This window comes from Akebia trifoliata, chromosome 2 (genome assembly GCF_017979445.1).
Source record: "Akebia trifoliata isolate Shusen 1 chromosome 2, ASM1797944v1, whole genome shotgun sequence".
Taxonomy (NCBI): domain Eukaryota; kingdom Viridiplantae; phylum Streptophyta; class Magnoliopsida; order Ranunculales; family Lardizabalaceae; genus Akebia; species Akebia trifoliata.
This window is the reverse complement of record NC_141376.1, coordinates 5,838,069-5,893,136: the sequence shown is the minus strand read 5'-3', so window position 1 is coordinate 5,893,136 and position 55,068 is coordinate 5,838,069. Positions and strand designations below refer to the sequence as shown.

The following is a 55,068-nucleotide window of genomic DNA, read 5'->3' as shown; positions in this document are numbered from 1 at the left end:
AATTGATTAGGCAAAAAAGATGGAACAAAAAACTTGCTGTCAAAATCTCTAATTTATTTCTACACTCTTTTGGAGTAAAAAAAAAAAAAAAACCATAGTAAGTTAGCAACTTTCACTCCCAAGTCAAAAAAGTGGTTAAACACAAGCAAGTGTTGTCTTCCCTCCAATTTCTGTTTATAAGATCTGCGAATGATGATCAGGTGACTCTCATACTTAAGTATCACTATAAGAACCTGATAACATGCTCAAGAACTTCGATCTTCATAGTTGTATTCGTCACATGAACAGATTTTCTTCCACTACAAACACAACTAAAACAGTAAAGAGCCGCAGATGCCCGAGAAAAAACACACTCATATGTTGATTTCAAGACTAATACTTTGCAAAAATGGCAAATAAAACAAAAGCACTCCACCAAAAATGTTACTTTGAGAGAAACCAACATTTTCCCCATAGAAGGATAACAAAATCAAATGTTTCTAATAAAATGTCCTATTATTTCAAAATAATTCTTATATTAGTTAAACAAGCACCAATTTCAATTACTAAGGAGTATTAAAGCCCATCGGCCTAACTCATCCTTGAAAACCGGCTTGCAAGGAGAGGGTTGCCCCCACTTTATACGTTCCACATCCCAATAATATCCTTTCCTATTATGTTAAAATCAAACCTTGTAACTAGTATCTCTTTCTTTCCAAAAATGTCCAGAAGGTTCTCATTTTCTATGGAACTGTCAAGCATTCTGGATTTGCAAAATACTAATAATCAATGAAAAAACAAATCTTTTCCTTTAGCATACATTTTTGTGCTTCCAGAAATCTGTTATCAATTAAAGTTACAAATAAAAGGTCAACTTTTCAACCAAACGTCCAAAAGGCCATTGATTTCAAGAGAGAGCATAGCCACTACTATTACTCACAAAATAGACAATGACTCAAGCACGATCTTTAGAAGGAATTCTTTTCGAACCACTCCCAACTGAAATGCGATATGATTCAAAACTTAACCTCAGAACAGAAGTCAACAACATTGTCAGGGTTATGCAATGGCAAATTCTTTCGAGGTCATAAATTTTTGCTTCATCTTCAAAGAATCGAACAGGACAACAAATCTCTTAGCTTCGGTGCATTCTAATGTTCAATCAGCTAGGTCATATCCTTATGAATTCCCTAAACTGAATGTAATTGTGATTGAGGACTCTTCAGGCAAATCCTATGTAAGGTTGTAAATTCCCCCCATTACCCTTAAAAAAAAACATTCTAGATTGGGTTCTTTGGAATTTTGTTGAAATTGGTGCCCTGATCGCGCATATTTCACAAAGGTCCTGATTTATCAAGATTGTAGTTGCAAGAGCCTCATAATGGTTATTTTGTATCGGTTCCTTAAATGCGTTACGGAAGATTGTCCCGATTGTTCGACCGACCATGTTTCCTCAAACAATCTCTCAATGAGTCGACCTATGCACTTGGATCGAGATCTGCCACAAATCTATGGATGCCACGTACATGTAACCATATCTTAATCATACAAATTTACCCCTCCACAAATATGACACAAACTACATGACAGGAACATGACAAAGAAAACCATCAAATTAGGATTTAATGGGATTGGACCATTAAATAGGAAGATGATGCGTTTGTTAAGGGGATTGGTTCTTTTTATTCTAACTGTGAATCTAACCTAAGAATGAAATATTCGATATGTACCACATCTATGCTCGACAACGAAAACAAAAAAAGATGAATCAGAGGAAATGCATTGGTGATCTGGAGTGCAAGGACAATATAAAAGTCCACCACAATGAATAAATTGCTGTCGTGGGGCCTCTGGGTATCTTTCTTGCATTCTTTAATCCAATGACATCACCAAATAAAAATTAAGCCCTACCTCGAAGAATATATGCATTTTGATATTATAACATCATGCTTATCAACTTTTTTCGGATTGTAAGATCAATGTTTCCAAAACAAACATCATTATCAATCAAATTATTTATAATTAGGGTTGGAAATTAATTACCATTTGTCAAAATCTTAATAGAATGATGCATAGACATGTTGAACGATTCCATGATCTAACTACTAAATAGTGATTTCTTACCCATTATTTATTTCAGGACCTAACCACTATTCCAAATTACTATTAATTATTAATTGGATTTTTAAATATTTAAAAATATATTTTAATATCTTGTTAGATTTGGAGAATCGAACCAAATCAAGATGACTCAGTCGTGAATCTGAGTCGGCTCAGTGAGTTCTAAACTACGGTAGGAACATGATTGTAAAACTCGTTTTGACGTCTCATCTCGTCCATGAATAAGACCAAATCGTCTCGGATGAGTTTTCCGATAGGTTTGAGTTGTCTCGCTCAACAATGAGAACAATGAACTATGATTCTAAATCTCGTCCAATTCTTTTGACCTGTCTATCTGTCTCGTTGGTGGATGATACCAAGACGTATTGGACGAGTCGTTTCGGTCTTGAACGAGATTTAAAACCATGGGTAGGAAGGAATCTCTCTTAGCCTGCATTTTTGTTTTTACTCAAGAATCAAGTGTCCTACTTATTAGTCCAGATGAAACCAGAAGACTGCATCAAGACAAGTTATGTTGTCATAGCTCATAATTGCAGTTTTAAAATAAAATAAATCTGCATACCTTAATAAACATAAATAGGACCCCTAACAACAAGAACTCAAACTCAACTTAACCCACCTCTGTTTCAATGGCTCATCCACCCAGGGATGATGAAGGCAGACAACTTCATATAGTAATGTTTCCATGGTTAGCCTTTGGTCACCTTATACCATTTTTAGAGCTTTCAAAGTGCTTAGCTCAAAAGGGTCACCTTATCTCCTTCATATCGACTCCAAGAAACATTGAAAGACTCCCTAAGATCCCTCAAAACCTATCCTCTCTCATAAATTTGGTGAAGTTCCCTTTACCTCAGGAAGAAAACTTACCGTTAAACTCTGAGGCTACCATCGACCTCCCAACTAACAAGGTTATTTACCTCAAGAAGGCCTTTGATGGGTTGGAGGGCCCGTTCGTTAATTTCCTAGAAAACTCGATTCCAGATTGGATTATTTTCGACTTTGCGATACACTGGTTGCCACCACTTGCAACTAAACTTGGCATTCCTTGTGGTTACTTCTGTTTGGGTAATGCTTCATCAGCTTCCTTCTTTGGCCCGCCATCGTCAATGATGAACCTCCACAAAGATTCATGGAAGGGTCCTGAAGATCTAACTGTTGTGCCCAAATGGATTCCTTTCCCTTGTGAAGTTTTCTTTCACCTCCATGAGGTCTTAAGAGCCTTCAAAATTATTGGAGAGGATGTTTCGGGTGTGTCCGACGGTTATAGGATGGCTTCTGTTCTCAATGGTTGCAATGTTGTGTTTATTCGAAGCTGTAATGAGTTTGAATCGAAATGGCTACATCTTCTCGAGGACGAGATTTACAAGAAACAAGTCATTCCGGTAGGTCTACTTCCTCCTCCTTCAGTGCAAGAAAGTAAGGATGAAGAAGAAGATAAGAAGTGGGAGGAAATAAGTGAATGGTTAGATAAACAGAAGGCAGCATCTGTGGTTTACGTAGCGTTGGGGAGCGAGGTGAAAATCAAGAAGAAGTGACTGAGTTGGCACTTGGGCTAGAGCTATCCGAGTTGCCTTTCTTTTGGGTGCTAAGAATGCCAACTGGCTCGGTTGAGGCAGACTCGGTCAAGTTGCCAGATGGGTTTGAGGATAGAATTGGTGTTAGAGGGATTGTTTGTAGAGGTTGGGCTCCACAGGTTAGGATATTGGCGCATCGATCGACTGGGTGTTTTTTGACTCACTGTGGTTGGAGTTCGATCATTGAGGCTCTTGGGTTTGGGCGAGCCCTTGTTATGCTGCCCTTCATGGCAGAACAAGGATTGAATGCTAGGGTGTTACAAAGGAGGAAGCTTGGATTCGAGATACCGAGGAACGATCAAGATGGGTCATTTAGTAGGGATTCGGTGGGTGATTCATTGAAGATGGTAATGGTGGATGAAGAGGGTGAGATATTTAGGACCAAAGCAAGGGAGATGAGAGAGATTTTTCATGGTAAGGAATTACATGATCGATATATAAACAATTTTGTTAACTACCTTCAAGACCATGTGAGCAAAGAGAACCATTAAATGAACTTTGTTAGTCATTTGTACCGAAATGGTGTGATGTACCATAATTAGTCCTATAAGGATAAAACAGTGTGTCGCAAATTGAAACTGCTTTCTATGTTCCATTCTCCCTCTCTTTCTTGCTTGTCTATAAGGCCTGTAAAACATAAAACTTTGTGTTTCCAGTGTTTTACAATTATGAGCTTTTACAACTTTTTGTAGATCGAGTACTTGGTAAAATCTCCAGAAAATTCCCACAAAATTTTGCAGGTGCTTTGTTCACCAAATAAATGCAAAAAATTAAACATAATTTTTTTAGATGAATATTTTATGCAAATTAAACCAAATGAACAGTTTACCCAATCTAACAATCTTAAAATCAATTCAATAAATCATTCGAAAAATTAATTATTGAGCATCAATCTTTCCAAATCCAAAATCATATAGTTGCAACAGAAGGAATTTTCCAAACTAACTTAGTGAGGAAAGTGTTTTTCCAAACAAATTATCATCACATGATATGTCAGCCAATGTGCAAATTGAATAACCTCTTCTTCTTTTTTGGTTCTTTTTATTTTATTATTATTATTTTTTTTTTTTTGGGTGAAATTAGGAGTTTTCACCAAACTTGCTTTTTGGAAGGACTTTTCTAACCTTGAAGGATATGTCTGAGGCTCTCCATCAAATGTACCATTGACATAAGAGGAAAAATATATTTCTCTTATATCAAGGCATCCATTTTTTTTTCTTTTATAATAGTTAGGAGTATTCTCTCATTTTGGTTGTTACTTTATAGAAAACGTCAAACATATTTGTGGTTAGTATTTTTCGGGATCGGATCCTCTGTAGTAGTTTGTTTTTTTTCCTGTAGTGCTTTTAAGCGGTTGAGATATATATGGCCACATCAACAAAAGACTAAATCTATACTCTTTAAATTTAAGAGTTTAAGGACTGTTCCTTTTCAAAACCATTGATCGTGGTTTTAAAAAATCCTTTCGTCGATTTTTTGTTTTAAATTTGATCTATGCTTGATAAGTTAGAGGACGTTGGTGTTATTGAGATAAAAATCGATCGATTCAAGACTGAAAAAATCACTTTTTTTAGGTCGAAGAATGGTATATTCAATTTTTCCTATGCGCAATTGGCATTTTCAGTCAAGTGAAAGACTTAAAGTTGCATTTCATGGGACCTGCAATCCCACTTCTTCTTCTTCTTTATTTTCTTTTATTATCTTTTTTTCATTTTATACCTTTACATAGTCTCCTCAGCTTATATCTTGCTCCTCCATTTTGTGTGGAGAGTTGGGGTTGAACTCCTCCTGCCCAGTGATAGATTAAGCGTTCAAACTAAAACTCAGTGCAACCTATAGGTTACCGTCGAATGTTAATTAGCAAATTAGTAGGTTTTTATGTAATTTTTTATTCGTAACTGTATCAACTCCTTCTATCCTTCTCAAGTATTCGTCGCTGCATCTATGTTGGGTTACTTGAATACAATGCAATTATGCAAACTATCTAAAAGGAGTCAGGAGAAAAATGTCAAATAAATAAGAAGATGATGGGTTAGTTAAGGGGATTAATAAATAACGTGAACCTAAGTTAAGCCTTGGAGGCGCATTGACAAGAACCACGTTGATGCCTGACAACCATGAAAAAGATCAATATCAAACATAATGGCTTGATGATCTTCAGGTGTTAGGATAACACAAAAGTACTCCACCACAGTGATCAAGAAATTGCTATCAGGAGCCTTTGGTATACATGATTTTAAAACTCGTCCGAGATCGAGACGTATCGCCCAGTTAACTTGGTATCGAAGCTAAATAAGACCAACTCACAAGTCACTTTTTTGACCGAGATTTAATACCTCACATTTAATTTTTTGAACGAGATGTCTCAAACGTATCGGAAAACTCGACCGAGACGACTCGATATCAAGCCTGGACGAGACAACACGTGAAATCAAGTTTTAAAAGCATGTTGATATATCTTTCTTTGTTTCTTTAATTAATAGAATGGCATCCCCAAATAAAAATTAATAAGTCCAGTCTACCAATCTACCATGAGGAAAACAGGCATTTCCATATTATAATATATATATATATATATATAATATCATATACGATCGAGATGATCATACAAAGAGGTACAAAAGTCAAAAAAAAACAAAAACAAAAAAGAGAACAACAAAACCAGGTTACCCTTCTTAACCACATCCAACCTCATTTTGTTCCATATTATCAGGGCGGAGTTAACAAGGAGTCAGTGGGGGCAATTTCCCTTGTCCCCAGAACTTTTGAGATACCCATGTATTTTCAACTAATTGCATGCCCTATTTGCCCCACTCCCTCACCTCCCTCCTCATTTGTCCCTCTCATGGACTAATTGGAAATAATCAAAATATCATTTTCGTCAACTTCTAATAAAAAAAAACTAAATAGTTTGCCCCCAATGCAAGAAAATTCTAGCTCCGCCCCTGCATAGTTAAATATCATGCTTATCATCTTTTGCTTGGTAGACAATCAATTATAAAACAAAACATCCTAATCAATCAGATTATTTATATTTTAGAGTTGGAAATGGAAATTAATCACCATTTGTCAAAAATCTTATTAGACTTTTTGAAAATTAATCTAATTTTTTTTCTTAATTGAATCAAGTTTGAAATTTGAACAACCAAACTCCAAAGTCTAGACTTGATGGACTTATCTATCAATTATCATAGACTAAATTTCGAACTTAAACCCCATAGTTTCAATAAGCAGTGTAGGAATGATGTAGACTTGCATGTTGACAGATTCCATGATCTAACTACTAAACAGTGATTTCATTTCTTGTAGAAAAATGCTGGAATGACACACGGCATTTACTGCGATTCTCACAAGTCTGCCGTGTGATGTGCACATAATCATAGATGTGTTTCCTCGCGATACGAGTAAAAACTATCTACGGTTATGTATGCATCTCCATGTCAGAATTGTGAGAAGCACAGTAAATCCTGTGTCACCCACTCTTCCAATTTATTAATGAAAATTAATAATTACTATTTAATAATAGATATTAGTATCTTGTTCTCCACGAAAATATCAAATATAACCCTATAACTCAGTAAAACTTCTAACCCAAGTCGGTGAATTTTTTAACTGATCACTTTGGAGAGTTGCTTCCATCGATGTTTTGAAATGGAACCAAGTCTAAAAAAGTCGACACCAGTCGATTGTAAAACTATAGAAGGAAGGAATCTCGCTTAACCTGCATTTTTGTTCTTACACAGATGTCCTACTGAATAGTCCAGATGAAACAAGAAGATTGCGTTAAGACAAGTTATGTTGTCATAATTGCAATTTTTATATAAAATAAATCTCCATTTTGAAATTTAGATAAATAAGAGCCAAAGAACTCAAACTCAAACCAAAACTCAATCCATCTTTGGTTCCATGGATAATGAAGGCAGACAACTTCATGTAGTAATGTTTCCATGGTTAGCCTTTGGTCACCTTATACCATTTTTAGAGCTTTCGAAGTGCTTAGCTCAAAAGGGTCACCTTATCTCCTTCACATCAACCCCAAGAAACATCGAAAGACTCCCTAAGATCCCTCAAAACCTATCCTCTCTCATAAATTTGGTGAAGCTTCCTTTACCTCACGAAGAAAACTTACTAGAAAATGCAGAAGCTACCATCGATCTTCCAAGCAACAAAGTTAATTACCTCAAGAAGGCCTTTGATGGGTTGGAGGGTCCGTTAGTTAATTTCCTAGAAAAATCGATTCCAGATTGGATCATTTACGACTTTGCGGTACACTGGTTGCCCCCACTTGCAGCTAAACTTGGTGTTCGTTGTGCTTTTATCTGTTTATTTAATGCTTCATCAGCTTGCTTCTTTGGTTCACCATCTTCAATGATGGGCCTCCACAAAGATTCACCTAGATCTCTCGAAGATCTAACTGTCGCGCCCAAATGGATTCCTTTCCCTCGTGAAGTTTTCTTTCACCTCCATGAGATTATAAGAGCCTTCAAAAATCTTGGAGAGGATGTTTCGGGTGTGCCCGAGGGTTCAAGGATGGCTTTGTCTATCAAATGGTTGCGATGTCGTGTTTGTTCGAAGTTGTATGGAGTTTGAACCGAATTGGTTACGTCTTCTCGAGGACGAGATTTACAAGAAACGAGTTGTTCCAGTAGGTCTACTTCCTCCTTCAGCGCAAGAGAGTAAGGATGAAGAAGATGAGATGTGGGAGGAAATAAGTGAATGGTTAGACAAACAGAAGGCAGCATCTGTGGTTTACTTAGCGTTGGGGAGAGAGGTGACTCGTGTCAAGAAGAAGTGACCGAGTTGGCACTTGGGCTAGAGCTATCTGAGTTGCCTTTCTTTTGGGTGCTAAGGAGACCACCTGGCTCAGTAGAGGCTGACTCGGTTGAGTTGCCAGATGGGTTTGAGGATAGAATTGGTGTTCGTGGCATTGTTTGTAAGAGTTGGGCTCCACAGGTTAGGATATTGGCGCATAGATCGACTGGGTGTTTTTTGACTCACTGTGGTTGGAATTCGATCATTGAGGCTCTTGCGTTCGGGCGAGCCCTTGTTATGTTGCCCTTCATGGCAGAACAAGGATTGAATGCTAGGGTGTTACAAAGGAGGAAGATTGGATTGGAGATACCAAGGAACGAGCGAGATGGGTCATTTAGTAGGGACTCAGTGGGTGAATCGTTGAGGATGGTAATGGTGGATGAAGAGGTGAGATACTTAGGACCAAAGCAAGGGAGACGGGAGAGATTTTTCATAATGAGGACTTAAACAATCAATATATAAAGAATTTCGTTAAGTACCTCCAAAACCATGTGTGCAAAGAGAGCCATTGAAGACAGTCAACTTATTAGATGGAATCCTCCTCCCATAGGCGTTATCAAGATGAACACGGATGAATCTTTGTTAGAAAATGGTGCTGGTTTTGATTTTACAGCAAGAAACAATAATGGAGAAATGGTCACTGCTGGTTTTGGTCACTCGAATTATACGAAGATAATAGCTATAGAGCTGGATGCAATTCTCAAAGGCTTGAATCATTTGAGTATGAGAGGGTACTCGGATATAATTGTAAATTCAGATTCACTAGTTGCTGTCAAAGGGATCAAGGATAAATGGAATATTCCATGGAAATTAATTAATCTCGTAAGAGAGATAAAAAATGCTATGCGAGGCTTTAATTCAGTTGTATTGAAATTTTCTTGGCGAGAATCAAATAAAGCAGCTGATTGGTTAGCAAGAAGAGGAACTTTTAATGATAACTTATGTATTTTAGATTCTTCAAATGTTCCTGTGGATCTGTATAATATCCTCATTGAGGATCTCAATGTTTGTTATCTTTGACTTTAGCTATTTTTAATATATAAGGGTGAGGCCATTCATAACCTCAGCTTACTGATAAAAAAAAAAAGAGAGAGCCATTGAAGGTTCAGTGTTGTTGGTCATTTTTAACAAAATGGGGCAATGTATATTATTCCTCGTAAGGGCAATCAAGCCACCACCATCAATGGTCCTATAAGGATCAGGATGGTGTTGTCTGTTGCAACTTGAAACTACTATCGATGTTCCATTTTCCTTGTCTCTTGTTAATAAGGCCTTGTAAAATGAAATAAAGGCCTTTTCGGTATGTTGTAAAATATAAAAATTTGTGTTTACTGTGTCTTACAAATATGAGTTTTTACAACTTTTTGTTCATTGAGTACCCAGTAGAATCAAGAGCGATTCTAAGGGACTGATTTGTCTTCGTACCCCAACAATTTTGGCGTTACTTCTTCACAATTTCGTTATTTTTTGCCTTAGGGACTAATGATGAGTAGGTTTTATACCTACGAATTAACCACTTTTAAATATAATATTTTGTTAATTTTAGAGTCTTTTAGTTGTTTTTATTTAAGTTTAGCTAGTTTTATACTTTTTATGTGATTATATGTTTTTATTTGATTTTTATGCTTATTTTACAGATTAAGAACAATATGGAACATTGGGATAAGTGCATACGTTTAGGAGAAATTTTGACTTCAAATTGGTTCACTCTCGGAAGAAGGAAGCTAAGCATACAAGCTAAAAAGTCTTCAAGCCGCGGCATGATATATTGGGAGGTCATGGCCTGCTTACGTTTCCAGCTTTACACGTTAATTTGTGGTGACCGAATTAGAGACGGATTTTGGAACTCTTAAACCCTAATGACTCTATATCTATAAATAGGAAAGTTTAACCCTTAGTTGGGGACAGAAGTTTTGGGGTTTTTCTTGGAGGCAGAAGATTGAGAAGGAGGACGGGAATTGGAGATCGGCTCTTGAGTTTTATCTTCTTTAACTTTAACTCTTCTCTTAATTTTGTAATCTAAGAATGGCTAAATACTTTTGTGATTTTGTTTTCTTTTCAATGAAGAACTAATTTCTATTCTAGGGTTATAATGGAACCCATTCATGATATTTGATTAGTTTTCTTTCTTTCTTCTATGATCCCACATGTGATTGTTTATTCTATCCAATGTTTAATGCGATTTGATTAACTGATCATTGATTGAATTGATTTGGTGAACCCTAATAATATCGGCAGAGTTATTTGTGTTCATGACCTAGATAGATTAACATATGTTAATTTGAGATAGGAATATACTCAGGTTGCATGTGCATTCCTTATGAGAACTTATTCTTAATGAATTCTTCTTGATTTGATTCTCATAGGCATATAGGGAATTAGTCTAGAAGGGTATTTTTACATGACCATCGGAAGAGGCTTGTAGAGAATTTAGTGTTCTTGGATGACAATCATAGTGGATTAATTTATCATAGAGGGAAGGAGAATTAAATCAAGTGGATTGTTTGGGGGAAATTATAAACCTAGATTTTATCACTCATTGATTTTAAATCTGCAAGTTTATTTTCTTTGTTAGTTTTCTTGTTTAGTTTTAATTCCTATTTTTACTTTTGTTTGGATAAAATTAGAGTGAGATAAATTGGTAATTAGCAATAGATTGGTATTTAGTCTCCGTGGGAACGATACTTTCTTATCACTTTATTACTTGTTTCGATACGTATACTTGCGTGCGTAAAAATAGACAACAACTAATTCGTCTAGGTACATGCTATAAATTCTTAGTAAACTTGTTTTTCGGTTTTGATGAGGGATTTTCAATTTTCTATGAGAAGAAGTGGGATTGAGAGATCGTAACCCTGGATTTCATGGAGATGGTGAAAGGATCTCATCATCGTCCATGGATGTAGGCAATCTTGTTGAACCACATAAATTTCTTTGTTATATCCTCTCTTTATTTTTTACTAGAGTCTACCCGTACCTATCGACACGGTAGAAATGATGGACCGGATATGAGGTTGAATAGATAACCACTCATCTAAAGAGATTGAAGAGCTTCAAGATATCTGATTTTTGAAAGAAAATAAAATAGGGTTTTGGGGGAAGAAAACAATGGGATTTTGGTTTATTACAAAGGGTCAATGTTAGGTGGAAAAATATGAATTGACAATAAGATTCTAACAGGTTATGAGAATATGCGAATGGAACAACTTGAAGATGACATCTTTTTGGAAGAAAAATCGAGGGCTTTTGTCTAAGAGTTCAAGATGTGGGCATTTAGATCTTTTTTTCAGTAGTGTATTAAGAAGTCCAAGATCAAGGGAGGCATGTCGTTATTTTCTTAACATATATAGGGGGTTTATCTAATATTCACCAAAAAGTGAGGGGGGGGGGGGGGGGGGGGGAGTCTAAATCACCCTAAAAATATATCTCAAAAAGATTGCTTAGTACATGCCACTATTGTGTTTGTTAAGTTAAAAATGCTAAGCTTGCTTTCATCTAAAGATGATGCTTCCATAATTGTAGCTCCTGAGCATTATAATTGCACAATGTGTTATTTATAAGGAATCCCAAGATCTCTCCCAGTTCACATTGAAGGTGTTGTAAGCTCTCCTGGCTAAGCCAATATGGCTACAAAACATCACCATGTTTTAATGTTCCCTTGGTTGGCATTTGGCCACATTCTACCATTTCTTGAATTCTCCAAGAGATTAGCAACAAAGGGTATCCACATCTCCTTTGTTTCCACCCCAAGAAATATCCAGAGATTACCATCCATTCCTCCAAATTTAGCTAACCATATAAATCTCTTGCAAATCCCATTGCCCTCAGTTCAAAGTTTGCCAGATTGTGCCGAGGCCACAATTGACATTCCAATAGAACAGGTTCAATATCTGAAGAAAGCATATGATGAGTTACAAGTTCCTTTTTCAATTCTTATTGATCAAATCTCACCAGATTTGATAGTATTCGACTTTGTCCCCGATTGGATCCCAAAGACAGCTTCGAAATTTGGTATCCCATCTGCCTTCTTTAGTGTATTTTCTGCCGCCACACTTGTCTTTTTAGGTCCACCAGCTGAGCTTAAGTCCAATTACCGAACAAAACCCGAAGAGTTTACAATAGCACCAGAATGGTTCCCTTTCACTTCAACTGTGGCCTTCCCTCTGTATCAAGCCATACCCATCTGCCGAAATCTAAATGTTCCTGATGTAAGTGGAAAATCGAGTGGTGACCGACTTGCAACAACACTGGAAAACTGTGATTTTGTTGTGGTGAGAGGTTGCAGAGAATTTGAAGGAGAATATATGAATCTCCTTCAAGAACTCTACAAGAAACCAGTTCTTCCAATTGGTTCATTGTCTCCACATAAGAATTCAAGTAAAACTAATGAGACCCAATGGTGTGATGCTTTCAAGTGGCTAGACAAACAACCCTCCAAATCTGTTGTTTTTGTTGGATTTGGGAGTGAGTACAAGTTAACTACAAACCAAATACATGAATTGGCCTTAGGATTGGAGCTCTCTGAGCTACCCTTTATATGGGCACTCAAGAAACCAGAAGGAATAGATGATTTGGAACTCTTGCCTTGTGGGTTTCAGGATCGAACTACGGCTCGAGGTTTGGTTTGCATTGGTTGGGTTCCTCAATTAAAGATGTTGGCTCATCCAGCTATTGGAGGATGTCTGTTTCACTCTGGGTGGGGTTCCATTATAGAGTCTCTTTCTTATGGTCATGCTTTAATTCTATTGTCTATGATGGTTGATCAAGGATTGAATGCTAAACTATTGGTTGAGAAAGGAGTTGGGCTTGAGGTGGAAAGTAATGAAGATGGTTCTTTCACTAGAGATGCTATTGCAAAGTCCATGAGACTTGTCATGGTAGAGAGAGAGGGAGAACCCATAAGACCAAAGGCAGAGGAGATGAGGACCATTTTTGCTAATCAGGATTTACATGACAACTATATAGACAGGTTTGTCAAGTATTTGGATTGTTGTCAAATACATGGACAAATATTACATAAATAATAGTAGTATAAGATGTACTATAGGTTATCAGTTAAAACTTCTTCTATTTCCAATGTAAATCAATGTTTTAAGAACCTCTGATTGAATGGAAATTTTATCAAACTGGTTGAACCAGACCCTTGTTTAATTGGGCTGGACCGTGATTTAGATTTTAGACATTCACCATGTTCCTGCGTGCACCAAAAAACTTAACTCTGCAGTCGCTCACAACCAATTCATTTAAGAAAAATATTTTCCTTACGAAGTTAGTAACGAAAGTTTCCTGACCCCCGTCCATGTGGCATCCAAGTTTGAATTGGATTTATGTTGGATTAGGTTGAACCGGATCTAAATGCCTAGATTTGGCAATTTTACTAATCTCAAGGAGTGTGAGGTTCTTACAATGGAATTTCTGTTTCAAAGAAATTTCACAAAGTCATCCATGTAGTAGCCATTGTGAAGCTTCTCATCCATAAACACAGACCCCATCTCTCTAGCTTAGACCCACTCTCCTTCTTCCTCCACTATGGCCTTCCTCAGTACTTTTGGGTACCACTGAATCTCCCATCTTCACTTCTTTCAACTTCTACAGCCAAACCTTTCTCCACCGCACTTGAGTTTGATGAAAGCTATTCTCCACCGAACTTGAGCTTGATCAAAGCTATTGAAAATGGAGGGTTATTGAACTCCCAAATTTAAAACTAAAATTCAACGGTGAAAATTAATTGATTTTTAAAAAGAAAAAAAAATCAAAATTCTTAGACTTTTTTCCTCAACAATTATGGGGCTTCAGATCATATTTTTGGATGCCAAAGATTGATATAGTTATATGCCCTCTAAGGTTTGTTAAGTAACAAATTAACACTCTGAATTTGAATTTTGTGATGTAGATCACGACAACAAATATGATAAAGTAAAGGGAAAATTATAAAAAAAAATCGAATAAAAAAGTTATTTCACAAAAAAAATCAAATTTATTTGAAATTAGCAAAAGGATAATAAACCGGCCATTTGTTGTCTCTCTCCTCTTTTAATTTAAAAAAAAAAAATTCAAATTTAAAAAAAAAATAGGTCATTGAATGACTGGTTGTATTTCTCTCTTCTCTTTCTCTCTCTTAATTATTTAAAAAAAAAATCAATTTTTTTTTTAAAAAAAGGTCATTGAATGACCGGTTGTTTTCTCTCCCCTCTTTCTCTCTCTCTCTTCACTTTCTCTCTCTTGATTATGTAAAAAAAAATCATTAAATAACTAATTTTTTCTCTCTCTTGAAAAGAGCAATTACAAATAAACCCTTAATTGTTGCACACGTCACCTTCTAGTTAATTAAAATTAATATTGTACTTATAGGATTACTTTATAACATAAACACAATCAAAGAGCAATTATAATAATTATAATCGCTATATAGATTTTTATGATTCATCCTACATCAATGTTATTGGAACACTCGAGACGACTAAGATAACAAGCTCTCTATATATCAAGAAACATTTAACGAGATTTACATGTTTGGGAGAGGTGTTTAACATGAATAAACACGTGGAATATGTAAAACATGTCTTATATATTTAGGTTGCATTCTAAATCTTGATACGTTTACTCCTAAAATTTAAAGTAAATAACGCTAATATCAAACCAAGCAAATACTTAATATAAAATCAGAGAAATTCTATTGGCCCATCAACTTTTACTTACAACACACCAATCATTTTGAAATTATACAATTGTTTACCTTAAATTGGTGTGAAATAAGTAAAAATTGGTGTGTTAATATAATCTATCTAATATAATATGATGCATCGAGGTCAAAACACAATGTTATTAAAATATATCAAATGGGTCTTAGGAAATTTATTAATGAACCATTTAAATGTTTTATTTTGTTTTGGATTTCATTCTCCTTTTAAATCATACTAAATTTATTAATATGGAATAACATACATGTCTCTCTACCTTGATAGTTAGATTTTGCCTCTAACAATTTAATCAACACTTTCTGGTCAAAAGTGATTGCGAGAGCATAATTACGTTTGATGACGAGGACTAACAAGATGCATCCACGTAACCACTAAAGCAAAGCAACACTGAGTCGGAAGTGACATGTGTTTCATCCTTAAAGTCAGTAGAATCATTCGATGGGTGAGTAGTTTAGCAACTAAGACATCCATCAATCATCTTAGATAATTCTTTAAGATGACTTAGTCTAAGTGACAAGTATAAGAATTTGAAGCACTCGATTTAACATGACCTAAAGCTTTTGTGCAAATTACATAATTAGTAAGAGAATAAAGACAGATCTTAAACGAAAAGTTTCCTAGGATTTACATGATCTGTATTAGAGTGAAATTATCAAACCAAATTAGAAGAAGATTAACAAAATAAAGAAAAAATGAAAATTCATCACGAAATCAATAATATAAAGACCACAAGATCCTAATCGAAGTAGAATTTTAGAATATGTGCAAGATTTTCAAAAAAAAAGTTACTAAGACTCTAGGAATCTATAAATACATATACCAACACACAGGAAAAAAACTTTTGTCTCATACCCTAATTCAGTATTTCTGATTTTTTTCCTACCAACTTGATTGTTATAGAGTCTTAATTTTAAAAATTCTCACATATTTGAATAAAAAAACAAGTAGGAGATCGTCCTTGAGATATGAGTCTGGGGGTGAGATAATTAATTTTTACTTATAGTGAAGAAATCACTCTTTTAAGTGATTAAAATTTCAAGGATAAGATATAATGAAATTAAAAATTTTACAATTCAATACTAGAAAAAAAATATTGTGCAGGTACATTGAAATGAATTTTTATTTTTGGTATCATACTCCAGATGATTCCCATAAGGGGATCCATAACTCTAGAGGTGGGATGGGTTGTTTCTAAAGTGGAGTCATGGTTTGTTTTACATGAAGACATGAACAAGTGCATTACCAATGACTTTTACAAAGACATAAAGAAATGCATAGACCAATAGGATGGATTGTCTCTAAAAGGAAAATGAGTGTGATATAGCAAAAATAAAGGAGGGCAAAATTTACATTGAAAATCATTTCGATGAGGTCAAACATATGTGATTAAAATATTGAAAAAAAATGAAAGAATTGTCAAATCAATAAGTTTATAGACCAAAGTATTTTTCCAAAGGTTTAATTCGAAACCACATTGGACACTAGGGGGTTTCTCTTTTTTTCTATTTATGTAGAAGAAGAGAAACTGAATGCTCAAATCAACAAGTTCATAAACCAAAAGATTTTTCCAAGGGTCCAATTCCAAATCATGTTGGACACTAAGGGGTTTCTCTTCTTTCTTTTTTTCTCTATTTATGTAGAAAAAGAGAAACTGAATGATCAAATTAACAAGTGCATAGACCAAAGGATTTTTCCAAGGGTCCAACTCCAAACTACGTTTGACACTAAGATGTTTCTCTCCTTTAATTTTTTCTCTATTTATGTAATGGGTCCCTATTCAGCACTAAACAGTTTGGCCAACATTTTAGCCAATCATTTTTGTCCTACATGGGTTAGAAGTTTTGGAATGGGCTAATTTTTAGTGAGGATGATCTCTACAGTGATGAGATCATCCTCACCAAAAATCAGCCCATTCCAAAACTTCTAGTCCCATGTTTACAAGTTGAAAAATCGTGGACCGTCCATTTTTTGTAAACCATTTTTGATGGGGTTAGAAATTTTAGAATGGGCTAATTTTTGGTGATGATGATCTCCTCACTGTAGAGATCATCCTTACCAAAAATCAACTAATTCCAAAATTTCTAACCCATGTTTTGAAAAATGTTTTGCCAAAATGTTAGTGCTAAACATTTCCCTTATGTAATAGAAGAAAAGAATTGTCAAATCAATACTAAGTTAAAAAATCAAAGGCTTTTTCCAAGGGTCCAACTCCAAACCACATTAGACACTAAGATGTTTCTCTTCATTCTTTTTTTATTTATTTATATAATAAAATAAAAGAATAGTCAAACCAATACTAAGTTAAAAGACCAAATGATTTTTTCAATGGTCCAATTCCAAAACACGTTGGACACTAAGATGTTTATCTTTTTTTTTTTTTCTCTATTTATGTAATATAAGGAAAGAATAGTCAAACCAATACTAAGTTAAAAGACTAAAGAATTTTTCCAATGGTCCAACTCCAAATCACGTTGAACACTAAGGGATTTCTTTTTTTCAATATCTCGGGCGATACGAATGAAACAGCGTAGAACATGTTTAACTCACGAGTTAAATGAGACGTATCGGACGAGAGTTTCAAAATCTCGTCCAAGTTAATCGAGACAAACGAGTTAAATCCTCAATCCTCTATTCTTTCATTTCCAAATCGATTTTTTTTTTTAATTTTATATTTTTTTGGGTTCATTTAAAAAAAAAATCATTTCTAAGTTTTTTCAGAATTTTTTAAAATTTTTAAATGGTTAAAATCCTTTGTCTCAATGTCGAACGAGACGTATCGTCCAAGTCAACTCTGTATCGGAGCTGAACGAGACGAGACGTAATACCGAGTAAAAAAAGCATGAACATCACCATGTTTTCAAATAAATAAATTAGGAACCTCCGCTTTCAAGTTTCAACAATATGAATATGGCAAGGGATCTTCACGTAGCCATGCTTCCATGGTTGGCCTTCGGCCATATGATCCCATTTCTCCAACTCTCCATCTCTTTAGCCAAATCAGGAATCAGAGTCTCCTTCATTTCTACTTCTAGAAACATCCAAAGACTTCCCAAAGTTCCTCCAAATTTAGAGTCTCTGATAAATTTCGTAGAGCTTCACTTGCCAACAGTTGAAGGTTTACCTCAAGACGCAGAGGCCACAGTCGACCTTTCCATGGATCAAATCCAATATCTCAAGGTTGCTTACGACCTCTTGCGCCATCAATTCAAGCAATTTGTGGCTGATGAATCTCCTGATTGGATCATCCATGATTTCGCTCCCTATTGGATGGCTGAGATTGCTCGGGAATTCGGAATCCAACAAATCATGTTCTCTGTCTTCTCCGCTGCTATCCTCTCCTTTCTTGGGCCTCTGGAGTACCTTATAACAGGTGAGAGACAAAGGGAAATATGGTCATCGTCGGAAAGTATGACATCTCTACCAGAATGGATTACGATTCCGTCATCCGTCGCCTACCGACTTCACGAGGCACGTGACATGTTTCCTGGAGTTTTTGGGCAAAACGCGTCTGGGGTGACCGATGCTGACCGGATAGCGTTGACGTTAGGAGCATCTCAGGCGGTGGCCATCCGGAGTTGCAAGGAGTATGAAGGCGATTACTTGAATTTGACCGAGAAGATATACCGGAAACCGGTTATTCCGGTTGGTTTACTTCCACCTGTGCACGTGCCAAAACATGAGGTAAGAGAAGAAAAAGAGAGAAAGATATTTAAGTGGCTTGATGAGCAAAGGGAGAAGTCTGTGGTGTACGTTGGGTTTGGGAGTGAGGTGAAATTGAGTAGAGATCAAGTGTATGAGATAGCCCGTGGGCTTGAGCTTGCCCATTTTCCATTTATATGGGCCTTGAGAAAACCCATGTGGGTAAGCAATGATGATGATGCATTGCCATCCGATTTTCGGAAGAGTACGGCCCACCAAGGGATAGTAGTTATGGGCTGGGCTCCACAGTTGGATATTCTGGCCCACCCTTCTATTGGAGGGTCCTTGTTTCACTCAGGTTGGGGGTCCATCATAGAGACCCTTCAGCATGGGCACGCACTTGTGGTGTTGCCATTGGTGATTGACCAAGGCTTGAACGCTAGGCTATTGGTGGAGAAGGGTTGGCTGTAGAAGTAGATAGAAGTGAAGATGGGAGTTTCAATGGCACTGACATCGCGAAAGCATTGAAGAAAGCCATGGTGGAGGAAGAAGGAGAAAGTCTGAGGATCAAAGCTAGAGAGATGGGATCTGTGTTTATGGATGAGAAGCTTCACTATAGCTACTACATGGATGGCTTTGTGAAATTTCTTAGAAACAGAAACTCTACGGCTCAATGTAGCAAAGAAAGTAGCCCTTGAAATAGTTAGCTACCCAAATACTTGGAGTACAGGATAATGGGAACTGTTGTTGTCTAGTTTTTAAGTTTTAAGTCTATGTTTCTACTTAGTGGACGGTTGTTATTTAAACCTTGAAAGATAAATACAAATTCTTAGTTAGTTATCAATTTCACTAGGTCTTGATTGCATAATCTTTTGATAGGTGATCCATCTCCATAACCCATAGCCAAGGATTAATTATTCTTAGAAAAACCATTTTATGGAGGTGATCCTGTGAAACCATTAAGTTCATGATTTATGGAGGTGGTCCTGTGGAAGAAACCATTAAGTTCATGATTTTATGGAGGTGGTCCTGTGAAACAACTCCAATGATCAAAACAGTAGATAATTTAAAAGAATTTCAACAGAAAATCACGAGAAAATTATGTACATTTACCTTTGTATCGCTTTTTCATTATATCAAATGTCATGGATCAAATCATGAACTTAATACGTGCTCATGTATTGCATACATGTTGGTGCGGCAATTCCATAAAACATCATGCTTGAACCCGATTAAAGAACGTGGGGCAACTTATATATAATTTTAACGTTTGTTTTATTGTGGGTGATGTCCACACTCCCATCAATGATGAGCCCCCGTCTTCTCAAGATATCGGATCAATCTCATGGACTGAAGCTTGAATCAGATACTTCAACTCCTGAGAAGCCATCCTTTGGACAGATTTCGCTTACTTAATTTTCGGATGTAAACATTTATGGGACAAATCTATCTACGATGCCATGTGATGTGATACTAGAATCTTGGAGATTTAATTTTGACTCCTTAACTGTTAGAGAAAACTACTTAATAGACACTTTGGGGGGGAGATGGGGGGGTTCTTTCTAAATCGTCCCTAACTTTTGAGAGGTAGGTTGGTGGCCCATTTACTGAACTTTTTCTTGCCTAATATTCTTAGCCTCATCTTTTGTTACAATATTTTTAAAATACCCAAACTACCTTTTATTTCTTATCTTTTTTCACATACTTAAAATTTTCAATGACGATTGCAATTATTTTCAACAATATTTGATCATTAATGATGAATGAAGAATGATATACTCCTAATTTTTAACATTTAGATATACTTTTTAATTTATTTCGACAATTTATAACAGAAAAAGAAAAAACGAAGTTGAGATTCTAAAGTTTTTGAAGATTTCATAATAACTTTTTATTTGAGTGTTCATTTCGCAATTATAATATATGCATTTTTTAAGTATTTCTAGAAGATTTATCTAATATTGAAGTTGAAAAATTGAAGGAAAAAAGAAGAAGAAACAATCTGGATCATATTTACAGTGTCGACTTCACCAATTTTTATTGTTGAGTTCAACATATTTATTTTCGAATTCAACATTATATTCTTGACTTCGACTTGAACTTTAAATTTTTTTTTTAAATTGTCAAATTCGACAAAAAATATAATTCTATCGGAGGATATATCAACTATATTCTCCGTTATAGTATTGAACTCAATAAAATTTTTTTTTTAAATTCGAACTTGACAATAAAAAACATTGAACTCAATAATAAAAAAGTGTAAAGTTCAACAATAAAAATGTTGAACTCAACAATAAAAGGTGAACTCAGCACTGTAAATGTGATCCATACCTTTTTTTTTATTCAATTTATAAGGGCTTTGATATTGGATAGATCTTCTTGAAATACCCAAAATGCATAAATCATAGTTGCAAAACGAACACTCGAATAAAAAGTTAAGAGGAAATCTTCAAAAATATTAGAATCTCAATTTTGGTCTTTTTAAAAAATATATAAACAGTTGAAATAAATCGAAAAACACATTTAAATGTTCAAAAGTAAGAATATATCATTTTCCATTTGTCATTAACAATAAATCGTAAGTACGAGAAGAAGATGAGAAAAAAAGGGTAGTTTGAGTATTCCATAGCATTATAACGTGAGATGAGGTCAATGGACTATCAACAAAGAAAAAATTTACTAAATGGATATTAAGGGATCACCCAAAACTTAGGAACTATTTAGAAAAAATTCCCTCAACTAGTGTTATTTATGTAATTTTCCCTAATTTTTATTAGCCTATAAGATAAGAGAAAGGTCCACGGGAATTTTATCAATTTAAAAACATCGGGGTGTGATGGAGGGGTTTTATGTTTACCTTTATTTATTATTACATCAATGCTAGAATGACATTGGATTTAGCAATTTTTACATTTTTGACGTGGAGGTGCACACATAACTGTTGATGTGTTTCCTGGAGTGTCACCCTTGCACAACTCATATTATTATAATTTTTTGATCTGTTTTCCTGAAATAGATTAAAAAAAATAAAGGGGATTTTCTAATGGGTGCACTAGGGGCACACGCTAAAGTGCAATAAATACACTTAAAATTTTGTATTTTCTTTTTCCAAAAATGCCCTTAAAATGTCATAAGGTGTTTTATTCCCAAAGTGCATTTATAACACTTTAAGACCCAAAATCGAATAGCTAATTTTGAAGAGAAATAAATGTGCTTCACGCTTTCCAAATAATATGTCCTCACTCGTGCCTGGCAACTAGTCTAGGCAACAAATGGGAGCACATCAGATTACTGGATAAAGAAAGCTCAGAAGGAGATAAAGTGATATGGAAACCTGACACAAGGGGAACCTTCTCCATAAAAACAACCTACAAGGCCCTTCATTAGAAAAAGTACTCAGGTTAGATGGCATACCCCAGTTTATTTCCCGAACAATATAAACAGGCACAATGCAACTACATGGTTGAATCTTAGTAAAATGTTGAAGACTTAGGATAAGCTGAAAATTATGGGTCTAATTCAACTATCTAAATGTTGTTTCTGTAGGAATATTAATGAGAATGAAGATCACATATTCCTTGGATGTGACTTTGCCTTCAAGCTATGGTAGAAACTATTAAGAAAATCCAACCTTCATAGCTCAAACAAGGAATGGACTAGAGAGGTGGAATGGGTATGTAACAATGCTCTAGGGAATTCTCTGAGCTCCCCAGTGAAGAAACTGGCATTCAACGCATTCCTCCACCACTTGTGGGTGGAAAGATGCATACGGTTATTTCAGAATAGTTACCTTCCTTTAGAATTTTTGGAAAGTAGGATAGTTCGAGATGTCCACCATAGAGCTCTTAGGTTGGAGGATTGCATTGTAGACTCATTCTCCACTAGAGCCTTCATGGTCTCTTGGGAGCTCAACCCCAAATTTAGTCATAGTAGCCAAGTGAAATGCACGTGGGCTAAGCCTTCAGAAGGAAGCTATGTGTTGAATACAGATGGCTCTCTTAGAGGTAATGATGGGGGAGAAGGTGCAATCGTCAGAAGCAACAGTGGAGACACGGTGGGAGCCTTTGCCATTAACACCAAAGGGAAATCGGTCATCAACCATGAATTACAAGCTATTCAAAAAGGCCTAAATATGACTTTGAGCCTTAACATAAGACACATAACGGTTAGAGCAGAATCGAAAGTTGCAATTGACATGACTTTGAGCCTTAACATAAGACACATAACGGTTAGAGCAGAATCGAAAGTGGCAGTTGACATCATTAATGGGGAGAACATAGTGTTGTGGACTGAAGAAAGAACCCTTAAGATTATTAAAATAATACAATTCGACAATATTAACTTCTCATATAGGGAAAGCAACCAAGTTGCAGATTTTTTGGCCTCCTACCTCATCTCTCATGGTAGCTTGATGTTCAATCCATTGGACTTTCCTAAGGAGCTCAAAGAAATTATATGTAAAGATGTCAATGGCCACGTGCATGTAAGGATGTAGTTGTCTCCTTCTGGTTGGGGGTCTACCTAACCCCTTCTTTTATATATATATATATATATATATATATATATATAGGATGGCGTTATTACGACCCCCTTTGCGACACACCATTTTGTCTTATATGGGCAAAAATGTTTGGAATGGACTGATTTTTTGTGAGGATGATCTCTGTGATGAGGGGATCATCCTGGCAAAAAATCATCCCATTCCAAAACTTCTAACCCCATCAAAATTGATTTACAAAAATTGGACGGTCTAAAATTTTTCAACTTGTAAACATGGGGCTAGAAGTTTCATAATGAGCTGATTTTTGGCAAGGATGATCTCCTCACCATAGAGATCATCCTCACAAAAAATCAGCCCATTCCAAACATTTTTGCCCATATAAGACAAAATGGTGTGTCGCAAAGGTGGTCGTAATGGGGGGTCTACGGAACCCGACCCATATATATATATATATATATATATGGTCACGTGTATGTAAGGATGTAGTTGTCTCATTCTGGTTGGATGTCTACCTAACCCCTTCTTGTAAATATATATATATAAAGAAAAATATAAAGTACCTCGGATCGTATCCATTTTGAATAGAGGATTGAAGTCCTTCCCACAACTCAAACATGACCCGTAATCAAGAGGCAGAAAAAACAATAAAAGAACATTCTAATCTATTAATTTCTAGAAATTTTGATTATGTGGCAAGTTTTGAGGTGTGGGAGGTGGTTTTCAACGCACCACCCATGCCGTATAGGATGTAGGTTCATTATATAATGGGTCCTGTTCGGCACCCTAAGTTTTACCACACACTTTAACAAACGCGTTTTGTCCTACATGGGTTAGAAGTTTCGGAATTAGCTGATTTTTGGTGAGGATGATCTCTATGGTGAGGAGATCATCCTCACCAAAAATCAGCTCATTCCAAAACTTCTAACCCCATCAAAAATGATTTATAAAAAATGGACGGGCCACGATTTTTCAACTTGTAAACATGGGGCTAAACATTTCGGAATGGGCTGATTTTTGGGGAGGATGATCTTCTAATCACAAAGATCATCCTCACCAAAAATCAGCCCATTCCAAAACTTCTTACCCATGTAGGACAAAAAACGTTTGTTAAAGTGTGTGGTAAAACTTAGGGTGCTGAACATTTCCCTTATATAATGGGTCCCGTTCAGCAACAAACATTTTGACAAACATTTTGGCAAAACATTTTTCAAAACATGGGTTAGAGGTCTTGGAATGAGCTGATTTTTGGTGAGGATGATCTCTACGGTAAGGGGATCATCCTCACCAAAATTCAGCCCATTCCAAAACTTCTAACCCCAATTTACAAGTTGAAAAATCGTGGACCGTCCATTTTTTATTAACCATTTTTGATGGGGTTAGAAGTTTTGAAATGGGCTGATTTTTGGTGATGATGATCTCCTCGCTGTAGAACCCATGTTTTGAAAAATGTTTGTCAAAATGTTTTAAAATATGTTAACTATTCTAAGACCTCTAAACCATGTTTTGAAAAATGTTTTGCCAAAATGTTTGTCAAAATGTTTGTTGCTGAACATTTCCCTTATATAATATGCTTAATTTGAGACAATAATTGAACTAAATAATTATATATTGCCATTCCTTCCTTGGAGTCTCTTTCTATCTCAGCTGTTGAGCATTCGGAATTAGAATTTCACTATATTTAAGAAAAGGAAAATAAATTTGACCTTAGATCACTTAATTTTCACAATATGGAAAAGGAAATGCATGTAGCCATGGTTCCATGGTTGGCCTTCGGCCACATGATCCCATTTCTCCAACTCTCTATCGCTTTAGCCAAATCAGGAATCAGAATCTCCTTCATTTCTACTTCTAGAAACATCCAAAGACTTCCCAAAGTTCCTCCAAATTTAGAGTCTCTGATAAATTTAGTAGAGCTTCACTTGCCAACAGTTGAAGGTCTACCCCAAGACGCAGAGGCCACAGTCGACCTTTCCATGGATCAAATCCAATATCTCAAGGTTGCTTACGACCTCTTGCGCCATCAATTCAAGCAATTTGTGGCTGATGAATCTCCTGATTGGATCATCCATGATTTCGCTCCCTATTGGATGGCTGAGATTGCTCGGGAATTTGGAATCCAACAAATCATGTTCTCTGTCTTCTCCGCTGCTATCCTCTCCTTTCTTGGGCCTCTGGAGTACCTTATAACAGGTGAGAGTCAAAGGAAAATATGGTCATCGTCGGAAAGTATGACATCTCCACCAGAATGGATTACGATTCCGTCATCCGTCGCCTTCCGACCTCACGAAGCACGTGACTTTTTTCCTGGATTTTTTGAGCAAAACGCGTCTGGGGTGACCGATGCTGACCGGGTAGCGTTGACGATCGGAGCAACTCAGGCGGTGGCTATCCGGAGTTGCAAGGAGTACGAAGGGGATTACTTGGATTTAACCGAGAAGATATACCGGAAACCGGTTATTCCGGTTGGTTTGCTTCCACCTGTGCAGGTGCCATTACTTGAAGTAAGAGAAGAAAGAGAAGGAGAGATATTCAAGTGGCTTGATGAGCAGAAGGAGAAGTCAGTTGTATACGTTGGGTTTGGGAGTGAGGTGAAACTCAGTAGAGATCAAGTGTATGAGATAGCCCATGGGCTTGAGCTTGCTCATTTGCCGTTTATGTGGGCCTTGAGAAAGCCGATGTGGATTTCCAATGATGATGTGTTGCCATCCGATTTTCGGAAGCGGACAGCGCATCTTGGCATTGTAATTATGGGTTGGGCCCCACAATTGGAGATTATAGCCCACCCTTCAATTGGAGGGTCCTTGTTTCATTCAGGGTGGGGATCCATCATAGAGACCCTTCAACATGGGCTCGCACTTGTGGTGTTGCCATTGGTGTACGACCAAGGCTTGAACGCTAGGTTATTGGTGGAGAAGGGTTTGGCTGTAGAAGTAGAAAGAAGTGAAGATGGTAGATTCAATGGGAACGACATTGCAAAAGCACTAAGAAAAGCTATGTTGGAAGAAGAAGGAGAGAGTCTGAGAATCAAAGCTAGAGAAATGGGGTCTGTGTTTATGGATGAGAAGCTCCACCATGGCTACTACATGCATGGTTTTGTGGAATTTCTTAGAAATGGAAACTCTATGATTCCATGTGGCAAACAAAGTAGCCCTTTAAATGGTTAGCTATCTAACTCCTTCAAGTATAAGAATTGTTGTTGTAGGTAGCTTTTGGCTTTGAGTTAATAATTTGGTTGCTCATCATGCCCACCAAAATTACTCATTGATCAAACTCAGACAGTTTGGTGTCCTTATCAATAATCAGACATGATCTATATATTTGGATGGTATAGCTTGTGAATTAGCTATGATGTATATCTTGCTTGATTTTCATCCCAAATATAATTTTAGTTTTCCTCCACTCCCATCTTTTTTTTCTTTTTTTTTTAAATAGCAAATAACACATGGTGGAAGTTTCTCAATTAAGTACATTTTGTGATTAAACATTTAACTGTTAAATTTTCCCAATCCAACTAGGTTTAGGATTTCTAGACCCGATTGGTTTTATTGTCAGACAATCCAACTTATTTCACAAAACCAAAACCATGAACGGTAATAGGTCACATATTTCATGGGAAATATTCTAAAAAATCTGAGTCCAAGTCAATTTTGGTGTCTCCTCTCAGACATGGTTTGAGATGACATTAAATTTCCACATTCAATTTGTTAAGAAAAGACATAAGCAACGAAAAACGAGGAAAAAAATGTAACTGTGGAAGTTGATTTTGTGATAAAATCTGAGTCCAAGTCAATTTTTGTGTCTCCTCTCAGACATGGTTTGAGATGACATTAAATTTCCACATTCAATTTGTTAAGAAAAGACATAAGCAACGAAAAACGAGGAAAAAAATGTAACTGTGGAAGTTGATTTTGTGATAAAATCTGAGTCCAAGTCAATTTTTGTGTCTCACTGTTTAAGATGACATTAAGTTTCCACATTCAATTTGTTAAGAAAAAACAAAAGCAACGGAAAATGAGGAAAAAAAAAAGATGTAACTATAGAAGTCGATTTTGTGATAAATCGATCTCGATCACTATTTCGTCATTAAATTTATAAAATAATATAAAGAACATAAAAAAGATAGAGAAGACAGAGATTTTTTACGTGGTTCGGAAAAATACTTACATCCACGGGCTCATAGAGTCGTTTCATTATAGATCTTACAGGTACATAATTAATTGTATTACCCTTTATCCAAATTAGTTATTACATAAAAAATGAGAACAATCCTTTAAAATTAAGATTCTTCTTTAATAAGATAATCATCTTCAAATGATGTCATGTATCTACCTCGGGATGTGTGTTGATGGTGCGAATGAAAGATCCGGATAGAAGAGGATTTTATCTCTCTACAATAATCATAAAAAAACACACAGATTTTATGTAGTTCCCTCAAGATTGAGTTACGTCTACAAATCACATTGATTCCACAATAAAGAGAAAATTCGTAGTTACAGATTACACCCTATCCTAATTTGACCAGCTTCTTCACTGTGTTAAATGATGAATAGTATTCCTTGTTGATCAAAATCATCAATCTAATTTTCTGAAAATCTTTTGTTGATTTATCAACTCCCTTGCTTGAAGAATAGTTTCACAAAATTGGAGGTGAATCATGATAATTAATGTCGGATCTTGTTTTTGGATTTAGTGAAAAGGGAGAACATTCAATTTGTTTGACATATGTAAACCTTGACGAAGATCCACATTTTTACCTTTACAAAGCCAGTAAACCTCTAAGTTAAGATATAAACACGGGAAGATTTTCATCCATGGAAAAAATTTATAGTTCTATATTAAGTTTTGTAAAAATTTATTGAGAAAGATATCCTCTAACTTATATATATATTTCTAAATTGTATAATACTCAGTGCACTAATTTAGTGTGTTTAAGAAACATACAAAACATCACCATGTATTAGTGTTCCCTTGGTTGGCATTTGGCCACATTCTGCCCTTTCTTGAGCTCTCCGAGAGATTAAAAATTTTATTTATTACATAAAATTATTAAATCAAACCCAAAAGATGTTACATGTACTGCATTGTTACAGATTTTAGCTATTACATGATGATCAACCAAATTATTAACTCAAAGCCAAAAGCTACCAACAACTACAATTCCTGTATTCCTAAGAGTTGGATAGCTAAGGAGTTCATGGGATATTTGTTTGCCACATGGAACGATAGATAAAATCTTCAGGTTAAATATGAGGGTAAATGATTTTACCAAAGACATTAAAGTTGACAAAAGAAAAAGCAAAAGATTTTAATGAAAAATTTTAAAATAGGGTATTTAAGTCATTTTCATCAACCTATTAGATATGAAGGACGTCAGGGGCATGCCATCTCAAATATTCACCAAAACATTGAGGACTATATCTTAATGGTCTCTCTCCTTTGACTTTGGCAATTTTAAAATGTTTAAACTACTTGATTTGATGTCAATAATCCTCGCCTTTCTCTTGTTATAATATTAAAGATATGCTTATTAGTCTTTAGGAATTAGAAGATAAAATTATATGAGCTTTCAAGAGGTAAAGCCCTGTGTGGATACATCTCTCCGCGTAAAAGCAGAAGTCCAATATCTTTGTACAATAACAAAAATTCTCTCCGCACAAAAGTAGATTTTTAGAATTTCTCAACAAAAAAACAAAAAACTTCTTTGCGCAAAAATAAAAATTTATCCAAACGTTTGTTAGCTCTCCGCAAGAGTAGAAGTCGTCAAGAATCTCTATCCAAACGCAGTGCAAGACTTTTTGAGAAAAGAGTCGTTCTAAGTGCTAATGTGATAATGTCTTAAAAAGATAGATTTTGCTCGAAATACAAAAAGAAAATCTATGATTCTTGAGAAATTGGCACATCAGCACAGTGTTAACCACAGTGGATTCAGCTTTTCCTTTATAAATGTTGAAAAAGCCTAATTTTGACATTTTTCTTTCATGGCAACTCCTAAATCTCCCATAAATTCAGCTTTGAGAGCGCCAAGTTCAAAAATATATTATTGTTAAAGCGCTTGCAAAGTGTTAAATAAATAATAATAAAAGAATTCCCTTTAGTAACGTTTGAAATCCTTACTGTCTTAGTAAGGTTAGTCGAAGTTTCAACTCACTACTTTAGTTGCAAATTTGCAAAAACAACCTAATATTGATTAACATTATTTAACGAGTGAACCAACGTAATATTGATTAACATTATTTAACGAATCTTAACCAATCAAGTAATGGACCATTTACTCTCGAAATCCAGACCGTTGATCACTTTTTTCTTTAGCACTGCAATTTTGACCCATATTTCTGGAATCTGGATGGATTGCAAACCTATAACTAAAGTGAAAGTCTTCATCATCTTCGGACTTTCTACAGGAACTCTGCTACTCGAAAACCTTTATTGAAACTAGAGAGAGATGGTGTCGGACATTCTGATTTTCGGAAGCGGACAGCGCATCTTGGCATTGTAATTATGGGTTGGGCCCCACAATTGGAGATTATAGCCCACCCTTCAATTGGAGGGTCCTTGTTTCATCCAGGGTGGGGATCCATCATAGAGACCCTTCAACATGGACTCGCACTTGTGGTGTTGCCATTGGTGTACGACCAAGGCTTGAACGCTAGGTTATTGGTGGAGAAGGGTTTGGCTGTAGAAGTAGAAAGAAGTGAAGATGGTAGATTCAATGGGAACGACATTGCAAAAGCACTAAGAAAAGCTTTGTTGGAAGAAGAAGGAGAGTCTGAGAATCAAAACCTAGAGAAATGGGGTCTGTTTTTATGGATGAGAAGCTCCACCATGGCTACTACATGCATGGTTTTGTGGAATTTCTCAGAAATGGAAACTCCATGATTTCATGTAGCAAACAAAGTAGCCCTTTAAATGGTTAGCTATCTAACTCCTTCAAGTATAAGAATTGTTGTTGTAGGTAGCTTTTGGCTTTGAGTTAATAATTTGGTTGACCATCATGCCCACCAAAATCACTCATTGATCAAACTCAGACAGTTTGATGTCCTTATCAATAATCAGACATGATCTATGTATTTGGATGGTATAGCTTGTGAATTAGCTATGATGTATTCTTGCTTGATTTTCATCTCAAATATAATTTTAGTTTTCCTCCACTCCCATCTTTTTTTTTAATAGTAAATAACACATGGTGTAAGTTTTTCAATTAAGTACATTTTGTGATTAAACATTTAACTGTCATGTTTCCATTCTATTATGTTTCTTAAGTCTATCAAGGAAACAAATTGTTTACATTTACCTGTTACATTTTCCCAATCCAACTAGGTTTAGGATTTCTATATCCAATTGTTTTTATTGTCAGACAATCCAACTTATTTCACAAAACCAAAAATCATGAACGGTAATAGGTCATATATTTCATGGAAAATATTCTAAAAAATCTGAGTCCAAGTCAATTTTGGTGTCTCCTCTCATTGATGGTTTGAGATGACATTAAATTTCCACATTCAATTTGTTAAGAAAAGACATAAGCAACGAAGAATGAGGAAAAAAAATGTAATTGTAGAAGTTGATTTTGTGATAGATCGACATTGATCATGATTTCATTCTCTACAAAATAATAAAAAGATCATGCAAAGATAGCGAAGATAAGGATTTTTTACATGGTTCAACAAACATGCCTACGTCCACGGGTTCGGAGAACCGTTTTACTATAGATCTTACAGTTACATAAACTCCTCTCCCTTCCTCTTTACTTCCTCTCAATTTTTTTCCTCCTATCTCCCCATTTCTACAATGGCCTTAAGGCCTTGAAATAGAAAAAATCCTAAAAAGAATTCTAACCCTAATTAAGTTATAATCAACCATATTATCCTTTATCTAAGTTAATTATTACATAAAAAGATGAAGAATCATTTTAAATTGGGATTCTTCCTTTATAAGATAAAGTCATCTTCAAATGCTATCATGTGCTCATCTCAAGATGCATGTTAAGAGTGCGAATAGACGATCTGGATGAAAGATGATTTTATCTCTCCCCAACAATCATACAAAAACACCCAGATTTTTTGTGATTCTCTCAAGGTCAAATTACGTCCACAGATCACATTGATTCCACTACAAAGAGAAAATTTGTAGTTATAGATTACACTTATACTAGTTCAATCAACTTTTTCATTATGTTAAATGATGAATAGTATTCGTTATTGACCAAAACCATCAATCTAATTTTCTGGAAATCTTTTGGTCATTTATCAACTATCTTGCTTGAGGAATAGTTTCATGAAAATGGAGACAAACCGTGATAATTAATGTCGGATCTTGTTTTTGGATTTGATCAAAAAGGGGAACATTCAATTTGTTTGACACATGTAAACCTTGACGAAGATCTACATTTTTACCTTTACAAAGCCAGTAAACCTTTAAGTTAAGATATGAACGCGGGACGAATTTTCATCCATGGAAAAAATTTATGGTTCTCTATCAAGGTTCGTAAAAATTTATTGAGAAAGATACCCTCTAACTTTAATGTATTTATATACCCTCTTACTTTTATGTATATATATAATCTTAATGCTTATTAGTCTGTTTTAAATTTTTTGAAGGGAAAGTGTTTTTGGCATGCTTGTTCTTGAATGCTCATGCAATGGCCATAGTTTTCAACATTACAGGGATGTTGAAAACAACATATTGCTATTAACAGAATTGAGTTTCATATCGTTTTGCGGGCTTATCTTTCCTCAAACGAATGAATCAAGACTCAAGAGGGTAGCCCATCGAAAAAAGCAAAACTAAAGTTAGTGGGTTATGTGTAATAAATCATAATAGTTACATTGGATGGCTTGTTTGGTACATGTGACACATGCAATAGTTTAGAATTAGACAACGCATTTGTTTGAATTTTTTTAATGAAGTGTTTTGACAATATATTCAATTTTAGTTAATATAATTTGAATCAAGTTCCTTTAAAAATATAAATTATATAATATTTCACGTGCAACACATATACACTTTTACTAGTTTATAATAAAAATGCAAGAGTTAGGTCTGCCCCTGTAAACTTCTCTATTATTGTTTCATTAGCTGTAAAGTAAGGAGGAATTAATATGTTTTCAAATAAATAAATTAGGAACCTTTTGCCCTGTAAATGTAATTGTGTGAACTGCGCTTTCAAGTTTCAACAATAAGAATATGGCAAGGGATCTTCACGTAGCCATGCTTCCATGGTTGGCCTTCGGCCATATGATCCCATTTCTCCAACTCTCCATCTCTTTAGCCAAATCAGGAATCAGAGTATCCTTCATTTCTACTTCTAGAAACATCCAAAGACTTCCCAAAGTTCCTCCAAATTTAGAGTCTCTGATAAATTTCGTAGAGCTTCACTTGCCAACAGTTGAAGGTTTACCTCAAGACGCAGAGGCCACAGTCGACCTTTCCATGGATCAAATCCAATATCTCAAGGTTGCTTACGACCTCTTGCGCCATCAATTCAAGCAATTTGTGGCTGATGAATCACCTGATTGGATCATCCATGATTACGCTCCCTATTGGACAGCTGAGATTGCTCTGGAATTCGGAATCCAACAAATCATGTTCTCTGTCTTCTCCGCTGCTCTCCTCTCCTTTTTTGGGCCTCTGGAGTACCTTATTACAGGTGAAAGTCAAAGGGAAATATGGTCATCGTCGGAAAGTATGACATCTCCACCAGAATGGATTACGATTCCGTCATCCGTCGCCTACCGACTTCACGAGGCACGTGACATGTTTCCTGGAGTTTTTGGGCAAAACGCGTCTGGGGTGACCGATGCTGACCGGATAGCGTTGACGTTAGGAGCATCTCAGGCGGTGGCCATCCGGAGTTGCAAGGAGTATGAAGGGGATTACTTGAATTTGACCGAGAAGATATACCGGAAACCGGTTATTCCGGTTGGTTTACTTCCACCTGTGCACGTGCCAAAACATGAGGTAAGAGAAGAAAAAGAGAGAAAGATATTTAAGTGGCTTGATGAGCAAAGGGAGAAGTCTGTGGTGTACGTTGGGTTTGGGAGTGAGGTGAAATTGAGTAGAGATCAAGTGTATGAGATAGCCCGTGGGCTTGAGCTTGCCCATTTTCCATTTATATGGGCCTTGAGAAAACCCATGTGGGTAAGCAATGATGATGATGCGTTGCCATCCGATTTTCGGAAGCGGACGGCCCACCAAGGGATAGTAGTTATGGGCTGGGCTCCACAGTTGGATATTCTGGCCCACCCTTCTATTGGAGGGTCCTTGTTTCACTCAGGTTGGGGGTCCATCATAGAGACCCTTCAGCATGGGCACGCACTTGTGGTGTTGCCATTGGTGATTGACCAAGGCTTGAACGCTAGGCTATTGGTGGAGAAGGGTTTGGCTGTAGAAGTAGATAGAAGTGAAGATGGGAGTTTCAATGGCACTGACATCGCGAAAGCATTGAAGAAAGCCATGGTGGAGGAAGAAGGAGAAAGTCTGAGGATCAAAGCTAGAGAGATGGGATCTGTGTTTATGGATGAGAAGCTTCACTATAGCTACTACATGGATGGCTTTGTGAAATTTCTTAGAAACAGAAACTCTACGGCTCAATGTAGCAAAGAAAGTAGCCCTTGAAATAGTTAGCTACCCAAATACTTGGAGTACAAGAATTGTTGTTGTAGGTAGCTTTTGGCTTTGAGTTAATAATTTGGTGATCATCATGCCCACTAAAATCACTCATTGATCAAACTGAGACGGTTTGGTGTCCTTATCAATAATCAGGCATGATCTATATATTTGGATGATATAGCTTGTGAATTAGCTATGATGTATTCTTGCTTGATTTTCATCCCAAATATAATTTTAGTTTCCTCCACTCCCATCTTTTTTTTATAATAGCAAATAACACTTGGTGTAAGTTTTTCAATTAAGTACATTTTGTGATTAAGCATTTAACTGTCATGTTTCCATTCTGTTATGTTTCTCAAGTCTATCAAGGAAACCAATTGTTTACATTTAACCTTTAAATTCTCCCAATCAAAATAGGTTTAGGATTTCTAGATCTGATTGGTTTTATTGGCAGACAATCCAACTTATTTCACAAAACCTAAACCATGAACGTCACATATTTCATGGAAAATATTCTAAAAAATCTGAGTCCAAGTCAATTTTTGTGACTCCTCTCACAGACCGTTTGAGATGACATTAAGTTTCCACATTCAATTTGTTACGAAAAAGTAGAAGCAACGGAGATCAAAGAAAAAAAAAAAGATGTAATCGTGGAGGTTGATTTTGTGATAAATCGATCTTGATCACGATTTCATCACTAAATCTACAAAATAATAAAAAGAACATGAAAAATAGAGAAGATAATGATTTTTCACGTGATTCGGTAAACGTGCCTATGTCCACGGGGTTCAAAAAACCGTTTACTATAAATCTTATAATTACATAAACTCCTCTTTCTTCTTCCTCACCTTCTCTCGATTTTTTTCTCCTCTCCCCTTTTCTACAATGGCCTCAAGGCTTTTAAATAGAAAAATCTTAAAAAGAGTCTTAATTCTAATTAAGTTATAATTGGCCATATTACTTTTTATCCAAATTAACTATTACATAAAAAGATGAATAATCATTTTAAATTGAAATTATTTCTTAATAAGATAAAATCATCTTCAAATGATGTCATGTGTTCATCTTGGAATACGTGTTGATAGTGTGAATGGACGATCTGGATGGAAGATGATTTTTTCCTCCATAAAATCATACAAAAACATATAGATTTTATATGGTCCCCTCAAGATTAAGTTACGTCCACAAATCACATTTATTCCACTACAAAGATAAAATTTATAGTTACAGTTTACACCCTATCCTACTTTGACTAGCTTCTCCACTATGTTAAATGATGAATAATACTCTTCGTTGACCAAAACCATCAATCTAATTTTCTAGAAACCTTTTGTTGATTTACCGACTGTCTTGCTTGAGGAATAATTTCACGAAAATAGAGACGAACCATGATAATTAATGTCGAATCTTGTTTTTGGATTTGGGCATAAAAGTGCTAGAACACTCAATTTGTTTGACACATGTAAATCTTGACGAACTACATTTTTTACTTTTACAAAGCCAGTAAACATTTAAGTTAAGATATAACCACGGGAAGATTTTCATCCATGGAAAAATTTTATCGTTCTCTAATAAGTTATTTATTACATTAAATTATTAAATCAAACCCAAAAGATGTTACATTTACTGCATTGTTACAGATTTTAGCTATTGCACGATGATCAACCAAATTATTAACTCAAAGCCAAAAGCTACCAACAACTACAATTGCTATATTCCTGGAGTTGGATAGCTAACAACTTCATGGGATACTTTGTTTGCCACATGGAACGATAGATAAAATCTTCAGGTTAAATATGAGGGTAAATGATTTTACCAAAGATGTTAAAGTTGATAGAAGAAAAGCAAAAGATTTTAGCAAATTTTTTTTAAAATAGGGTATTTAAGTCATTTTCATCAGCCTATTAGATATGAAGGATGCCATCAGTTTGAAAACATATGACCCATCTCAAATATTCACCAAAACATTGAGGGGTATATTTTAATGGTCTATCTCCTTTGATTTTGGTATTTTTTAAAATATTTAAACTACTTGATTGGATGTCAATAATTCTCACCTTTCTCTTATTATAATATTAAAGATATACTTATTAGTCCTTAGGAATTAGAAGATAAAATTATCTGAGCTTTCACTGTGTGGATAAACCTCTCCGAATAAAAGCAGAAGTTCAATCTCTTCGCACAAGAGTAAAAAATCTTTATGCACAAAAATAAAATTTTGAAATTTCTTAATAAAAAACAAAAAATTTCTTTACGTAAAAACAAAAATCTATCCAAACGTTTGTTAACTCTCCGCAAGAGTAGAAGTCGTTAAGAAACTCTATCCAAACACTGTGAAAGACTTTTTGATAAAAGAGTCATTCCAAGTGCTAATATGACAGTGTCCTAAAAAGATAGATTTTTTCTCGAAATACAAAAAGAAAATCTATATGATTCTTGAGAAATTGGCACATCAGCACGGTATTAACAACAGTCAATTCAGCATTTTCCTTTATAAATGTTGAAAAAGCCTAATTTTGACATTATTTTTTCATGGCAACTCCTAAATCTCTCATAAATTCAGCTTTGAGAGCGCCAAGTTCAAAAATATATTATCGTTAGAGCGCTACCAAAGTGTTAATTAAATAATAATAAAAGAATTTCCTTTAGTAACGTTGAAATCCTTACTGTCTTAGTAAGGTTAGTCGAAGTCTCAACTCCTTAACTTGGTTGCAAATTTGCATAAACAACCTAATATTGATTAACATTATTTAACGAATCTTAACGAATCAAGTGATGGACCATTTACTCTCGAAATCCAGACCGTTGATCACTTTTTTCTTTAGCTCTCCAATTTTGACCCATATTTCTGGAATCTGGATGGATTGCAAACCTATAACTAAAGCGAAAGTCTTCATCATCTTGGGACTCTCCACAGGAACTCTGCTACTCGCAAACCATTATTGAGATTTGAGAATAGAGAGAGATGGTGTCGGACATTCTGCTACAGATCGCCCTACTTCTTCTAGGGTTGCTGGTGACTTTCGGGATGCAGAGGTACCCCAAACAACTCCTAGCCAGCTTCCGCCTTAGAGGCCGAGCCGGTGTCCAGGCCAAGCGCCACTTCGTCCAAGGGGCTCAACTCTTGGCTCGAGCCAGATCCGCTAAGACCCGAACTGCTTCCCTCAACCTAGCCAAAGAAGCCACCAACGAAGCCGACATAGCCCTCTCCTTCGACCCCAAAGACGCCGCCGCTCACATCCTCAAAGCCCTAGCCCTCGATCTCCAGGGCCACAAAACCTCCGCTCTCAAATCGCTTGACGCCGCTCTCTCTCCACCAGCTGTGAAGTCTCTATCAGATTGTGAACGAGGTGACTCACTCTTCAAGCGCGCTGAATTGCAGATCGAAGTGAATCGCCGCCGCAGGGTTGACTCTGCCATCTCGGATCTTATCGAAGCTGTGAAGCTGAGCCCAGATAATTCCAAGGCATATTTGCTTTTGGGGCAGTGTTACGAGCAGAAGGAGATGAAGGAGGAGGCAAGGAGGGCTTACGAAGATGCTAAGAGGATCGAGCCCAACTCGGACGTAGTTCGTGAAGCTTTGAACAGTCTAGTTTCATGAGGATTGTTTGGGATCGAGATCTTTCCGATTCATATCTAGGGTTTCTGGGGTATGTCGGATCTTCTGTAACTTTCTTACGTTTTGTTGTACACAAGTGTGATTTCTTCTTAATAATCACAAAGGTTTAATTTCAATTATCAAATCATATAATTAGTACTTGAGAGCGTGTTTATGCTTTTGATTTATATAAATATATGGTTGAGCTCAATTGATGCCTGGTTGAATCGAAAATCGAAATCATTTGTGGGTGTTTATGTTGGCGTTGGAAGTGGGCGGGCAATTTGAGTTTCATTACCAACAAACCCATAAGTTTCGAAATTTGGAAGATAAGATCATGTTGATTTTGTTTGAGAGTAAATGGTGAAGGATTGTGTTGATGCAAGAAGTCAGATGTGCGGTTGAGATTAGCTTTATCAGAGAATTCAGTATTGGTCCTACTAGCATTGTTGCTGAGTAACCCAACCTTACTTCAGTAGAGTTGCAAATGCTTTGTAATTCTAGCAGGTCGGATAGAACCCCTAATAACAAAGAGTTGCAGGAAATAAAGGGCAATAACATAGTTCTTTGAGCCGTCTGATTGCATCCTATCACAACTTGTATGGGTTTCGGGGCAACCATGATGGATACAATGTAATGTTGTAAGTTGAATGGTTGATTGGGTTTCTCAAATTCTATCTTGCTATTATCGCTATGGAGCCCTATGAATCTGTTTGCCTGAAGGGTCTCCCTGGGACTGCTGTAGGAGAGTCCCTGGATTTGGGAGGAACGCTGTGAAGAACCTCTGAAGCACAAAATAGAGATATTTTGAATTGTTGAGAGCAGCACACAATTTCCTTTTTCGGGTAAAATTCTGTATTGTGTTTTCTTTGTTAATTTGGGAGTTAGATAAGCAATTGTTTTGGCTTATTATATGTTATCTCTATAGTTTGCTTATAGTGGAAGTTTTTATTAATGGTTATCACAACGAAGTAGCCGTTTGTGGTGAACCACATCATTTTCTGTCTTGTGTTTGTTCTTTTGTTTTCTTTGGATACAATCTCCGTTAACTCTGGTTAATTTAATTGCTGCAACGTAATTGGTAAATCATCTCTTAGTTGGATGATGGATCCAAATTCATGAGGATTGCCTCAACAACTCCTTTTTGCCTTTCAAAATCAATTTTTTGGTTATGTTTCCTGTAACTGAAAAGCAATGTAATATGGGGGCTTTATTGTTGAAACTTCATTTTTTTTATTTATAAACAAATTACTTTAAGATATAATAAAATGTATGCCAACAAGTTTTTTATCTGACATCCTCTGATATTATTTATTTGTTTTTAAATGAGTTGAGAAAAAAAATTATTTTGTTATCCATGCTGGTACTCCATCATGATTTACATTTCAGGAGAAAAAAAAAACTCCATATTTTTCTCACATAACTAAGTGATTAAAGTCAAAAAAGTATGTTCTATTGTTTGACCCAAGATTCATGCAGACTGATCTCACTCTTACTTTACCGGGTTTTGTGAACTGAGGAACTTGCAAGTCTTTAATCTTTGTGATAACTCAATTGAAGGTGGTCTCTGTCCATGTTTGGGTGAATATCTTCTCTAGATCTTTCTTTAATAGATTTCAAGGGAGCATTCATTTCATGTTTAGTAACTTGAATTCACCAAAGTCCCTGCTTCTTTCAGATAATCATTTGATGGATTGCTTCCTTTTCCATGTTCACTAACCTCACGATCGTAGAAACATTGATCTTTCTAACAATATGTTAAGAGGTTGACACTCAGACTGCAACGTGAATTCCATCTTTCCAACTGAGGTTCTCAAGCTGACGCAATTGCAGCCTTAGCAAACATAGCAAAGTTACCATTCCTAGTTTTCCTTCTACCGAAAAGAGCTTATTAGTATTCTCTTTGTCCTATATTTCCCTTCATGGAACTCTATTTATCACCTTGTCATTTAGGGGTAATTTGTTAGGTGGTCATTATCCTGTCTGTTCAAAATCAAACATGAAATCTCATTTGGCTTGATATCTTCACCAACCATGTTCATGGATAGCTTCCCACAAACATTGTTGGTTATACTCTGAAATTGTATTATTTCAAGTCGTCTGAAAATGCACTTGAAGACAGCATCTTGTCCCTCTATTGGTGTTTTGATGCATGGTATTAGACCTATCTAACAATGCATTGGCAGGTGAATAACTATATCAATTAACAAGTTGTAACACTTTTTTGTCATGATTAGTCCATTCAAACAACAGTCTGCATGAAAAACTGTTGCAGAGACTTTCCAATTTGTCAATTCTAGCATATTTTCATCTTCATAGGAATGGTTTGTTATATTATATAAATTATAATCAGGATTGTTTGTGATTTTTGGTTATGTTTGGACCTGATTTTATTGAGTTTTATGGCACACTATATTGGTTGGTCCCACTAGTTCTTAGTTTGGACTTGAAAACCAAAGTTTCAGTTGTATTATATCATTATTTTTAAATGAAATATTTAGCCCTTTTATCGTGTTTTGGTAACGAGTGGTTGTGAAGGTTTGAGCCAATTCCTCTTATTCACTCTCACCTAGTGTATGCAATTGTTATTTGAAGTTCTCTTCTTTAGTCCCATATTGAAAAGGTAGAAGAGTGTGAACCTCTTTATATCTACCCCTGTGCTCCTCTTGTTAGAAGAATTAAAGAGTCTCTAAAATTCCACAGGATATTGTATTTTTCAAAGAGATTTGAGGGAGATATTAAGCTGAATGAGATTTGATGTGTTATTTCGAAGGGATTTTGTTCAGAGGGACTTGAGGGATTTTGTCGATAATGGTATGATAGGATTCTAATTTTATTTAAGATAGGGATTCAAAGGGTTTTGTACGCACAAATACAACACATTGAGATTCATTGTTTTCTGTTCTTCCGTTTTTTTTTTTTTTCCTCTTTATTTTATTTTAATTTGGAGTACGTGCGAATTTGAAATCTATACTACTGTGCTTGTGGATCAAGGTTTATTCCATTGAATCATGGGAGGAAGATCGTACAAACCTGAAAGCACTTCTGCAGAGCGATATTTTCCTTCCGGATACTGTGCATCACACGTGCCTCAAACTTCATTACTGCAATTGATATTCTCTTTTTCTATGCATTCTCTACAGGCTTTGAATATTACTCGTTTGGGATTGGATCACTAAGGCTTTTATTTTTCTGCATATATGAGGCTACTACACTCCGGGTCGGTTTTACGTTAATTTTTATTGGTTATTCCTTGTATGCCTACTATTGATTAAATCAAATTAATTACTGCTGATTAATTTTTATAGCAGTTTTCACAGGATCTATCCCGTTAATCTATCAAACATTCCACTTCTGAAAATTCTAGATGTAACAAGGAATTACTTGTCTTGCTATGTTCCTAGAATCCTAGTTGTTGCCCATCCTCTCAAATTAAGCTTCGCTCCTCATAGGTGGAGACCATTTTAATGGCCACATTCCAATGTCTTTGGCCAAATGCATAGCTGCTTAACCTTGGATCTCTCTGACAGCAATCTATGGTCTGGAAGAAAAGGGCACGATTCATAGTTCATAATGTTAGGAGGGTTTTCTTCTTTCCTTGATGACTGGAATTAGTATTTTATATGAACTGAAATTGGACTTGTCTGGAATTATTTCCCAGATTCCTTTGAAAATTTTGAAAGCGAAGGGACAAATCTCTTGAAATTATTAAACTCCATTCCCTGTCCGCTTTTAGTGCTGCCTGCTAATCTGGCATGCAGGATCCCATTTGTGTGGAAAATTTGCTTTTGTGATCAATAAATGTTTGTATTTGTGTCAAAGCTGTGGTTACATGTTATCTCTGTGATGATATAACAAAACTTGTAGATTTCTTGCACGCATTCAAGTGTAGATGTAAAAACTTGCACTACCCTAGGATTCGCAATGATGGCTTGAGATCCTTCTATTCTTGAGCTCTTGGGTGTGCTTGCAATACCTCTTTGCTGCCTAATTCAGGTTATAAAGAAAAAGTAAAAGATTAACCGTGTATGGTGTGCAAAATCATACTTTTGTGTGTGTCAACCCATGTATTTATAAAGGAAGAAACCCTAAGATTCCATTGAATCTTGTTCCCACGTTGATTTTTATCTAATTTGAAAATAAATCTTGATTAAAAATGTATTTAATCAAAATCATTTCTTTATTTGATCCTCTGTTTTTAGGATTTCTCTTATCAATTGCACTTTTCACATTATAGTTTTAAAAAATTTCAATCAGAATTTATCCTTGAGCAATATTCTCTTCCTTTTACAAATATTACAAGGATTACAAAATTTTAATTTAATCATGAAGTTTCAATCACTCGGAAGTCAGATATGTTGCTCACAGTTTAGCCAAGTGCTTTACTATTAGGAAAATTTCTTAATATATCCTATTATAGTTTTTTTTTTGGCTAAATATCCCTTAATTTTTGGGTAGGAAGTAACTTACTACACTTCAGTCTTTTTCATTTAAAATTTTAAAAATATCGTTTCGTTGATAAGATTGACTTTTTGCCCAAGATACCAAGTGGCGAAATCTGGATGAAAATTATCAAACAATGTCTGTCCTTTCTTTTGAAAATCTCATTAAAATTTAGCCTTGTGAGCATTTCAACGTTAGTGAGTGGAGTTCAGCATGACCCGTGGATTTTTAAATGGCTATGTGAAGAAAGTGCAATCGTGTATCCCGAGACGTATAGAACTACAATTCTGAATTTGTCACATCAGAGAGTCGATTGAGTATGACACTTGGCGAGTCATTTTATCACGACTCTTGTTAATGTGTGCCCTTAGGCACACAATAAATTGGATTTTGTATTGAAAATGCCTTTAAAATATTATTTTTATTAAAATACTTTCATAGGCGTATTCTCAATGTGTATTTATTGCACTTTAACGTGTGCTCCAAAAGTACACATTAACAATACTCATTAAATATATATTTAAAGGGAAATATTAACGTTCAAGACCTCATAGGGATATTAGTATTTTTTATCATATTTTTATACAATAATATTCTTACTCATTTAGTCTTTTAGTGAAAAAAAATAAGGATATATTGATCTTTTACATAATAAATTCTTATTCATATTATAAATGCTTGTCTTTTACATTAAAAATACTAAGGCATTTTACCCTTTAGATTTAAATATCTTATTTGAAATAAATGTTTTGGTAATTAATGTGATTAATAAATATTTATCTTTTACATAATAAATATCAAGGGCATTTATTTTTTTAAATTTAAGAAAAAACTTTGAAGCTGGTAGTCATTTCAAAATTTTGAAGAAATCCTCTTCGTACCCTTGTTAGCAATTGGAAATACGATAAAAATTCGACTAGTGAAAAAATTGAGTACTATCCAATTTTGGATTGTAAAAATCTAGTCTAAAATTCAATAAATGAAAAATACACGGCATATGCTTCATACGTGTATTATCCATTTCATTTTAAAAATTCGAAAATCAAATATTCGATCATGTGATCGTGACGATGATGATGAAATTGATGACGTTAATGGTGATGGTGGTGATAATGAGGATATTGAGGTGGTTGTTCAATTGATTTTTAAAAGAAGATGAAAGTCAAGGGAAAAATCATCAATTGTGAAATTAAGGTGTAAACAAATAAATGTACAGGGTCATATTATTATTTTTTTTTGAAGATAAAAGGGACATTTGTCATGTAAAAAGGTAGATTTTTCCAAAATTTCGAAGCATGACCGTTTCAAAGTTGACTTGTGTTACACGTCACAACTTACAACTTTACACTTTCCAACATACAAGTTATAGTAACATTTTTTTTTCCCATTGAATTTTATAAAAAAATTCGTAAACGTCATAATATTCACAAAAAACATGTTTTATTCTTTTCATACTTAAAATCCGTGAATTGTTCAGAATTGTTCAATAATCCAAAGAATAATCCTTCCATTGAAAAAAGCAAAAAATTTGTGAACATTTCAAAAATTAAACGGGAGATTGCTAACAAGACTTCGTACTATGACATGTGGCATTTTCAAACAGGTATCCCAAATATTGATGAAAAGTAGGGAAAAAAATTAAATGAACAACTTTTCTTGTATAAGACTGTTTATAACCTTTTACGTGATTTATGTTTCCACAAAAAATCATGCATTTTTTTTTTAAGATCAAGATCCAAACACATAAAACTACGATGTGTTTTGTCTTATATGAGTAAAATGATTCGGAATGGGCTGATGTTTTATGAGAGGATGATTTCTATGGTAAATGGATCATTCTTGCAAAAAATAAGTCGACTCCAAAAATTTTGACCCCATCAAAAGTGATTTACAAAAATTGGACGGTCCAGAATTCTTCAACATCAGCCCATTCCGAATGTTTTTGCCCTTATAAGACAAAACACGTTATAGTTTTATGTGTATGTGAATCCCGACCCTTTTTTTTTTTAATAATGATTTAGGCACAGGCCCAATTTACAATGTTGCAAATAAAATACATATGTATAGTAAAGTCCATAATTTTTATTTTTTGCAATTACAACAGCTTTCAATGATTTGCAAGTCTACCACTGGTCGAAGTTGCCATCGTTTGTCTGATTGGTGATCACTTCAAACATTGCAAAGATTGAAGTTAATTCTAGGATTGAGTGTTGGGGTCAGTTTATAACAATTATCATACATGATTGAGACCAATATTTATGATAATTTCTAGAACCACATTTGAAATTGTAAAACATGAAACATTAAATTACACCCCAATTTTAAAAACTTGTTTCTGTGTGCATTCATGAATTGTAAATGAAGAAATTCCCCAAAATTCTTCCCATGATTATATATATATATATATAAAATCCCATCAGATTTAACAGAAGACTACATAAAACCGCCTCATTTGTCAGCCTGAACAATGTAGTAGCTCCTTGGTCACAACAAAGAGGAAAACATAGAAATATAGACATTAAGCCCCAAGAAACAGTATGAGAGGATTGTTCTTGCACTAGCAGTGAGTGGGTCAGATTTGTCAGTCAGAGGAGGGTGCCACATTCCAAGGTTGGTCGTTGATGTTAGCTTGATTGCTGTGGTTGATGTTAACAGGAGTGGCAAGGCCATACAGAAAGTTCCGGTTACAAAATTCCACTTGCGGCAATAATGCCGCCACAGGAGCAATGGGAGATGATGAAGTTGAAGTGTCACATGAGCCACCGGGTGTAGAATGAAGATGATGTCGGAGGAGGTTGTGATGATACAAAGCTGCAGCTGGATTGAATGGTGCACTGCAAGATCCAACGGGGAGGTTGGCGATACTGCTGCTGCTACCACAACTTATCCGAGGTTGTTGGTCAAGTTCTAAGAGTGATAGAGGTTCAGCTTCAAGCGAGAGTTTAAGTCGCTTGGCTGCACCACCAATAGGGAGGGCACTGTTGGCAATGGCTTGAACATCATATCGGTTCATCTCAAAGTTGGTGACAGCATTCACCCCCCTAAACTTTATTGCCGCTATATCATATGCCTCTGCTGCTTCCTCTTCTGTTCCTGATAAAAAATGTCGTAATTTGGGTTAGCAATTGTGATTCAACAAATGCTCTAAAAGAATTAAAAGGTTTTGTATAATTGGCGGCCAAGATAATAGACTTTTATGTTAGTTATCCCATAATCTATGGCAACTGTAGAAGCAGATAATCTAGTTACCAATCTTAAACTGTTACACAACCTTACTACATATTATGTGAAACTGTGAATTCTCATAAAAAAAATTTATAGGTAAAGCAGAGAAACAAATTAATAAAAGGGAGAATAAGTAAGAGGAAACCAAAAAGAAAAGACAGAAAAGCAGAAAGAAATACAAAGCAGCCACTTACACACCTAACAGGCCAAATGCCACATCTCCAGCAAAAGAGGTTAAAGGCCATAACATTCAATTTTTTAGAGTACTTTTTTTAGGTGCAAGGTTTGGAATAATGTTGTAAGTTAAAGATCACAAAGAATTTGATTTTCATGAAGTTGGTGATCAACCGCTCTAGTAGTTTAGAAGAAGAATTAACCACTTTGTATTGATAGATTTTTGGATTCAAATTTGGATATCAAATGTAAATTGAGGAGTTGTCAAAATTTTCATTATGAAACAAGGCTTCTTGATGATATATTTGGGTATTTTATTATTTATCTATCTAGGAAATGCTTGCCCACCAGCCCGACACTACTTTTTTCATGAATTACAGATTTGGACTAGAAGAAATAAAATAGGTAGAGATGGAAAAGAGAGGATTTATAAATATAGTTACCAAATGTGCCAAGGTAGAGATCTTTGTTGCCTGCAACTCGACCTATCCTGGCTTGCCATCGCCCTTGTTGATGATGCCTAAAACATTCCATATAACATACAAGACACTTAAGTATACATGCACAGCCACCAAAGTAAATGAAAAGCCCTTCTTTAACATATTACCTTGTTACACCTCGATACATAGAGGCTCCCCTAGAAAAACCACTACTTTTCCTGAAAAATTTAGATGAGAAAATAGCCTATAAAATAATTCCATTTTTTTTCCTTCCCTTTCTCAATTATCTTTGCAAAAATTTGGGTAAGCAAAATAAAGTGAGCTAAACCTCCTGAGTGAAGCAATGAACTCTTGCTTGGTCATGTTCTTCATGTCCTCTACCTCTTTGGCATAATTTGAAACCTAAGGAAAGATAGCCAACCACCACAATTAAATCTTTGAAGGATCAATGAGGGCAACATCAGATGATCAAGCCAATATGTTTTACCCAAAATAGATCAAATCAAGTCCTTTAGAGATCACAAATGAAGTCAAAACATTTCATGGACCATAACTCAAGGTGTGAACATTTTATTATTATTATTATTTTAAATAACCAATTATCAATGCTATTATTATTATGAGACAAGTAAATGAAGCAATTGTCATGAAAACAGAGAGACAAGTGTGACTCAGAATACCGAGAAGTTGGTAGTAGCAGAGGGACCCCAGTATTTTAGGGCTGCCAAATCATAAGCCCTTGCTGCTTTATCTTCTTTGTCATATCCACCTGATCAGAGCCAAATAAATCAAAATCCAAACACCTATTAATAAATATTATTACATATTACTAATATTAATATACTCTCATTTGATTAGACCTTTACGTAAAGATAAGATAACTAAAAAAAAATTACTTACCTAAGTACACTGTAGAACATAGCATCAGAAGTGTGAGTGACAGTCAATGCCCAACCATGATCCCCATATTTTCATGAAGAGAAGAAAAAAAAAACAAACTAGTCAACGAAAAACCCCAGATATCAGCAATCCTAGTGGTCATTAATTCTTTGCAAATCACAAAATAAAAATAAAAAAAGGGAAAATTCACAGTATACTGCTGATGGTCGTTGTATTCACATTATTAGACAAACCTCGAAGATAATCCAAAGGTCAGGATCTAGGGATGAAGTTGCTACAGTATACTCCACAGAGTATAATAGGGAAAAAGTAATCTCTTAATTTCCACCAGTCCCCACGTGAACTATTTCTCATTTTTCAAGCAAAAAAAAAAAAAAATTCTACCGTTCTGAAGTCAAAAGCCCCAAAAAAAAAAAAAAAAAAAAAAAAAAAAAAAAAAAAACCCTAAAAGTCTCGGCCGAAATGGGTGGGGGATTTCTCAGTCAAAGAAATTATTACTTTGGATTCCAAAAAGAATAAATGTCTCTCCTCTCTCTCTCTCTCTCACCTCTCCCTCTAAAGGCTAAAGCTTACTTGACAAGAGAGGCGATCTTATGTCTTAAATTCTTACAGAAAGACCAAAGAGAGAGAAAGATTCAGTTTGAAAAATACGATAGTGTCAGCTTAGCTAGACCGTCATGTCCATGCATCAATGTTCTTTTCCCTTGGTAATTTCTGGTGCTGTCGTGTCAACATGTGTCAGAAATATTGACGGTGATAGCGATGGGAGGAAAGAAAATCAAAGAAGAAATAACAGCCATTGCAGTGACATTCCTCGAGATTCACATCACACAAAATTTCGAACAATATTAGTGGTCCAGACATGGTCATGATCATACATTGTCAAATGGCGGCACATCAAAAAATTTCAAGTACGACACAATACCGTCAAAATATTATTTGATCAAGAAAAAAAAATCTCAGATACAACTGAGATTGTAAGTTACATTTCCTGTCATCCTGAGGAGTACGTTCAATCTGGTCTTCGGTCAATTTGCACGTATCTCGAGTATAGCTCTACTATGTGCCAATGAGGGTACATGTCGACTTAAATAATAAAAAAATGTTCCGATGATAACAAGAGATTATTAATTCAAAAAAAAAAAAAAAAAAAATTGGGATATGAGAGGGGGAGACGTGATTCGATACCTTGACGTCCTTTCCTGCTTTGCCCTTCTCTTCTACAGCTATTATCCCACAAATGAGCTTCGTACCTTCCAGTCCACCTGTGCCTGCATTTTAAAATCAAACTCGTATGATTGTATCACTAACGAATCCGATATGGATACGTATCGGTTATATAGTAACAAACAAGAGAGCATTATTACCTCGTAACGCCTCTGTAAACAGAAGTTCTTTGACCAAACGTGTCAGTGGTTATCGTTTTTACCGCTTCGGAATCAGCCGAGACGATATCTTTTACTGAGTTTTGTACCACTCCCAAAGACAAAGCTTGAGGACCATCAGAGAACATTAACTCATTGTTTCTCGACTCAAGCGAGTGACCGGGAAAATTACCATATGAAAACCGAGTCTCGGCTACTGACACCGAATCGTCTACTTCTGAACACGAGTTAGCGGAGAAAGTGTGAAACCCAGCTGACCCGGTAATTGTTTTGAAATCTTGTTGGTCACCGAAATGACTCGAACCTTGTTCGTAGACATTGCTTAGAGAAGATTCTTGAGTTTCAGTTTGGCTGTCTGAGTATCGAGCGAAGGTTGAAGAATGGCCGCCCAAGAAATCTTCGAGCTTTGGGACTGTTTGGTGGATTTGAGGGTTTGAAGTCGAGAGAATAGATAAATCCACAATGTTTGATCCATTAGTTTCATCAACTTCTTTAGTTTCTTCTATGTAGGGGATTTGAGGTCTGACATTCGACCAATCTGCAATATCAGTAACGAAAACTGAGTTAATCCTCAAACGAACAAGAAAAACTCGCTGATTCTACCGAGTCAATACCATCGGATTCATCAGGTCAATTTTGGCTAGAGAATACTAGCCGACGTTTGAGGTTCTCCCATCAGACCAACGGATAAGATGGAAGGATTTTCCTAGGGATTGCTACCGAGAAAAACTTGACTGGGCTAACTCGGAGAGCAGCCGAGTTAAGAAACTAGGGTTTTAGAAGAAGAAAAAAAATGACGTACCGTTTCCATAAAAGTTGTTGAAGAAATACTGCTGAGAGGAATCAGAAGAGATCTCATAAGGAAACATCTGAGATTGGAACGACCGCAACATCTCTAATGGAGAGTGAGAAAACGAAATCCAGTTCGGTTGCGCCATCTTTTATCTGGAATCTTCTTTAGAAACAAAACGCTTCGTTGAATCGTCGTCACTCTCTACCAACTAAAAGAACCAAAAAAATCACAATTGGGGAATTTAATCAAAACTATCTGAAACCTCGAAAGATCAAAGACAATAAATAAATATAAAAAAAACGATAATACCTTATCCTTTACTGATGATGTTCATTTTTCAGATCGATAATCACTCCAAAATGAAAACGTGAGAGTTGAACAAAACGAAACTGATAGTCGTTTTCTGAAGGTTCCGAGTTAGTAGAAATCTCAAAAACATAAAAATGAGCTTTAAAACAAACGAGAAACACGGATCAAGAAGAGTGGAAGTAGTCTTTGAGACAGAAACACAGAGATTTGAAGGCGCAGATATTTTAGACCAGAAAGAAGAAAACCCCAAAGAGGTTTTTGGTTCGTAGTTACAGAGAGAGAAAAGACGGGGAGAAGCTTTCAAGGAAAGTGAGTATCAACAGGTGGAGGGTTTTAATGGGAGGGTTTAGCGGTTTCTTCTGCCACTAAGAAAGAGAGAGAGAGAGAGAGAGTTTGGGTAATTTTTTAAGAAAATAGTGACTTTATTTTGCTCCAGAGAAGAAAATTGGTCTGCAACAACGTTGCGGAACATCAGGCGGCTGGTTAAAAGAGTGGGAAGGCAGGGTGAGTGCGTTTTCATACCGGATGATAGACGTGGACAATCTCTTCTGCTATGCGTCAAATTTACTTAACTGTCCTTTTAGTTTGTAAAATTTACGAACAAGTACTACTACTTTGTATACCTTTGTATTTCTATTAGAGGGTCTTCTAGTTAATGAAGAAAGGGAACAATCATGTACTACCTTTATTTAATGAACTCCAAATCACTACAAAACTTGATTTTAGATCAATAATTGACTTTGACCGCCAAACTGAAATTGTCATCTACTGCAAAGGACACATCAAAACTTTGGATAGAAAATTTTCTGATCAGATTTTTATTTATCTATTAAGGTATGATGAGGACACCTGAAGAATGAAATTCGTTTACAGATCTCATATGTAGATTAGTGCAACTCTAGCGAGCGAGCTAGATTGGATTGGAACCCAATTTTAAAGTAATCAAATCAAATCCAAACCCAACTAATGCCCTTGAATATCAACGCAACCCAAATCCAAATCCTAATTCTAGGCTTCGCAATTCAAGATTTACGAGATATGCCTTAGGTGTCATGTGGAATGAAAAGATTCAAATATAATCAGTTCAAGAAAAGTTCCAACTGAATGAATTGAGAATTGGAGATGGGTTACCCCTTTCATTAGAATCAAGGATTTAGTCGAGCACGAATCCACTAGTTTACTTGGATAATCAATTAGGACTAATAGGCTACTTGATGACTTGAGAGTAAAAGGTTATTTTTTCCTAACCCATTCTATTAGCAAATTACCATTTTGTGTCTTTTGATCTGATAATTAAGACCCATCCCTCTCTCTACATACAAGCATAAGCTTGCACTCTCTTATTCTTGGTTCAAACACTAGCTAGTATTCATAGAGCATTTGTTACCTACACTACTCTCTTCTCAATGAAATTATAGAATCACCTAAAGCTTATTACTTGTTGCTAGGCTAACCTATGAATGTTTAAAATGAGTCATGATGATTAGACTTATTTTTTCTGTACTAACTTTGGACTCCCCCTTCACATCACCTTACAAAATCATAAATATTTGTCCTTGTGTATCCTGAAGCATGGGATCTACGATTATGTTAAAAAGGAGTTCAAAGTGAGTCAAATTATCATCACTTGTTTTAAATCAATAGAAATAGGAGAGTGACTTGACACCTTTTTTTTTTTTTTTTGTTTCTTCCTTGACTCTTTTGAAATCATAAGCTTAATTCACATAAATAAATATAATTATGATGGAATCGTTAACACCTCAAAATTGCACGAATTGTACTCATGAAAATTGCCAAGAAAGAATCAAAAACCCAAAAAAGCGAGATTTGAGAAATGATAGGGAACTTCGTGGTCCTTAACTTCGTGTTGAGTAATTTGGCTTGGGTTAGATACATTTGAGTATCACCCATACAGGTAGGATTTTGTTTGTGGTAATGTTACAAAAAATTGGAACTTGTCGTTGGATTGTATTTTGTAAAAAAATCGATTCCATTTAATCTTATGAGAATAAATTAAGGTAATTTTTTTAATAAATGTAAATCGGTTTTATCAAATTAAAGGACCAACTTGATAAATTCTCAGTTCAAAAGGCTTTTGAATTTTTAAAACATTAATTTATTAGATATTGTGATTATAAGGGGAGATCTTGTAGTAGTACAGGTCCTATGGTACCCAAATTTCCTTCATTTTCTAGGTTAGGGTAACTTTGTAATTCTAATAAAATTCTCCACGTGACTGCAGATGAGTGAAGAAAGGGGAAAATTCACTGCCTAGCGAACCTTTGGAACCCACTGAATCAGAAATTTTCGGCCACATATTCAATCAATCGTAAAAATTTGATACGTGGGACCACTAAGCAGTATCAAAATATTTAGGGTCGGTGGATCAATTAAAAAGTGCTACGTGGCGCTTCCTAAGTGGTGGTGAATCAAAATTAACTTTGCAAGGTTGGAGCAAAACATATTCCCCGGAAAACACGAATCTGAGAGTCCGATACTTTTATCCACAATTTTAGAGCATTTACATTGGATTTTACTAACCCAAGTCCGACTGAGGACCGTGAAATCGGGAAACGAGAGCCCAGATTTTCCGCATTTTCCCATTAGCCCTGATCTTTTCTCGAAATGACAAATAAGACAGACAGCAAAACTTTTTCAAATAGAAGAGGGCCAATACGTCAGTTTTAACGGAATGGGATAAATATGACATTTTTATAAAAGAGAAATGCCATTATTGACCGTTCGAGAAACAGAAAATGGGGTCACTACACGGTACACACATTGTTTTATACCCCACGGAATTAGGGTTTTGGAGTTTAGCACTTTAGTCCATTTGTTTGTGGAGACATCGCGCAGCGCACGTGTGCTTTCTTCATTCTTTTCCAAATGGACCCGGTTCATTAGTATGGAACGTGGATCTCTTGGTGATTGCCACGTGTATTAATAAGACACCTTTTTGGAAATTGATTATATAACGATTTGTTTTTCGTTGCTTGAAGACAAATTTTGCCGATTTCTCTTTCATTTGGTTTATGCCTTTATGGGAGTCATTGTAGTGTCCTTTTAGAGAGAATTTTAATTTGAAGATCCTCCCGATAAGGTTTTGGATAATGAACTCCAATCTGGTCAAATTATCCAATGGTTCATATCAACTGATCAATATTGTGAATTTGAAAATCTAAAAATCTTAGTCATCGGATCTACTGATATTCTCCATCACACCTAATGTGTGAATGCCACCTTCTTCCATACGCACCACGTGATTTAGGAAGATAAGGGGAAAAAAAGAAAAATTCAAAATCGAGCTTTAGTAGTTGAATTATTGGTATATGTGAAGAGATTTCTTTCTTTTTCTTTTTTTTAAATCATTGAAATTTGGTAAATGAAGTAAACCTATATATCGTAGAAGATTATACAATTATGATCATAATCGAAAATCCAATGAACCTTATAGAACATCTGGTTTTAATTGTCTCTTTCCATCAACAACTTCTTTTATGTGATTGTGCTTGTATTGTGTATCTCGATGTAACAATATAATTGCACATCAGCATCGGGTTTAGTGAACCTTGTGAAATGCTCCAATGCTATTAAAATGCTATAATAGTGTCATAGCCTGCCTTAGTGTGAATGTTCTTACAAGTTTCTTTGGGGTAAGGGTTCGCTCAGTTAGAATTTGTGTGCCACTCGAGAATGAACTCAGCTCAAACAAGTTAGACAGAGATGAGGCCTTCGAAAGTTGAAAAGATAAATAGGGTAAAAACAGATTTCAGATCACAGATTTTAGGAAGAAAAAATAATCAAGTTTTTTTTTTTTTCTTTTTTTTAAATATAATTAAGATGAGGGTTTTTAGTAATTCTTTGTTAGTCTATTAATAAATACCAAGGTCAAATGGGAGCGTTATCAATTTAAAATTTTAAATGGATATCTTATATATTGCCAAATTGTAAAAGGAAATATACAAATTAAAGAAGAATGGAAATTGCTACATTGGACAAATCCACAACATGTACCACGAACAAGTTTGGCTCGAATCGATTTGCAAGTTGGTCCCTTATTAACAAATTGGGTTACCCTTACTTAAACAACATTAGGACGTGAAAGTCTAGAGACCGAAATCCATGACAAGTTGCTAGATGGCACAGAGAAAATGGCTCAAATATGGTAATTATGATTATACGATAAACTCGTAATTCAACTCTGGTCAAGCTTTAATGGATATATACCTAGAATTAAGTTGTATCTTATTGGAAGATATAATATCAACAATTTATGACTGTTGATACATCTAATGTGATTATTTGGTGTGCATCAAGTTGAATTGATGCTGAGATTGAAATAATGTAGATTAAATACCTCAAGTGCAACATTATAACGTGATAATAAGATCTTAGGAGTTTGAAGTCAATCATCAAGGATTGTGTAAAAGTGAACCAAAACACATGTGATGTGAAGGAAGATTGACTTAAATTATGAAAACAAATGATTTTTCATAGTTTCGTATGTAGCAAAAATTAAAAATATTAATTAAAACACGTTAAGAATAAAAAAATATATTTTTTTAGTTAATTTTGAATAAAGATTCTCCTTAATTAAATTAAGAAATTTATTTGTTAAATTATTTTGAAAGATCTAAAATTGTCACGTACGTCAAATTCCCCTATCATGGGGATTCTTTAAGCAAACAATGTAATATTCATCCACTATGAGTCAAAAAAAATATATTAAAGCATTCAATATGATAATCATAAACAAAATAAAAAAAAAAAAAAAATTTATATTTGAAATTAAAAAAAAAAAAAAATTAATTCACCTTCAAATCAATCAAAAAATATGAAAATTAATTCATAATTGTTGATCGAAATAAAATTATATTCTTAAGAATCACATTGAAGATCCATAGGTCTTTGAGATGATGAGTCCGACTTTGAAGCAGACAGCCTGCTTCAAAATTTTGGTAGAACCCTCTTCCTTAGATTACACATGGTTTGTTATATTTATTTACACACCTACTTTTTTTTTTTTATATCAATATTTGGGATACATCATTGAAAAACGCCATGTGTAATCCATGGAAGAGGGTTATACCGAATGCCCATTTTAAAGTTTTTTCCTTGAGATGATATATACTTAATTTACCCTAACACAAATTATATACACTAGAAGGTGGCACGTGCACACACACATGTATTAAAAGAACATATATGTAATTGAAAATGTTAATCAAATTATATTTGATGAGTTAAAATGATATTTTTGTAATTTTGAAAGACAACCAACATGATTATAACATCGTGGGATTGTATTTTTTTATTTTTGACCAAAATAACCATGATTAAGTTGTGTTTAAATATCAATATAGGACATTGCTAAGATCCAAATGTTGGTGTTGAACCAACTTCTACTTTGTCTTCTCTCTAAAGATAAGAGTTGTCTACCCAAAAAAAAAAAAAAAGTAAGAATCATTTTTAATAAGAAAAATATTTGGTGCCACAAAAATAAAAATAAGTAGGAGTGGGCGTTTCTTATTTTTTCTATATTGTTTTTTATATCGGTGCGCAGTGGACTTTTAGTAAAATCTTTTTGTCGAAACTTGGAGCCCACAAGTTTTGAAAGATTTCCCATTTTGGTCTAAATTAATTAACCCTTATTTAACGGCATGTGACCATCCACGTGCTTTTAGTAAAATGTAAATAAAGAATGTGTGCAATAGAAGAAAACTCATCAATATTATAATGTACAACTGAACTATAATCACTGATCATAGGTGGTCCCACCAACCATGATCAGCCACGTAGATCTTATAATCTCAACTAACTTCCTATAACATGCCACGTGAAAGACACGTAACGATCTAATCCATAG

General features: G+C 35.3%; 3 protein-coding genes and 6 pseudogenes across 3 annotated transcripts; 8 read left to right on the top strand and 1 right to left on the bottom strand.

Moving 5' to 3' along the window:
- The first annotated feature begins 2,604 nt into the window (after window positions 1-2,604).
- Window positions 2,605-4,293, top strand: LOC147409102 (putative UDP-rhamnose:rhamnosyltransferase 1 pseudogene; annotated as a pseudogene).
- A 3,182-nt stretch (window positions 4,294-7,475) lies between these two features.
- On the top strand, window positions 7,476-9,617 carry LOC147409100 (UDP-glycosyltransferase 91C1 pseudogene; annotated as a pseudogene).
- LOC147409101 (uncharacterized) lies at window positions 9,048-9,506 on the top strand. Its single transcript, XM_086417472.1, has one exon. It carries the CDS (start codon window positions 9,048-9,050, stop codon window positions 9,504-9,506), a length of 459 nt encoding a protein of 152 aa, XP_086273598.1.
- Window positions 9,618-12,109: 2,492 nt separating the features above from the next.
- LOC147409099 (UDP-glycosyltransferase 91C1 pseudogene) lies at window positions 12,110-13,510 on the top strand (annotated as a pseudogene).
- Window positions 13,511-18,052: 4,542 nt separating this feature from the next.
- On the top strand, window positions 18,053-19,660 carry LOC147409098 (putative UDP-rhamnose:rhamnosyltransferase 1 pseudogene; annotated as a pseudogene).
- A 5,298-nt stretch (window positions 19,661-24,958) lies between these two features.
- Window positions 24,959-26,724, top strand: LOC147409097 (putative UDP-rhamnose:rhamnosyltransferase 1 pseudogene; annotated as a pseudogene).
- A 5,669-nt stretch (window positions 26,725-32,393) lies between these two features.
- Window positions 32,394-34,237, top strand: LOC147409096 (putative UDP-rhamnose:rhamnosyltransferase 1 pseudogene; annotated as a pseudogene).
- A 2,546-nt stretch (window positions 34,238-36,783) lies between these two features.
- LOC147409095 (Tetratricopeptide repeat (TPR)-like superfamily protein) lies at window positions 36,784-37,694 on the top strand. Its single transcript, XM_086425440.1, has one exon. It carries the CDS (start codon window positions 36,901-36,903, stop codon window positions 37,534-37,536), a length of 636 nt encoding a protein of 211 aa, XP_086281566.1. The 5' UTR covers window positions 36,784-36,900; the 3' UTR covers window positions 37,537-37,694.
- Window positions 37,695-43,960: 6,266 nt separating this feature from the next.
- On the bottom strand, window positions 43,961-49,673 carry LOC147409094 (AP2-like ethylene-responsive transcription factor AIL6). The gene is made up of 10 exons (XM_086425428.1): window positions 49,203-49,673; window positions 48,903-49,101; window positions 48,083-48,638; window positions 47,904-47,986; window positions 46,716-46,724; window positions 46,496-46,584; window positions 46,144-46,217; window positions 45,983-46,033; window positions 45,819-45,895; window positions 43,961-45,069 (listed from the first exon to the last, which is right to left on the bottom strand). The coding sequence occupies exons 2-10, from the start codon at window positions 49,036-49,038 to the stop codon at window positions 44,558-44,560; spliced, it is 1,587 nt and encodes a 528-aa protein (XP_086281554.1). The 5' UTR covers window positions 49,039-49,101; window positions 49,203-49,673; the 3' UTR covers window positions 43,961-44,557.
- Window positions 49,674-55,068: the final 5,395 nt, after the last annotated feature.

What these genes read in the sequence shown, in the direction of transcription:
- LOC147409101 (XM_086417472.1), top strand. Translation starts at nt 9,048, where the DNA reads ATGAACACGGATGAATCTTTGTTAGAAAATGGTGCTGGTTTTGATTTT.
- LOC147409095 (XM_086425440.1), top strand. Translation starts at nt 36,901, where the DNA reads ATGGTGTCGGACATTCTGCTACAGATCGCCCTACTTCTTCTAGGGTTG.
- LOC147409094 (XM_086425428.1), bottom strand. Translation starts at nt 49,038, where the DNA reads ATGGCGCAACCGAACTGGATTTCGTTTTCTCACTCTCCATTAGAGATG. An exon ending in CTGCTACTACCAACTTCTCG is followed by an intron (nt 46,218 to 46,495) that starts GTATTCTGAGTC and finishes ATCTTTCCTTAG; the next exon opens with GTTTCAAATTATGCCAAAGA. An exon ending in TTCATTGCTTCACTCAGGAG is followed by an intron (nt 46,034 to 46,143) that starts GTTTAGCTCACT and finishes TAAATTTTTCAG; the next exon opens with GAAAAGTAGTGGTTTTTCTA.